This window comes from Balaenoptera musculus, chromosome 8, assembly GCF_009873245.2.
Source record: "Balaenoptera musculus isolate JJ_BM4_2016_0621 chromosome 8, mBalMus1.pri.v3, whole genome shotgun sequence".
NCBI classification, from domain to species: Eukaryota; Metazoa; Chordata; class Mammalia; order Artiodactyla; family Balaenopteridae; genus Balaenoptera; species Balaenoptera musculus.
In genome coordinates this window covers 78562777-78634865 of record NC_045792.1, presented here as the reverse complement: position 1 = coordinate 78634865, position 72089 = coordinate 78562777, and the positions used below count along the sequence as shown (strand labels likewise).

The window sequence follows — 72089 nt, the reverse complement described above, 5'->3', positions numbered from 1 at the left end:
GTGCATAATGGAAATCATGTGTCCCACTATTTATTTGACAAATATTTTTTGATGCCTACATAGTCAGGCACTGGGCCAGGCACTGGGGATATAGTGGTAAGCAAGCTAGACAAGTCCCTGTTGTCATGGAGCTTGCATTCCAATAGAGGAGATGGTCCATAAACAGAAAATACACAATATAATGTCATATGGTATAAGTGGTAGGGAGAAAAATAAAATAAAGCAGAGAGGGACCAGAGACGGGATCAGGCTGAATCTTGGGAATCATTGAATGGACTTTGGATTTTCTTTTGAGTGTGATGGAAGCCATTAGAAGTATTTGAGCAAGGGAATGACCTGGTATGATTGATATTTTAGAAGACATCCCTAGCTGCTTGAGAACAGATGACAGAAGGTTCAAAGAGATAGCTGGGGAGAGTTAGGAGGCTGTTACAGCCTGGGTTCCTCCACAAAGCTGAGCCCGAAGCAAAGGCTTGTGTGTAGATAGTTTGTTTTGGGAAGTGATCCAAGGAACAGAAGTGGAGGACTAGGGAGTATTAGACAAGAAAGAAGGCAAAGTCAATCCAGTGGTGTGGAAGATGCTGATAAACTCTGTAGACACCTGGGCCTATATCCCACTGGGGACCTCTAAGGCCAGGTGGGGATACACTTCTGAACTATTCAGCTCCTGCCTCCATTGGTCCAGGGTCATTCTTGGGGGTGTTAACTCCCTTGCAGTGGCAGGTTTGGGCATAAGGCAGGATGACCGAGTGATTCCCAAGAGCATCCGACATTCCAAGCAGCAGGAACAGAGCAAGAGTCTGTGCAACAGTTGGTACAGTGAGGGCAGGCTGTATTCAAGAGGCATTTGATACAGAAGTTAGTGCAGTGAGACGTGATGGGGCCTCAGGATGGCAGTGATGAGGTCATGAGGTATGGACAGAGCCATGGGTTTTATCCAAATTACTTAGTGAAAACTTGCATTGGAATAGAAGTATCTGTATTTTCGTAGTGAAACAGACCATCTTGCGTCTGTGATGTTATCTCCACGTTCTAGGCCTGCTCTCATTCCCACTCACACAGCTACCCATTTTGTAGGTGTCAAAGTTTACTATTTAAAGCAAGGAAATGGATGAAGATTTAATAATCTGCAAACAAGTCTCTTTCACCTTATATGTCTTCTGTGTTTAAAATATTTGATAGATTGTAGAGGCGAATGAAGGCAATGTCATGGGAATACACTCAGACTCGCCATATATTTGGACAGGAAAGTGCACTTTGGTTTAGACAAATGTCTGAAAGGGTAGAAGACTTACAGACAATTTCAAAAATGTCTGTTAAAAGTTAAAAAACAAAAGATTATCCCTCCATTGGTCATGGTTGTTCAAGTTTCTTATATCATACTAACCCAAGGCCAGGAATACAAATTTCATGGCATGAAACTCAACATTTGGAAAAATAATATGCATTAGGGCATTTCTCAGGAAAAGAAAAACATCTGTAACTTGTTAAAAAAAAATCTCCTTTTGGATGAAGGTGCCTAGGAGAGTGATTCTGGAGAAGAGCAGTCCCCGTATTGAAGGGGTGGAGTTGAAACACATTATGGCATCAGAGGTTGCTGTGTGTCCTCTGGGAAGGGTTTCAGGATACTCTCAGGGAAACCTTGTCTCCCTTGCCTAGAACTTGGCTCTTCTGCATTTTCATCATTGTCTCTGTGGCCATCTCTCCTCTGTGTACAGCTCTCACCTGGTTTCAGCTACTTTTCTCTCCTCGTATCCCTTCATGCGAGAGGTCATAATGACCTTCTGTTGGGTAGTCCCTGGATCCATCACTTATACTTGTTCCCTTAATTCTGCCCACACCTTTTGTAAACATTCTATTTCCCCTTTGAACATCTGTACCTCTTTGATTACTGAGAGTGACCCTGTGCAAGTTACTTAACTATTCGGTGCCTCTGTTTTCACATTTGCAAAATGGGGTTGGTATTAGTGTGTATCACATGGGATTGATTGTATATGTTAATTTGTCTAAGTCCCTAACAAAGTACTTTGCATGTAATAATATAGTAATTGTATTCTTTATTACAGTAACAATAAGTAAATAACGTTTCTCATTTAATCCTTAAAATAACTCTATAACGTAGGTATTAATTTTCCTTATTTTACATGTGGAGAAACTAAGACCTAGTGAAGTTTAGAGAACATAGCTGTGTCTTAAAAACCAGGTCAGATTCAGAAGCTAGTTTTCACCTCATTGCATAAAATGAGTTTCCTCCCTAGTTAAAGAAGAGAGAATAAATGGTAAGATTAACAGCTTGGAAAAAACATACTGAAATACCCTGGTGATGATGGACTATTCAGCAGATTTGTTTTTAAAGAAACCAATCTCCTAGAAGTGACTTTGGATAGTAGAAAGAACATTTATCAATGTCATGTCAATCATGTCTTAAAATATGGCTTTCCAACCCCCCCTCAAAGAGCTTGTCACTTATAGTTTTATTTCTTTAAGCCAATTGTTTTTTTCTTTCCTTTGGTTTATGGACCTTTCCTTTTTAGTATGCTTTTATGTTTTTGAGCCTTGATTCTGGTAAAGGACTATTTTCATCTTCCTTATTGCCCACTGAAAAGATCTGATCTCACTCTAATTTTCCAAGGTAGGGCTTTTGTACCAATGGAAAAGTGAAACTGCAAGGGCTCAGTTTCACATTAAACCTTCACTGAAAAACCTGACTGTTGTGTGAGGGGAGACAAAGAGACAATGAATGTAATCAAACTGGATTTGTCTAAGCCAGTGATATAGCATCTCCTGAAACTTCTTTTGAAGGAAATAAATTCCTTTTGGCTTCTACAGCTTGGGGGAGGTATTATCTTGCAGACTGAAAACAAAATGATGGGCCCCAGACAAAGATAACCTGGTAAAATGTGTGTGCCAAGTTCTAGTCAACAGTATCCTCTGCAGCCACTGGACCAGAAAGAGGAAGTGCAGGGTGGCTGTGTCAAAAAGGAGATTGGCCAGAGGTATCAAGAATGATGGTTCTAGACATCAGCAAGATAGCCAAGCAAGATGTCCTTTGTTCATATTCCACCCTCAACAACAACAATTTGGCATCCATCCACAAACAAAAGTGTCTTTATGGGGGCTGTGGGATCCAGCACCATATGCCAAGGGACTCAGGAAAAGTATCACCCACCTGTGCATTAGGTAATAGTCATACAGACCTCAGTCTCAATTGTAGACCCTATAGTGGCCTGTGAACCAGCTCCAGGCCCTCCTGGCCATTGTCTGGGAGCCCTGGAGAATCAGGGCTGTCTTAGACAATCCCTCATGGATGAGAGAGTCTTTGTGGATGCTCAGGAGTCCAGCAGAAAAGTTCCAGCACACCACTGGAGCAAAAACGAGCAAGCAAGCAAGCAAACAAATGAGTCTGGTTGCTTTGGAGAGGGTAAGAGGGCCAGTTTGACTTTACTTGTCAACCCTCCCCCAAGGCAGCTCAGCTCAGTGCCAAGAGAGCCCTTCTCAGCTGTGATTTCTCCTGGGGTACGTGAGGGGGAAAGAATTTGAGTGAGCACCCAGCTCCCCAGTTGTGCAAGACTCTGCCAAAGAGGCCCACTTCTTTCTCATCCCACCCAGAAGAATTAATATTGTTAAAATGTCCATACTACCCCAAATCAACTATAGATTCAGTGCAATCACTGTCTATGGTATTCATCATAGAATCAGAAAAAACAATCTTAAAATTCATATGGGACCACAACAGACCTCGAATGGCCAAAGCAATCTTGAGAAAGAAGAACAAAGCTGGAGGCATCACACTTACTGATTTCAAACTATATTGCAAAGCTATAGTAATCAAAACAGTATGGAACTGACATAAAAACAGACACATAGATCAATGGAACAGAATTGAGAGCCTAGTAATAAACCCCTGAAGATACAGTGAACTAATATTTGACAAGGGAGCAAAGAATATTCAATGGGGAATGGATAGTCTCTTTAATAAATGGTGTTGGGAAAGTAGAGGAATGAAATTGGATCTCTATTTTACACCACTCAAAAAAATTAACTTGAAATGGACTAAAGACCTAAATGTAAGACCTGAAACTATAAAACTCCTAGAAGGAAACATAGGGAGAAAGCTCCTTGACAATGGTCTTGGCAACAATGTTTTAGATATGACACCAAAAGCACAAGCAACAAAAGCAAAAATAAATGAGACTATATCAAAATAAAAAGCTTCTACACAGCAAGAGAAATGATAAACAAAATGAAAATGCAATCAATTGAATGGGAGAAAATATTTGCAAAACATCGATCTGATAAGAGGTTAATATTCAAAATATATAAGAAACTCATACAACTCAATAGCAAAAAACCCAAACAATCTGATTAAGAAATGGAAAGAGGAACTAAATAGACATTTTTTCCAAAGAAGACATCCAAATTGCCAACAGTACATAAAGAGATGCTCAACATCACTAATAATCAGGGAAATGCAAATCAAAACCACAATGAGATATCACCTGACATCTGCTAGAATGCCTCTAATTTAAATAGAGATAATAAGTGCTAGAGAGGATGAAGAGACAAGGGAATGCTTGTACACTGTTGGTGGGAATGTAAATTGGTACAACCACTATGGAAACAAGATGGAGGTTTCTCAAAAAATTAAAATAGAAGTACCATATGATCTAGCAATCCCACTTTTGGGTATATATTCAAGAAAATGAAACCAGGATCTTGAACATATATCTATACTCCCATGCTCGTTGCAGCATTGTTTACAGTAGCCAAGATATGGGAACAACCTAAGTGTCCATTAATGGATGAATAGATAAAGATGAGGTTATATAATAATATTCCATTGTATGTATGTGTGTGTATACATATGAGAAAGAAGGAAATCTTGCCATTTGAACAATATGGATGGACCTTGAGGGCATTATGCTAATGCTAATGACTTGAGGGCATTTTGTGGTGAAATAAATCTGATAGAGAAAGACACACTGTATGATATCACTTATATATGGAATCTAAAAAAGCCAAACTCATAGAAACAGTGGAATGGTGGTTGCCAGGGGCTGAAGGGTTGGGAAAATGGGGAGACATTGGTCAAAGTTCTAACAAACTTGGATTTAGAAGATGAATAAGTTCTGGGGATCTAAAGTGCATCATGGTGTCTGTAGTGAACAGTGCTATATTACATATTTGAAAGTTGCTAAGAAAGTAGATCTTAAACGTTCTCACCACAAATAAGCAATAGTAATTATGTGAGGTGTTGGAGGTGTTAGTTAATCCTACTGTGGTAATAATTTTGCAATATGTGCATGTCAAAATGATGTTGTACACCACAAACTTACACAATGTTAAACATCAATTATATCTCAATAAAGGTTAAAAAACCCGATTCTGTCCTAAAAGGGTATTGAGGGTAGAAAATTAGAAATTAATTAAATGCGAATTGAGAAAAGGTATACACACACACACACACACACACACATATATATATATATATATATAAAATCTCCCAAGGAGAAAAATTATCCACTTGAATCCTAACAGAGGAAAGACTAGATAGCATGAGAGAAAAGCCAAGCATAGTACATTTGACTTGACAAGGCTTTGGACACAGGTCATTATTCACTTGTCTCTTTGTATAAATTCACACCTAATTCACCAACCTCCTTCCTTTCAATATCCCCACTAAACTTGGCTGGTATGGGGTGGTATCTGCATTAGCACATGCCAGGGGCATTTTGATAAGAAACAATCTTCACATCTCAGTGACAAGTACGCTAAAGTTTATTTCATGTTCGCTTCATGGTCCAAGGAAGATCAGTAGAACAGATTTGCAAGATCTACTGCCTTTTGTCTTAAAAACTGTTTAACCAGTGCTTTTTCCCCTCCCGTAAACTATAGGAGCTGTATAACCAGGAAGAGTCATTGCCAGCGTGGTTGTTGTCGCCATCATCACCAACACACCGCCACCAACAGGGGAACAAGAGCAACTACCGTTCACTGAGTGTTACTGTGTATCAGTTACCACGGCAAACGTCGCACATAGTTTATCTCATTGATCCTTTACAAGGAATGAAGGAGTGATCATTAGAAGGAATGTATTATTTACTCCCATTTAATAGGTTAGGAAACCGAGGCTTAGAATCACATAGTAAAGTGGAGCTGGACTTCAGACCCATATCTATTTAAGTCCTAAGTTTTATATTCTTTACCACTTCTCATGTATGCTTTACCATAGCCTGTGGCGTCATGCTATGTCTTAAATATAGAGAAGAAAATTGAAAAAGGTAAAAGGAGACTGTCAATCCAATTCACTTTGCCCTTAGAAGTGGAGAAAGCACTGGAAGATTTAGTTAATTCTTAGGAACTGAATTCATTGTCACCCTGGTCCCTAACTCCTGCAATCTGAGTTTGCTAGCACACAAGCTATCTCTTTTCCTCACCTACCCAGCAGTGAAACTCAAGCCTTTCCTGGATTTGCACGGAAGCCTCACTCACACAAAGCCATGTATGTATTTACTAGATTTTACTGAAATTCTGAGACATGGTTGAGGCATAGAAGAACAGTTTATGTTGTCAAAAAGCAAAGAACTTCAAACTGAACATCAGGTATCCCTGTTCCCGGACACCCCTCCCCCAGGCCCCGGGACTTTGCACTGGGTGCTTCACCCTAGCTTCAGGCCAACTTCTCTCCTGGCCCCTTTCACCTTCTGTCCTGGATTGCTCCCCAAACTCCACATTTTTCTTATTCTGTTAGGTAGAGCCATTCTGTTTTCTCCAGCTTCAAATTCACCTTCATGTTCACCTTTGTGAATCCAAATCATCAAGGTACTCAATAGAGCAAAAGTGCTTTCCATATAACAAATTCTACCTTGCCTCGAAGACAGATGGTAAAATTTCCTGTCCTACCCTCTCTAGAGCCACCACCCTGGGGAGACTGGGCTCATTCCTGCCAGGACCTGGCAGAGGCTTGGATCAAGGCTAGCAGTAACCCTGGCATCCCACCCCTCTCCTGACAGCCTGAGTCAAGCAGATCCCCTGGAGACTAATTTGACTGGGTCTGGATCTCTGCCTCCTGCTACTTCTGGGCTGGGCTGAGGTTTCTGGAACCCAGGGGACTGCTTTGGGTTTCTGGGCTCCTTAAAGGGCATTTATCACCTTATGAAAACTGCTTATTGAAGGAAACAGTAGGACAGCTTCCCCTTTAAGAGTCTAGCCATGGAAAGTTTGATCCACCTGGGGAGTTTGGATGCGGAAGCCTGTAGACTTTGAGATGGTGGGTCCAGCCTGGTTGGCAAGGCAGTAACAAGGCCAGAGGGAAGATGTAGCTCCTCAAGCTCTGAGGACAAGTTCCCAGTGCTCAGGAAAGCCCAGTGAGGGCTCTGTAAAAAATAATGACAGCAGTTAAGCCTTTCAGAGGTCCAGCTTTGAGTTGAAATTCCAGATTTTGCTTTTTTAATTTTCCTCTCTTGAGGTTTGGCTCACCGCTTTTTCCCCTCTCCTGGGGTCCTGTTGACACATGAGTGTTGTTAAGGCTTCCTGAGGGTTGGGTGAAGGGTGACCATGTCAAAAAGGAAGGCTAATTGGTTGGAACTCCCCCTCCGCCCAATCCAGCTGGCCTGAATCTCCTTGGTTTTTAGTTCTTCCTAAAGGGTCTTGGCTTTGGTAGCCTGCCTCTCTTTTCAAAATAATTAAAACCAAAGGAATTCAAATTAGGTCTTTTCTTGCTGTCAATGCTGTTTTTCCCTAGTTTGTGAGGTAGGCAGGAGCAGGGTGCCATTGGGACATTTTGGTTCCCTACCTGGACCTGGAGCCCAGTTAAGTCCTCCTACAGAGTAATTCTAGGTGGTGACATCCCTAAAGCAGGAATGGCAAGGTCTGGGCACATGTGAGGCTCTTCCAACTCTCAAACTTGTGACAGAAATTACTAATGGACCATGGCATTTTTTTTTCCCCCAGCTAAGCCTGGGCAGAATTTCATGAGACCTCTTAACACAGCTGTCACAGCAGCTACTATTAGTAATCGAGGTCAGCATAGTTGTCCTAACCCTAAATTGCTCTGAGGCCCAGAAGGCACTGCCTTCTTGGTAGGGGCTTGGCCAAAGGCAAGGTTAATTGGATAAATTATAGGTTTGCTTCTGAATCTACCCTAGGCCTTCAGGGCTTCTCCTACATTCCTTTTTCTCTCCCCCATTTACCTCCACACCTCCTCTCCTTCGAAATACCCCCTAGCTTCCCAGGGAAGGTTCTCTGATTTCCAAGGTACCAGCTGTCAGTGAGGAAAGGACCCATCTCATCCAACTGAGACTCCCTCAGCCAGAAATTTATACCACTTAAAGGGAATCTTTTGGGTTAGGCCTGCAGTTAAAATGAAAAACATGTTATCTAGAAGAAACTGAGCTGTCTAGAGTTTCTGGAATGTTGAGTGGGTGACAGCAGAGTGGTTAAGACTCAGGGTGCTGGGGCAGATAGAGCAGGACTCAAATTGCAGCTGGACCACTTGCTGGGTGACCTTTGAGAAGTTATTTGAACCTCTTGAACATCCACTTTCTCTGCAGTAAAATAATAAGTCCTTATCTTCTGTTGCATTGTGAGGATAAAATGAGTTCACGCCTGTAAGGTACTTGGCATAGTTTGGCAAATTCTGGGCACACATGTGAGTCACATCCCAACATGTGGCAGATGTTATTAACAGACCAAGGTACTCAATAAATTTGTGCTGATTTTAGCCTCTACATGTTGTCCAGTTGACAAAAAAGGTGACATTAGTTATCCAAGGTCACACAACGAATAAGGAACAGAACTGGGCTTTGATGCTTCCTAGTTTACCTTAGAACAGCTATGCTGCTCTTCAGTTTCCTGGAGGGAGAAGTAGTTTCCTCACTTATAAAATGGACATGATATAATTTATCTCGTGTGTTACTGTAAGGATTAAATGAGCCAGTGCTTGTAGCACCTATCATAGCAGATCAAGGCTTGTGTTATCACATATTTGTTATCAATAATGTCACGTTTTTTCTGAATCTTCTCTCTCCTCCCCAGCATCTAGCACTGTAGTTGGTACATCCCAGGTGTTCCATATGTGTGCATAGCTCTGTTGGGGCAACATATGGTATCGTTACTCTAGTAAGGGTGGAGGGTCAGAGGACCGTTGGGACCGAGAACTCTGGCTGACCTTCTGACAACCTCATAAACAATTCCAGGAAACCTCTTTCTAGCTACCTTGGGAAAAACTTGGAGAAGTAGCTCAGCCAAGCAAGGATCAGAAGCTTTTCCTCATCCCTGCAGGGTCTCGGCCATTTGTGGCTATCCTGTAGGGGCTGGTCTTCTAAAGGGTCAGTGAGATAAGACCTGTTCTTCTTACGTACATGAGGGAATAGCTCCTAGGCCTCCTGTGTACGAAAAAGGCAGATGATTGAATCCTGTAGGAAAGATCTCATTAACTATTGTGTCTCTACTATTAACACCCAATGCCTGGAAAAGAACTCTTTTGTTGAGATTGTTAGGAGAGGTGTGTTTTGTCACTGAGAGTTCCAAGAAAAGTAGAATACCCCGAGCTTTGGTCTGAACAGTACTCAGACAAACGTTAATAAGATTTATTATCCAGATGATTATACTTCCCCATCCGTGGGAGAGAAATCACTATGATTTGGGTAGTTTTCCTTAAGCTCTTGTGTTCATTTCCTTCTTAAAAACATTTTAGCTCCAGTCATGGCAACTTTATATCTCTATTGGCCCAATGAAAGCAGTATACCTTGCTTCCGGTCTGCACATATCTGTTATTCTTCATGGTTCACCTATTTTTTTTTTTTTTAAGAAGTTAAGCTTTTAATTCCCAAGTAATGGCAGATTTACAGAAAACTTGCAAAGATAGTACAGAGTTTCCATATACCTTCATCCAACTTTCCCTAACATCTTACTTAATCATGGTACATTTGTCAAAACTAAGAAATTAGCATTTGTACCGTGCTATTAACTAAGCTACAGACTTAAAAAAAAATTTTTTTTTGTTTTTACTGGTTTTTCCACAATTGTGCTCTTTTGCCGCATGATCCAATCCAGGATTTCACATTGTTTTATAAATTTATTTATTTATTTATGGCTGTGTTGGGTCTTCGTTTCTGTGTGAGGGCTTTCTCCAGTTGCGGCGAGCGGGGGCCACTCTTCATCGCGGTGCGTGGGCCTCTCACTATCGCGGCCTCTCTTGTTGCGGAGCACAGGCTCCAGGCGCGCAGGTTCAGTAGTTGTGGCTCACGGGCCCAGTTGCTCCGCGGCATGTGGGATCCTCCCAGACCAGGGCTCGAACCCGTGTCCCCTGCATTGGCAGGCAGATTCTCAACCACTGCGCCACCAGGGAAGCCCACATTGTTTTAAATTATCATGTTTCCTTAGTCTCCTCTGATCTATGACAGTTTGGGTTTTCCTTTGTTTTTTCAATGACATTAACAGTTTTTTGCAGACCATATTTCTATTTTGGTTTGTCTGATGCACCTATTTAAGTAAACTTTAAAATTTTACTGTATCTTATTTTAGATTTACAAAAATTGCAAAGATAGGACAGAGAGTTTTTATATACCACACCCAGTTTTTCTTATTATTAACATCTTACATTATTATGGTTTGTCACAATTAATGAACCAATATTAATACAGTGTTATTAACTCTGTAGTTTATTCAGATTTCCTTAGTTTTTACTTATTGTACTTTTTCTGTTCCAGGATCCCATCTAGGAAACTACATTACATTTAGTTGTTATGTCTTCTTAGGCTCCTCTGGTCTGTGGCAGTTTCTTTGACTTCCCTTGTTCTTGCTGATCTTGATAGTTTTGAAGAGTACTGGTTAGGTATTTTGTAGAATGTCCCTTAGCTGGGATTTTTCTGACATTATTTTCATAATTAGACTGTCCCCCACCCCCACCCCCCAAAGGAAAACTATAGAGGTAAAGTGCCATTCTTATCTCATCTATAAAAGGTACATACTGTCAACATAATTGATCACTGTTGGTGTTGACCTTGGCTGAGGTGGTATTTGTCAGGTTTCTTCACTGTAAAGTTACTCCTCTCCTCCCTCTCCCACCCCACCTTTCCATACTTTTTATAAGAAGGTCACTGTGCACAGTCCACATTAAAAGAATGGGGAGGGGGCTTCCCTGGTGGCGCAGTGGTTGAGAATCTGCCTGCCAATGCAGGGGACACGGGTTCGAGCCCTGGTCCGGGCAGACCCCACATGCCGTGGAGCAACTGGGCCCATGAGCCACAACTACTGAGCCTGCGCGTCTGGAGCCTGTGCTCCGCAACAAGAGAGGCCACGATAGTGAGAGGCCCGCGCACCACGATGAAGAGTGGCCCCCACTTGCCACAACTAGAGAAAGCCCTCGCACAGAAATGAAGACCCAACACAGCCAGAAATAAAAAATAAATAAATTAATTAATTAATTAAAATAAAAAAAAAAGAATGAGGAGTTATGCTCAACTTCCTTGAGGGTCGAGTAATATATACATTATTTGGAATTCTACTACATGTAGGATTTGTCTTATCTCTCCAGTTTTTTGTTTATTTAAACAGTATGGAGTCACTGATACTTATTTTATACCTTTGGTTATGATCCAATATTATGTTACTTATTTTGCTCGAATTCTTCCAACTTTGCTCTATCACTTGGCGCCTATATAGTTCCATCATTTTCTTTTATTTAGTTTTTGGAGTACTCTTTACTTTCCAGCACTACTAGATGCTTCAGGCTCATCTTATATAATTCCTGTCCCAGTTCTAAAATGAGTCATTTCTCCAAGAAGCCCTGGTTCCTTTTATTGGAAAATGGTACTAGAAACCAAGATCTGGGTGCTAGGTAAGCTCATTGCTACTGGGGTGTTGTTGCTTTGAGGCCCTCTTGTCTGCCTGAGCAAGGAAATCTATGTGTATAGTAACCATATTACTCTTAATATTCCCACGTGTAACTATATCTATTATGAAGCCAAATATGAATTCATATTTATGTCTCCAATTCTAATCCAGCCTTGTCTCTTTGCTTATAAACTCTCCAACAGTAAGAAACCTGGATCCTACCATTTGTTATTTATTTATTTGATTGTAAATTCCAGTATATATGTACAGTGGTTAGAGATTTGTTAACCTATATCCTAGTGGGAAACAACTTTATCAGCTAGAGTACAGTACTATATGCAGTTTCTTTTTCCCTTAGTCTTACACTCTCCTCTCATTTCCAAAGTTATTTAGGTCAGCACCTTTCCCCCATCCCCTTCATTGATTTTCTTTCATGCATTTGCAGTTCAGTGGGATTTCTTTTGTCACATTCTGCATTCCACCTGGGATTTCCCTGATAATTCCTTGTAAATAATTTATTTCTAATTTGCACATATTAAAAAGTTTACTTTTTATGCTGAAAAATTCTATGAACTTTAATACAATGTGTTTCCCATTTATTTTTTCTACTTGCCATTATGGTAAAATGTTAAGGAATTAAAAAAATTACTTTCATACAAATATAGGGTATATCAGAGAGTCTGGGCCAAGATGGCAGAGTAGTGAGACCTTGAGCTCACCTTCCCTCACAAGCACACCAAAATCACAACTATCTTCAGAATAACCATTGATGAAAGAGACTGGAACCTACCAGAAAATATCTTCTACAAATAAAGACATAAAGAGGGAACCACAATGAGATGGGTAAGAGGGGTGGACTCATGATATAATCAAATCCCATACTCCCAAGATGGATGACCCCAAAACTGGAAAATAATTATATCGCAGAGGTTTTCCTACAAGAATGAGAGTTCTGAGCCCCATGTCAGGCTACCTGGCCTGGGGGTCCAGCACCAGGAGAATAAGCCCCCAGAGCATTTAGCTTTGAAGGCCGGGAGGCTTAACTGCAGGAGCCCCACAGGACTGGGGGAAATAGAAACTTAACTCCTAAAGGGCACACACAAAAATCTCACACACTGAGACTCAGGGCAAAGGCAATAATTTGATAGGAGCCTGAGCCAGACCTACATGCTGGTCTTGGAGGGTCTCCTGGAGAGGTGGGGGGAAGCTCCAGTACACTCCAGAGACATAGACAATGGTGGTAGACATATTGGGAACATACAGCCATGTGAACACTGCTGTTGGTGGCTGCCATATTGGCTCATTAGTGCCAAGACCTGTTGCCACCTAACAAACTGTAGGCACCAGTGCTGGGATGCTTCAGGCCAAAAACTAACTTGGTGGAGACCCAGCCCCACCCATCAGCAGACAGGCTGCCTAAAGACCTCCTGAACCCACAGCTACCTCTGGACACTCTCCTAGACACAGCCCTCCTACACTGTTGGTGGGATGTAAATTGGTGCAGCCACTATGGAGAATAGTATGGAGGTTCCCTAAAAAACTAAAAATTGAGTTACCATATGATTCAGCAATTCTACTCCTTAGCATATATCTGGAAAAGACAAAAACTCTAATTTGAAAAGATACATGCACCCCAATGTTCATTGCAGGACTATTTACAATGGCCGAGATATGGCAACAACCTAAATATCCATCAGCAGATGAATGGATAAAGAAGATGTGGTACATATATACAATGGAATATCACTCAGCCATAAAACAGAATGAAATATTGCCATTTGCGGCAACATGGGTGAACCTAGAGATTATCATACTAAGTGAAGTAAGTCAGAAAGACAAATATCATATGATATCACTTATATGTGGAAGCTAAAAAAATGATACAAATAAACTTATTTACAAAACAGAAGCAGACTCACAAACATAGAAGACAAACTTATGATTACCAAAGGTGAAAGGGGGCAGGAGAGAAAAGTTAGCAGTTTGGGATTAACAGACACACACTACTATATATAAAATAGATAAACAAGGACATACTATATGGCACAGGGAACTATATTCAATATCTTTTAATAACCTATAATGGAAAAAGAAAAGACTCTGAAAAAGAATAGAGATATATATATGTATAACTGAATCACTTTGCTGAAACTAATGCAACATTGTAAATCAACTATACTTCACTTAAAAAAAGATGTATCAGAGATTGCATTTAACTCACTAATTACTAAAGGAAAATGTAAGATGTTTAAACTACTCCAAAGAATCTAAGTATCCCATATTAGATTAAGTGTGCTAAACTATATATAAAACTGATTATCTATATATCCAGTAGGTCCATAAGTCCTAAATTCTGAGATTATCTGTTCCATGGGAAAGAAATTATTTTCATCTCAACCATACAAAAATATACAAGCTAACTTCTGCCCCAACAGAGCTGTAAAACACCTCAGGCAATAGATTGTCAAGAAGAGCACTGCACTGGGAGAACATCCAGTAACTGTTTTTACAAGTTTTAGATAGTTTTTCAGATACTGAGTTGGTGAAAAAATGAATCTGAGGTGTCTAACAAAACAATCTAAATGGAAATGGGACAAAAATTAGGAATGTGATAAATTTAAGAGAGAAAAGTCAGGATAGAGTGAATCCAGGGGTAAAGCTATATTTAGAAATTTATACCTGAAAAATGTATATAACTCCTAAGGAAGGATGGCAAATTCTACTACAAGGTTTCTGGCTCTCAAAGCAAAGAGGGAGCTAGGGAACTCCTAAGATTTTTATGTTTATAGATGGTTCTGAAATACAGACTTTGGGTCTGATTTTTCATTAGGACAGAAAAAGAGAAACTGTTGTTTAAATTGTTGGCAGAAATGTCTGTAGCTTCAGAAGCAGAAACTTATGGAACTAAAGAAGACCTCAGAACCTAAGGGTTCTTAGGCTTTTCTGTCAAACTCCACTCTCTCTTGCGTGCTTCTAGCCAGAGCCCTTTATTAATTAGACCAAGGCCATGGGCCCAAATCTGCTGTAAGCCAGACAGAGCAGAGATAACTCTCTGATGTTGTCCACTACAATGTGTCTGGCTAGGTTAACTTTCTACAGATATCACTTGAAGACGTGATAAGGTTGTGTTAATGGTGATAAAATATTAAATCCCCACCAAACTGCCTATTACTATAGCTGGTGTTCCCAATCTCTTGAAAGAGTCCTATCTAAGGGGGTGGGAGACTAAGAATTGCCAAGAAAGCTCTTTAGGCAAGGAACAGGGCTCAGAACAGAACAGAATAAAAGGTCAACTTTGGAGGAATCAGAAGCCTGTTCTTTGCCTGGTGTTGCTTCTAGATTGTTTTGACATTTTCTTGTCTAATCTCCCTATTGTTTCTACATTTTAGCTATAGTTCCTTTTGAAACGTCCAGCCTTTGTTCCTTTGTCTGCATTTAGGATGTACAGATGGGACATACTGAGTCTCTAAAGGTGGCATCCAAATTATGAGAGAAATCCTAGAGGGAAGAAAAAAACTATCAGAGGCCAAATGTGCAGGTTACTTGTGTGGCTGCACCTTCCCCAGAGCTGCATCTTCCCCAGAGCTGCACCTTCCCCGGAGCTGCACCTTCCCCAGAGCTGCACCTTCCCCGGAGCTGCACCTTCCCCGGAGCTGCACCTTCCCCGGAGCTGCACTTCCCCAGAGCTGCACCTTCCCCGGAGCTGCACCTTCCCCGGAGCTGCACCTTCCCAGGAGCACATCTCCGCTCTGGTTTTAGAAGGAAAACTTTATAACTGGTTCTTTGAAGGGTGATTCCCTTACTGTGTCCTTATGTAGAGCTGGAGTTGCGATCCTTTTTGCCTGAATCGTCATCTCTCAGTCTAGAAGCGCTGTGGGATTTCTTCCCTGTACAGGATTAACAGAATATGGCTTTTCTCTTTGAAAGGGTGTTGGAAATACAATCCCTTCACTGGTCTCGAATTCAGGCAGATCATTTCCAAGATAAGTATTTTTTATTGAACTGCTTTCGTCTTCCCAGTGAGGTCACCACTCTGTCTCCCAGGGAGGCCTCCCACAGGGGAACATCACACCATCCCGCTCAGCCCTGGAGATGCTATCTGACTGTCCTGGCACGTGTCCCGAGCCTGAGACACGGTGAGAGCAGATACTGCTTCTCCTCTTCTCACCCACAGAGATGCAAAGCTCAGCACTTTGAGTAACAGTTTTGTGGTTTACAGGTGGTGAGAAGTACTCATGGAATCGAAGGAGCAATCGTTTTAGCTGAGGGTGCTGTTTAAACCCCAAATGTTGGGTTTAAGGCTGCAAAAACTCAGAGGAATTTTCCATTTTCATCGGTATTTCTATATGATAAATTACTGTAACAATTAGTTCCTGGAACATTCTGAAGGCCAAGGTAACCATGCCTTTCATAGGAGAAAATTCTAAACATCACAAAAATCTAGTCACATATATGCCCAGATACATTTTTTTCATTATTTACACTACCACCACCACAAAAAATAATAAAACAAAACCTACAGCTGCCTAAAAATGTCTCCATATTTCCTGGGATTTTACTTACAGAAGATATTTCTGAGTTAAGAAATCTTCACTCTAACATTATGAATTATCCTCTATATGAGATAGCAATCATTCACACTTTGGTGTTGTTTAATTATACAACTTTTTTTCCCCCTAACATCCTTTGGATCAGCCCCTAAGGAAATGAGTTTTATTGGAATGAGTGGGAGTCAGGGTGGGAAGAACTTTAAGTGGGGACACTGGACCATATCTAAGGATTTCTTCAGCCTTAAGACTTTGCCCTTGAGATATTCTTTCCTTAAAAAAAAAAGTATGTTCTGTATTTAAGCCAATCTGGAGTATAATATGTGGTTATATTAATTCACACCTGAGGATAGTCACCTAATAGAAACAGTCGGGTCTCCAGTTCAGTTTAGGGAGCAACAAGACAGCAGTTAAAGGAGGGAGAGGTAGCCACTGTTATTTTCAAGAAAAGGGATGAGGAAGTCCTGAGTAGACAAGAGGAATAAGATCTTCATTTTCAGCAAGGAAGTCTTGGTCTGATGGAGTCTAGCCAGCAAGTGTCAGGCAAGGGACAGTGTTGTCACTGCTGTTGGAAGGGCCAGAGATGACTTTGAGAGCCCAGTGGAAGGACATCTAACTCAGACTCATTCCAAGAAAAGATTCTTGGAGGAGACAGCACTGGAACTGAGCTCTGTGAGCTTAAATAATGAGCCAGGTAAAGAAGCAGGGGTGGCAAGCAGCACTGAGGTCCTTCTGGGCACTTGGAGTGGCATGATTGAAAACCTAGAGTGAGAGTTTTCAACTGTCACCATGGGCCAAATTCATATCATGCTTATGCCTGGTGTGGCACAACTTCTTAAAAAAAAAAAAAAAAGAAATCCTTATTTAAAAAAAAAAGATTCCACCATTTATTGTTTTATTTCCCTCTGTTAAAGAAAGCGTTGTGCGCTTGCTAAGGAACGTGTATTTTCTCCTACAAGCAACGGGGAGCTATTGCAGGTATTTGAGCAAGGGGGCAGTTGTGTTCAGACTTGTGTCTCAAAAAAGTTGTTCTGGCAGGAAGTAGAAGGAAGATAGCAAGGAGCAAGAAAGGAGGCAAGGAGATCAAGTAGGAAGCTATTGATGTTTCCTAGATAAGAAGTAATGGCTTCAACTAAAGGGAGTGGGATGAGGAAATGGTGAGGATGGGATGGATCTTTTTATAATACTGTCAAAGGATATAGGAAGACACCACTTGTTTCTATCTTTAACACTATTGTCCCTTAGAGCAGAGCCATGATTTAAAAGGCCTTTGTTTCTGGTATCAGATCTTCCTTTATGTCAAATAAGACACCTTTTCTGGAGAAACTGGTGTTAAGTTAAAGTCTACATGATTCTGACACACACACACACACAAACCCGCCTTACTCTTGTTTGGAAAACTAAACAGCTCTCCTTGGACCCACTCAACTTGCCAGAGAGCTAAGCAGTTTCCACGCCCACTTAGAGTCATGGTCTGAGACAGAGGGCCGTCAAAGGCCAGCCTTGAACTAGAACCAGATGGGAGAGGATTCTTGCCAGAGACCATCATCCGAACTTCTTGCTTTTCAGTGATCAGAGAGAGGTTGAATGTTCAGAGAAAGTATATCTAATGCCTTAGTCACAACTCAATCAACTGAAATGACAATTCAAGGAGTGTCTGCCTTGTGAGGGGTGAAAGGAGCAGCTTCCAAGAGCTCCATGCCAGCCTTCCACGGAGGGGAGGCCCCGAGGAAGGGATGCGGTCCTTGCTCAAAAGGGTTTGGACAGAAAGCAAAGAAAAAAGACTGAGTTGAAGTTTCCTTATTTAGTATCATACAGTAGGCTTGGAGAATAGATGGAGATCTCTAGGATTTGCATGAATTGGGAGGCTAAAGAAAAAACTATGAATTTATAGTAGAGAGAAGAGCATTTTTAAAAAAATAATTTATTTTAGGCTGTGTTGGGTCTTCATTGCTGGGTGCAGGCTTTCTCTAGTTGTGGTGAGCAGGGGCTACTCTCTGTTGCGGTGCGCAGTATTCTCATTTCAGTGGCTTCTCTTGTTGTGGAGCATGGGCTCTAGAGCACACGGGCTTAGTTGCTCTGCGGCATGTGGGATCTTCCTGGACCAGGGCTCGAACCCGTGTCACCTGCTTTGGCACACGGATTCTTAACCACTGCGCCACCAGGGAAGGCTGAGAAGTGCGTTTTTGTTAGCTAGGACTTAAACTTGATATTCAACAAGTATCAGTAATTCACTTAGTATGCTGCGCGTTTTTTATAAGCATAAGAAGTCGCAGCAGAGTACATGACTCTGGTGGGGAAGCCCAGACATTTACATGGAAACATGCTGACATTAATGCAAGGAATAAACGCTAATAGCAGACAGAATCCATTGGTGTTGGTGAAGGGAGCAGGTGTTTAAGGAAGACAGTTTGGCAGTGAAAGCCAATTTTAGACTTGTTCTTATCTCCAAATGATACCATTGAATCACAGAGCTTCACTGACATGACTGGAAGACTTTGTACGTCACAGAGGTTTACACTTCGGTTTCCTTACCAGGCCACGTTGCCTACACAATGTATGATCAACGCGTTATTTGTTTTGTATAAATATTGAAATTATATTGTCAATGGCACATTTTTACTGTATTGTGGCTTTGCATGTATATGAACATCTGTTAAACAAAACATTTCAAGTTGGTGACATGTTTTATAATCCTGTTTGTTGGGCTGCATCCTGCAGGCCTACAAACCTCGTAGTTGCCCAGCCTTGAGAACAAAGAAAGAGCCTGGAGGCAGCGACAAAGGCATCAGTGGCTTCCTCGACAGGGAATCTTACCAGTCTGAAGCAAAACGTCCTGGAGGGACACCCCACTGCACGCAGCAGATGGACGAGCAGGACAGAGCAGAAACCTTCACTACTCAGGGGAGAAGGAGGCTACCATTTATAGGGGGAATTGATGTCAGGTGGGCTCATCAGTTACCAGGGACTAATTAAGCCCTATAATTAAGAGGATTAGATAGTCATGTGAGTGATGCTGGGACTGGTCGAGCAGGGGATGTACAGAGACCAAGAGAACAGCCATCTTGAACGGCCTAACCGTACACTGCTTTTCCATTTTTAAATTTCAACTTAATTTTTGTACTAAACTAGGCAGCTCCAGATAGTGGACGTGAATCTGTCTTGTCTTGACAGCGGAGAGCTCCAGATTGCAATGCAGGAAATGTTAGCGCTGATTAATGACCAAATAATAGTAATTACTCTTTATTGAAGACCTATTATGAACCAGTTACTTTACCCATATTCTTTAAAATTAAAAAAAAAAAAAGTAAAGAAAATGCACTTATAGCAGAAACTACAGAGAAATCAGATGAGGAAGAAAATAAAGTTACTGTAACACTGCAGGAAATCCCATCACTGGAGACCCGTGTTGGAAGGCAACCGTATGATCTCAGAATCATGATACCAAAACATTGGATGAGGCACCCACACAGCTTTGCTCTGGTCCGTGGGGCGCAGGGCATGGGAGAAAGAAGAGGAAGATGTTGTTTAAGGGGATGAAGTTGAGAGAGGCGTCTGCAATACTGGGCACTGATCACTGCCAAGGGAGTGTAATTCTGAGGTACCAGCGAGGGCAAGGGCCTCCCAGAAGTGGGGAGGACGGCAGGGTGACTTTTGTCTCAAGCTGGCTGCTCTTTAGAAAGTGCCCCCAGTCTTTCCTTTCAAATGTGCACTTTTCCTGGTGAGATGCCCTGGGCTCTTCTAATCCATCGGCCCCGCCTTGCTCACACCTAATGATGAAGACCTGGAAGTGAGAGCCTGCAAACCGCTCCTGCCCAGGAGGCGGAGGCAGGGCCAGCTGTGCCTTTGCTCAGACCCAAACCACAGAGCTTGTCTCTCCTTCCCCTCTGATTTTGTTCCTCTGCTGACAGTTTATTGTCTTTTCATTATGTGATTCTCTTTCCCAGTCCTACCAAAGTCAGGGAAAATATTTCTCCTGGTGAAGACATCTTTTTTTACTGAAGTGTTTCCAGGAGAGGTATAGTTTAAAGGCAACAAGACACTGTTTAAAGCAGGACCTCTGTGAGCCCTACATTTTCCGACTTTTGGAGGCCACACCACACAATATATCAAACACACCAGCTGCATCCATATCCCACATAAAGCATACTTTTTAAGGAATTTTTGTCAAGATTTTTATACTTGTGTTTTAGAAATTATTTGGCACTTCATTACTCATTTATGAGTAAATGAGCTCCTGATAATTACTGGGCATGCTTAGGGGGATTTGTGAAGTGAGAAAATTGAACTTGTAAGTTGTATTTGATGGAATGAAATCATTATGAATACTAAATTTAACAGTGAATGAAGCTGGCATGTTGGCACATTTTGTAGACATTTAATTAAACGTTTATTAATTTTTACATTTATTGTTTTCATTTTGTAGATTTGGAGCCAACGACTGTTTTTCTATCTGGGTCTCATACATTTTTCTAGGTCTCTGAAACACTCTTACCTCCAGGATCTCATTGCAATGGGGAAGGTTCTGATATAATAGTGGTTCTCAAACATTTTGGCTTCAGAACACTTTTGCACTCTTAAAAATGATTGAGGGCCCCAGAGAGCTTTTATATTTTTTATTTTAAAATGTGGGTTATATCTACTAATATTTACTGTACTAGAAATTACAACTGAGAAATTTAGAAATCATTTACCTACTAATTTATTTAAATGTAACAATCATGAACTAATTACAGTGTTATATAATTAACATTTTTTATGATAAATAACCACATTTTCCAAAACAAGTTACTGAGAAGAGCGGCATTTTTGCAAATCTTTTTAATATGTGACTTAATAGACAGATTCTCATAATCCCATAATTCTGTATTCACTGTGTTGCCTGCAATATAAGAAAAAAATTTAGCCTCATGCTGATATGTAGTTGGAAAAGGGAGATGTACACAATAGGTTTTTTGATACTGTCAAGACTTTACTGTCAGGTTCTTTAAAAGTTGTAATCTGAAATCTGAAACCATATCAGTGAAATTTTCATACTATGTTACCTTAAAATCCATTGGCTATTTTACACTTTGAATCAATGTTTTACCCGTGCATGATTTTGTAACATGATGCTTTGGACATTTAAGAAATATTGGTTCCCTGAATTATGCAGATCAGGGAATTATTGAATCTGAATTATTTGTCAGATACTGACAAATTTTTTAGATAACATCAAAATACCACATTCATTAATGTCACCATAGATCTCATCAGAAAAGTCTGTAAGGATTGGGAAGCTGGCAAGTTAAAAATAACATGTGTTTTCCAAAGTCCCAGTTTTCACTCAAAAGCTTGACTGTTACCATTGGCAACAAACACTGTCAGTTGTTTGCCTTTACGTAACAGGTTCACTTAATTAATTTTTGAGACCATGTCTGCCAGTTATCCACGTCTGAATGCTTATAGCTTTTCAGTTGTTCTTCCAAGTACAAATGGTAATCCATGAAGAGTTTATATCAGATTGCAACTCAGTTGTTTGTGCCAGTGTCTTTCCTTGAGACAAACAAGGAACTTGGACATGTGTAGAAGTGAATGATGTCATCGTCCCATGTCCTCATGCAGAATCTAAAAAGATACGTGCTCAAGCCTTGAGCTTTAACAAAGATAATGATTATTCTGCTTCATCAAAGACATGATGAAGTGAAATGGCATTTTTTTTTCCACTGGAAGAATGCAGGGACCACGAGTGCTGTTTGGTGCACTGCCTTGATTTGTGCTATGGCACCAGCAGGTTTTTCCACTTTTTCTTTTTCACCATAAGTGCAAACATCAATACACTGGCAAAGGAAAATAAATATTTTAGTGTTATTATGAATATTGTTTTGACCTTGTAGATCCCCTGTCAAGGGATACACAGCCTCATTTTGATACATAGCCCAATATAAGCACCTAAGATGGTGCCAGGCACGTAATAAATGTTCAGTCAATTGTAGCTAAAACCGTGTTTTCTTTGGCTTTCTAAGCATCATTTTTCTCTTTTAAAAATTAGGGTTGGAGGGGACCTTCAAGATGGTGGAGGAGTAAGATGTGGAGATCACCTTCCTCCCCACAAATACATCAAAAATACATCTACATGTGGAACAACTCCTACAGAACACCTACTGAACGCTGGCAGAAGACCTCAGACTTCCCAAAAGGCAAGAAATTCCCCACGTTCCTGGGTAGGGCAAAGGAAAAAAGAAAAAACAGAGACAAAAGAATAGAAATGGGACCTGCACCTCTGGGAGGAAGTTGTGAAGGAGGAAAAGTTTCCACACACTAGGAAGCCCCTTCACTGGCAGAGAGGGGGTGGCAGGGGGAAGCTTCGGAGCCACGGAGGAGAGCGCAGCAACAGGGGTTCAGAGGGCAAAGCGGAGAGATTCCCGCACAGAGGATGAGTGCCAACCAGCACTCACCAGCCCGAGAGGCTTGTCTGCTCACCTGCTGGGGCGGGCGGGGGCTGGGAGCTGAGGCTCGGGCTTCAGTCAGATCCCAGGGAGAGGACTGGGGTTGGCTGCGTGAACACAGCCTGAAGGGGGCTAGTGTGCCATGGCTAGCCGGGAGGGCGTCCGGGAAAAAGTCTGGACCTGCCTAAGAGGCAAGAGACCATTGTTTCGGGGTGCACGAGGAGAGGGGATTCCTTCCCTGTGTGCCTACAGAATGCAGAGCACTGCCTAAGCAAGCTCCAGAGATGGGCGTGAGCCGTGGCTATCAGCTCGGACCCCAGAGACGGGCATGAAACGCTAATGCTGCTGCCACTGCCACCAAGAAGCCTGTGAGCGAGCACAGGTCACTACCCCCCACCCCCACCCCAGGAGCCTGTGCAGCCCACCACTGTCAGTGTCCCGTGACCAAGGGACAACTTCCCTGCGAGAACACAGGGCATGCCTCAGGCTGTTTCAATGTCATACTGGCCTCTGCCACAGCAGGCTCACCCCGCATTCCAATTAGGACTACCTTACCCCTCCCTCTCCCCAGCCTGAGAGAGCAAGAGAGCCCTAATCAGCTGCTGCTTTAACCCCCTCCTGTCTGTGGGGGCAACAGATGCCTGAGAGCGACCTACACGGCACAGGTGGGGCCCAAATCAAAGCTGAACCCCAGGAGCTGTGTGAACAAAGAAGAGAAAGGGAAATCTCTCCGTGCAGCCTCAGGAGCAGTGGATTAAATCTCCACAATCAACTTGATGAACCCTGCATCTGTGGAATACCTGAATAGACAACAAATGTTCCCAAAATTGAGGTAGTGGACTTTGGGAGCAACTGTAGACATGGGGTTGGCTGTCTGAGACTGATTTATTTCTGATTTTTATGTTTATCTTAGTTTAGTTTTTAGTGCTTGTTATCATTGGTGGATTTGATTATTGGTTTGGTTGCTCCCTTCTTTTGTTTTTATTTTTTATTTTATTATTTTTTAATTTTATTTTTTTTAAATATTAAAACATTTTTTTAAAAATTTATTTTTTATTCTTCCTTTTCTTCTGAACCATGTGGGTGATAGGGTCTTGGTGCTCCAGCTGGGAGTCAGGCCTGAGCCTCTGAGGTGGGAGAGCCGAGTCCAGGACAATGGACCACCAGAGACCTTCCAGCCTCATATAATATCAATGTGTGAGAACTCTCCCAGAGATCTCCATCTCAATGCTAAGACCCAGCTCCACCCAATGGCCAGCAAGCTCCAGTGCTGGATGCCCCATGCAAAACAACTAGCAAGACAGGAACACAAACACACCCATTAGGAGAGAGGCTAACTAAAAACATACTAAGTTCACAGACACCCCAAAACACACCAATGGACGTGGCCCTGCCCATCAGAAAGACAAGATCCAGCCTCATCCACCAGAACACAGGCAACAGTCCCCTCCACCAGGAAGCCTACACAAGCCACTGAAAAAACCTCACCCACTGGGGGCAGACACCAAAAACAATGGGAACTATGAACATGCAGGCTGTGAAAAGGAGACCCCAAACACAGTAAGTTAAACAAAATGAGAAGACAGAGAAATATGCATCAGATGAAGGAGCAAGGTAAAAACCCAACAGACCAAACAAATGAAGAGGAAATAGGCAGTCTACCTTAAAAAGAATTCAGAGTAATGATAGTAAAGATGATCCAAAATCTTGGAAATAGAATGTAGAAAATACAAGAAACGTTTAATAAGGACCTAGAAGAACAAAGAGCAAACAAACAATGATGAACAGCACAATAAATGAAATTAAAAACTCTCTAGAAGGAATCAATAGCAGAATAACTGAGGCAGAAGAAAGGATAAGTGACGTGGAAGATAAAATAGTGGAAATAACTACCACAGAGCAGAATAAAGAAAAAAGAATGAAAATAATTGAGGACAGTCTCAGAGACCTCTGGGACAACATTAAATGCACCAACGTTTGAATAATAGGCGTCCTAGAAGAAGAAAAAAAGAAACGGTCTCAGAAAATATTTGAAGAGATTGTAGTTGAAAACTTCCCTAACATGGGAAAAGAAATAGTCAGTCAAGGCCAGGAAGCGCAGAGAGTCACACAGAGGATAAATCCAAGGAGAAACACACCAAGACACATAATAATCAAACTATCAAAAATTAAATACAAAGAAAAATATTAAAAGCAGCAAGGGAAAAACAACAAATAACATACAAGGGAACCCCCATAAGGTTAACAGCTGATCTTTCAGCAGAAACTCTGCAAGCCAGAGGCAGTGGCAGGACATATTTAAAGTAATGAAAGGGAAAAACCTACAACCAAGATTACTCTACCCAAAAGGATCTCATTCAGATTTTTTTTTTAAGGAATTCCTTTATTTTTATTATTTATTTATTTATTTATTTATTTTTGGCTGTGTTGGGTCTTCGTTTCTGTGCAAGGGCTTTCTCTAGTTGCGGCAAGCGGGGGCTACTCTTCATGGCAGTGTGCAGGCCTCTCACTATCACGGCCTCTCTTGTTGCGGAGCACAGGCTCCAGACACGCAGGCTCAGTAGTTGTGGCTCACAGGCCTAGTTGCTCCGCGGCATGTGGAATCTTCCCAGACCAGGGCTCGAACCCATGTCCCCTGCATTGGCAGGCAGATTCTCAACCACTGCGCCACCAGGGAAGCCCTCTCATTCAGATTTGATGGAGAAATTTAAACTTTTACAGGCAAGCAAAAGCTAAGGAATTCAGCACCACCACCCAGCTTTACAACAAATGCTAAAAGAACTTCTCTAGGCAGGAAACACAAGAGAAGGAAAAACCCTATGAAAACAAACCCAAAACAATTAAGAAAATGGTCATAGGAACATACATATCGATAATTACCTTAAATGTAAATGGATAAAATGCTCCAACCAAAAGACACAGACTGGCTGAATGGATACAAAAACAAGACCCGTACATATGCTGTCTACAAGAGACCAACTTCAGACCTAGGGACACATACAGACTGAAAGTGAGGGGATGGAAAAAGGTATTGCATGCAAATGGAAATCAAATGAAAGCTGGAGTAGCAATTCTCATATCAGAAAAAATAGACTTTAAAATAAGGACTATTACAAGAGACAAAGAAGGACACTACCTAATGATCAAGGGATCAATCCAAGAAGAAGATATAACAACTGTAAATATTTATGCACCCAACATAGGAGCACCTCAATACATAAGGCAAATACTAACAGCCATGAAAGGGGAAATCAACAGTAACACAATAATAGTAGGGGACTTTAACTGCCCACTTTCACCAATGGACAGATCATCCAAAATGAAAAAAATAAGGAAACACAAGTTTTAAATGACACATTAGACAAGATGGACTTAGTTGATATTTATAGGACATTCCATAGAAAAACAACAGAATACACTATCTTCTCAAGTGCTTATGGAACATTCTCCAAGATAGATCATATCCTGGGTCACAAATCAAGCCTCAGTAAATTTAAGAAAATTGAAATTGTATCAAGTATCTTTTCTGACCACAATGCTATGAGGCTACATATCAATTACAGGGAAAAAAAACTGTAAAAAATGTAAACATATGGAGGCTAAATAATACCCTACTAAATAACCAAGAGATCACTGAAGAAATCAAAAAAATAGCTAGAAACAAATGACAATGAAAATACGACGACCCAAAACCTATGGGATGCAGCAAAAGCCGTTCTAAGAGGGAAGTTTATAGCAATACAATCCTACCTCAAGAAACAAGAAACATCTCAAATAAACAACCTAACCTTACACCTAAGGCATAGAGAAAGAAGAACAAAAAAACCCCAAAGTTAGCAGAAGGAAAGAGATCATAAAGATCAGATCAGAAATAAATAAAAAAGAAATGAAGAAAACAACAGCAAAGATCAATAAAACTAAAAGCTTGTTCTTTGAGAAGATAAACAAAATGGATAAACCATTAGCCAGACTGACTCATCAAGAAAAAAAGGGAGAAGACTCAAATCAACAGAATTAGAAATGAAAAAGGAGAAGTAACAACAGACATTGCAGAAATACATATGATCATGAGAGATTACTCCAAGCAAATATGTGCCAATAAAATGGACAACCTTGGAGAAATGGACAAATTCTTAGAAAAGCACAACCTCCTGAGACTGAACCAGGAAGAAACAGAAAACAGGAACAGACCAATCACAAGCATTGAAATTGAGACTGTGATTAAAAATCCTCCAACAAACAAAATGCAGGACCAGATGGCTTCACAGGTGAATTCTATCAAACATTAGAGAAGAGCTAACACCTATCCTTCTCAAACTCTTCCAAAATATAGCAGAAGGAGGAACACTCGCAAACTCATTCTATGAGGCCACCATCACTCTGATACCAAAACCAGACAAAGATGTCACAAAAAAAGAAAACTACATGCCAATATCACTGATGAACATAGATGCAAATATCCTCAACAAAATATTAGCAAACAGAATCCAACAGCACATTAAAAGGATCATACACCATGATCAAGTGGGGTTTATCCCAGGAATGCCAGAATTCTTCAGTATATGCAAATTAATCAATGAAACAAACTGAAGGATAAAAACCATATGATCATCTCAATTGATGCAGAAAAAACTTTTGACAGAATTCAACACCCATTTATGATAAAAACTCTCCAGAAAGTAGGCATTGAGGGAACCTACCTCAACATAATAAAGCCCATATATTACAAACCCACAGCCAACATCGTTCTCAGTGGTGAAAAACTGAAAGCATTTCCTCTAACATCAGGAACAAGACAAGGTTGCCCACTCTCACCACTATTATTCAACATAGTTTTGGAAGTTTTAGCCATGGAAATCAGAGAAGAAAAAGAAATAAAAGGTATCCAAATTGGAAAAGGAGAAGTAAAGCTGTCAATGTTTGCAGATGACATGATACTATACATAGAGAATCCTAAAGATGCTACCAGAAAATTACTAGAGCTAATCAGTGAATTTGGTAAAGTAGTAGGATACAAAATTAATGTACAGAAATCTCTTGCATTCCTATACATTAACAATGAAAAATCTGAAAGAGAAATTAAGGAAACACTCCCATTTACTACTGCAACAAAAAGAATAAAATACCTAGGAATAAACCTACCTAAGGAGACAAAAGACCTGTATGCACAAAACTATAAGACACTGATGAAAGAAATTAAAGATGATACCAACAGATGGAGAGATATACCATGTTCTTGGATTGGAAGAATAAACATTGTGAAAATGGCTATACTACTCAAAGCAATCTACAGATTCAACTCAATCTCTATCAAACTACCAATGGCATTTTTCACAGAACTAGAACAAAAAATTTCACAATTTGTATGGAAACACAAAAGACCCCGAATAGCCAAAGCAATCTTGAGAAAGAAAAACGGAGCTGGAGGAATCAGACTCCCTGAGTTCAGACTATACTACAAAGCTACAGTAATCAAGACAGTATGGTACTGGCACAAAAACAGAAATATAGATCAATGGAACAGGATAGAAAACCCAGAGATAAACCCACATACATACAGTCACCTTATCTTTGATAAAGGAGGCAAGAATATACAATGGAGAAAAGACACCCTCTTCAGTAAGTGGTGCTGGGAAAACTGGACAGCTACATGTAAAAGAAGGAAATTAGAACATTTCCTAACACCATACACAAAAATAAACTCAAAATGGATTAAAGACCTAAATGTAAGGCCAGACACTATAAAACTCTTAGTGGAATACATAGGCAGAACGCTCTATAACATAAATCACAGCAAGATCCTTTTTGACCCACCTCCTAGAGTAATGGAAATAAAAACAAAAATAAACAAATGGGACCTAATGAAACTTAAAACTTTTGCACAGCAAACGAAACCATGAACACAACGAAAAGACAACCCTCAGAATGGGAGAAAACATTTGCAAACGAAGCAACTGACAAAGGATTAATCTCCAAAATATACAAGCAGCTCAGGCAGCTCAACACCAAAAAAACAAACAACCCAATTCAAAAATGGGCAGAAGGTCTAAATAGACATTTCTCCAAAGAAGATATACAGATTGCCAACAAACACATGAAAAGATGTTCAACATCATTAATTATTAGAGAAATGCAAATCAAAACCACAATGAGGTATCACCTTAAACCAGTCAGAATGGCCACCATCAAAAAATCTACAAATAATAAATGCTGGAGAGGGTGTGGAGCAAAGGGAACCCTCTTGCCCTGTTGGTGGGAATGTAAATTGATACAGCCACTATGCAGAACAGTATGGCTGTTCCTTAAAAAAACTAAAAATAGAACTACCATAAGACCCAGCAATCCCATTACTGGGCATATACCCTGAGAAAACCATAATTCAAAAAGAGTCATGTACCACAATGTTCATTGCAGCACTATTTACAGTAGCCAGGACATGGAAACAACCTTCATGTCCATCGACAGATGAATGGATAAAGAAGATGTGGCACTTATATAAAATGGAATATTACTCAGCCATAAAAAGAAACAAAATCGAGTTATTTGTAGTGAGGTGGATGGACCTAGAGTCTGTCCTACAGAGTGAAGTAAATCAGAAAGAGAAAAACAAGTACCGTGTGCTAACACATACATGTGGAATCTTAAAAAAAATTGGTTGGTTCTGAAGAACCTAGGGGCAGGACAGGAATAAAGACATAGAGAATGGACTTGAGGACACAGGGAGGGTGAAGGGTATGCTGGGACAAAGTGAGAGAGTGGCATGGACATATATACACTACCAAATGTAAAATAGATAGCTAGTGGGAAGCAGCCACATAGCACAGGGAGATCAGCTCGGTGCTTTGTGACCACCTAGAGGGGTGGGATAGGGAGGGTGGGAGGGAGACGCAAGAGGGAGTAGATGTTGGGATATCTGTATATGTATAGCTGACTCACTTTGTTATACAGCAGAAACTAACACACCATTGTAAAGCAATTATACTCCAGTAAAGATGTTAACAAAAAAATAGGGTTAATACTACTCACTTTATAGGGTGGTGTGGAGATTAAATGCAGCAAAATATGTAAGATGCTCAGCACAGTGTCCAACACATAATGCATGTGTGATAAATATGAGATCTTATTAACATCGCTAATAATAAGTCATATAAAAGCTTCCTGGAAAGCATCAGCAGGATCCCTCCCAATTCCTACTGTCAGTGCAGGACTGGACTCCGCTTCCTATTGATCTCTTAAATGAGTGTTTTCCCTTTTTATCTTCATCCCTCAGGCCTAGGCTCCTGCTGCTTCTGGGGATTTGCTCTTATGTACTCTGGGAAAGGCACCTCCGCCAGGAATTCCCACTTGTTCTAGGGCCACAGAAAGCAGCAGTCATTTTTCTTTTTCTCAGCTCTCACAGTCTCGTCTAGACACTCTGAGGAGGTGGAGGATACATTTACAGCTTGAAACCCTTTACATGCACCAGCAACTCCGCTCCTCCCGCACGTGTGTGACTCAAGCCCCAAGAGGCCAGTAAAACCGGATGGCCAGATACGCTGGAAGTGAAACCCTAGAGGTCCAGGGTCCAGTTGCCTTTGGCACACAGCACCCTTTACTCAAAACCAATTTCTACATTTGGTTCAGTTTAATTCAAAGGAGCAAATGTGTCTTGTACACTTCCTAGACGTATGCCCTCTGTGTACCACGCTGTGCTTGCCGTTGCACTGGTTCCCCCCCTGTGAGCTGCTGAACCCTCATTCCTGCTTTCCTCTGCCCTGCTCTGTGCCTGTATGGTTGACCTTTATCGATAGCATCCCCAGGCTCTTTTGCCCTCTGTCCTCCAGCTGGGTTCATCTATGGCAGGAGCTGGCAGGACAGAGTTTGGAAGGCTAGAGGAGAAACAGGTTGGCCCTCCTCACTCATAGCTGGTTCTCCTTTGGCTACATCTTCTGTGGGGTGACTCCTCATCATAATCTAGTAATACCATCTTTGCCCCTTGTTCCTTCCAGGGTGGTAGAACCCTCCCTCTGTGGCTACTCCCTGGCATGTCACTACCTCCTGCCATTCCCTAGTCCTGCCTGCCCACATCTCTTTAAATACCACCTTCCTTACGCTCTTTTTATAAGGCTTTCAGTGTGCCATCTGTTCCTTGGCTGGACCCTGACTGACCCGGATAGGATCCTGCCTCTGAGAAGCTCATGGTCTGATTGGACTGGTTACTCCAAAATCAGTCAGGTACACGCTACCTCACAGCTGCTGTATCTAAGAACCAGTTCTAGTATGCACCAAATATCTGTGCTTCACTTGCCCCACTTTTTTTTTTAATCATATATTAATTCAGGTTCAAAAACAGACTTTTTATCACCAGCTAAATAGAAAAAGACTATACTTGCCAAAATAGAAGACAAGGGTAAAAACAAAACAGTACTGTTAAACTCTACGTTAGTACTGTTGTGGTTAAGAGCACACACTCTGGATACACTGCCTAGGTTGGAATCCTGGTTTGCCCACTTTCCAGCTGTGTGACCATGAGTGAGTCACATAACCTCTCTGTGCCTGTTTCTTCACCTATAAACTGGGAATCATGATTCTATCTACTTCATAGGGTTGTGAGGATTAACTGAATTAATTAATGTAAATATATGTAAAGCCCTTAGAACACTGCCGGGCACACAGAAAGCACTATGAGTTTCAGCTGCCATTGTTTTGATGATGAGGATGAGGAGGATGATGGAATTACCTGACTCAGCCTCTGAGCTGGAGAGTTAATAGCAAGGAGGTGAAATAGATCAGCTCCAGACTTTCTCCTTGATGTAATCAGAGTTTGGAAAGAACTGAAAACAATTCAAATTCATTGAATTTGGTTCAGTGTTGTTTGTTTCTGTGTACCACCTAAAATGATTGATGTACCACAGAAATTGGCCCCAGGTAGCACCAGTGGAACACCTTCTACACCTTAGAAAATACACACAGGGAAACATATAACTGTTATGCAGAGCAAACAAACCAGCAAAATGTAAGACGTAGCACAGGGAAATGAATGACTCAGGGGTGGAGAGTCAGAGGGAAGCTGCTGGCCAGGTTTATTTATCAGAGTCTGAATTGGGGCTGGAAAACTGGCAGCTAAAGGAGCTCTTGGGGGTAGAGCAACTAGCCCGTTCAAAGGCAGGTGGATAACTTAGTGTGTGGTTTGTTCAGGAAAGGACAATATTCACAAAGAAATAACAACTCCCTGACGACCATCTCCACCCCCGCCCCCTGCCCTGAAAAAAAGAGGCAGCAGTGGTTTATGAAGAGCTGTCTATAGAAGCAGTTCTCAAAGTGTGGTTCCCAGAACTGTGGCATCAACAAGATTTAGGAACTTGTTAGAAATGCAAATTACAGGCTCCCAGACCTACTAAATCAGGAACTCTGGAGGTAGGTCCCTCCCAGCAATCTGGGGTTTAACCAGCCCGCCAGGTGAGTCTTGTGCATGCTAGAATTTGAGACCACTGGCCTAGAGGGCCAGTGGTCTCAGGTGGGAGAGTATTAGCAATGACCGAGCGCAAGATTTTTGCACACGATAATAGTAAGAGCCATTTATTGAGCACTTTCTATGTGCCACGTATTGTGCTAATCAGTCTACTCGTTCTATCACCTGTAATCCTCACAACAGGTAGATATACTATGGATATTATGCCCATTTTACAAATGAGCAAATTGAGGCTTGGGTTGATAAACATATGTTCCCAAGGCAATAGAGCTTAGAATAATGGGGCCATTGGGTGGTGGAAAGAAAGCCAGAGGATGGATTTGAACCGACTGTCAGAAGACTGTCTACAGCACCGCTGTCCAGTAGAACTTTCTATGGTGGTAGCAGTGCTCTGCATTGGCATGGTCTGATATGATAGCCATTAGTCACAGGTAGCTAGTGAGTTGACTAGTGACTGTTAGTGTGATGAGTATGACAGAGGACCTGAATTTAAAACTTTATTTAATTTTAATGAATTTCAGTATAAATAGCTACATGGGGCTAGTGGCTATCTTAGTGCAAAACTAAAGTCATTACAGCAAGTAAGTTCAGAGGCAGAACTTGACCTTAGGTCCATCTGACTCCTGTAGCTATGGGCTTGCTCACGGTGTTCTTGCCCTGTGTCTGAGAAGAACTAGGATCACTTCTGGTCAAGTCCCTGAGGAATTACCTCTCCGACCCAGGACGTCACTCTCAGCATCGTGTCCTTAGCTGCTTGGTGTTTGCTCAGTGGCTGGAGGAAGGCACAGGAAGGCGCCACAATCAGCTAGTCCCCAAATGTTCGCAATGGTTTGGTGGAGAGCTTTCAGAGCAAAGAGATTGCACGCTGACCCCATCCTTTCTGAGCCCTTACTGAGCCCCTGCTGGCCCTGACGTCGACAGTGACCTGACCAGAGACTCCAGGAGGTTTCCTGGAAAAGATGTTTTTCAAACCAAGTTCCAGAGCTTGAGCACATTTTATTTTTCTCGTTGCTCAATTCTCCGTGGAGCTGATGGAACATTGAAAACTCCTGCTCCCAGGAATTCTTGGCCTCATCAGCCCTATAAACTGCTCAATTTCACCCCCTGCCTTTCTTTCCACCAACCAATGACCTCATTATTCTAGGCCAGGGGTTGGCAAACTTTTTTCCAAAACGAGCCAGGTAGTAAATAGTTTCGCCTTTGTTAGCCATGGAAGGTCTCTGTTTCATATTCTTCTTTGTATGAGTATTTTTTTTTTTTAGACAATGCTTTAAAAATGTAACAACCATTCTGAGCTCTCAGGCAGGATGTGGCTCACCAGACAGCTTGCTCTCTGTTCTAGGCTCCCTTGCCTTGGGAATAAAAGCTTAACCAACTTCGATGGGTACAAGGATGTTCTGGGTGAGCTTGTTGAAACCAGAGATTCCCGTGTTTCTTGGAGATGACGATTTAGTGGGGTTGGGCTAGGGCGTAGGAACTGCACGTTTTTTTTTTTTTTTAATTTTTAAAAAAAATTAATTAATTAATTATTTTTATTTTTGGCTGTGTTGAGTCTTCGTTTCTGTGTGAGGGCTTTAGTTGCAGCAAGCGGGGGCCACTCTTCATCGCTGTGTGCGGGCCTCTCACTATCGTGGCCTCTCTTGTTGCGGAGCACAGGCTCCAGACGTGCAGGCTCAGTAATTGTGGCTCACGGGCCCAGTTGCTCTGCGGCATGTGGGATCTTCCCAGACCAGGGCTCGAACCCGTGTCCCCTGCATTAGCAGGCAGATTCTCAACCACTGCGCCACCAGGGAAGCCCAGGAACTGCACGTTTTAACAAAACATTCTAAGTGACTTTTTTTTAAATGCAGATGATCTGTGGACCACCTTTTGAGAAATACTGTTGGAGGTGGAAGGGCTCTGAGAGCTCATTCAGTGACCAGCCCCATCGTTGGACTAATCGGGGAATTGAAGTCCAGGGGAGGAAAGGGATCCATCCTGAGAGTATCTGAGTTAGGGCCACAGGGGAAGTGAGCTGTGGCAGGAAGAGGACGCTGCCAAAGGCAGAGCAAAGGAGATGGAGAGAAACTGGATCTTTGGTGACTTAATTTAGCCGCCGGGAACAGACCTCCTCTGAAGGTGGCCAGACCGTTGCACTTTCCACAAAATCCCCTTTATGACTTAAGCCAGTTTGAGTCAGATGCTCTGCTGCTGGCAGTTGAAAGCACCCTAACTGATACAGACCCCTCTTTCCACCAGCCTTCTTTGATCCACCTCTTTTGAGAGAACTGTCTTTGAAGGAATACTCCCAAGGCATCATCCAAATGTTTAATCCTTTAAATGTCAAGGCCTTTGTAATAAGCTGGGTAGGTCACACATACCTCCCTGCACCTGAAGGCAGGGTGTGTGGAGCTGAAAGTGGGCCAGGTCCGGAATTGGGAAATTTGGCTTCTAATCTTGTTTCTATCATCATATAACTGCTTGAAATGGGTGAATTACTTAACTTTCTGGGTCTAGTGTTCTCATCCGAAAAATCAGAGGTAGAAAGAGCCATTTTGTAGGCCCTTTTTGTTCTAGATATTACCATTGCGTTCTAAGTGTTAACACCACTCACCCTGATTTTCTTAACTCACTTCTTTCCCTCCCCATTCTTCTCCTTCCCTCTCTCCCTCCCTCCCTCCCTTCCTTCTTTCCTTCTTTCTTTCTCCCCTTCCTCTCTCCTCTTTTTCTTTCTTTCCAAAGAAGAAACCCAAAACATGAGCGCTTTGACTTTGGCCCAGTCTATTCTTCCTGGCAGAAATTATATCCCCGTGGGGCTCACATGTCTTTGCATTTGAAGCAACAGCCCTTAAAGGTTTCTCTAGGGAACGTGAACATTTCCTTCCGGGTTTGAAGAATGGAGCTAATTGACACAACATGAATTTTGATCAGGTGGAAACATTTTTTTTGTTCCATTTAGTAAAAGATAATCAGGCTAGTCAGTTGAACAGAGACAATGATTAAAAAAAACCGCGCTCACCTTTCAGCTTGGCGGTGTGGGGGGAATGAGTTACCTGTGCCCGATACCCCTGGGAGAGCAGTCACTCCAATTTGGCAGGCTCTCCTCTTCACTGAGGGAGGACATGACCTAATCCTGTCTTCAGCAGGTGTGGCAGGAGCCAGGGAGGCCCAGGTGGTTAGCGCACACTCACGTGAAATCATTCTTGCTTGACTTTTCCTAACGTTTGTTCTTCTTTCTCTTTAAATCCCCATGCATTACGTGTTCAAAGCAGAAAATGCTGTAAACCAGAAAACACACAAAGGAAAGAAGCAGCAACGCATCACCAGTAATCCTCCAACCCAGGGATGACCACATGCCGTGTTCTGTTTTGTCTCAACCACTTCTTTTCTAATCACCGAAGCGATAGATGCTCAATGCTCAAGCAAACACACAAAAAATAGAAATTAAGCACTGCTAATCCCACAGCTGAGGAGAGTCAGCGGAAGGCTTTGAATGCCCACCCCGCCGGCCCCGGCCTGCTTGCTGCCTTTCCTAACCGTTGTGCTGTCCCCACGCACCAGGATTTCACGTTCTGTGCACCGAAGCCAGCAGGCCTGGCAGAAAGGCACAGCATATTTGCTTTAGTGTTTTGGAACGATGCTTCCCTGAGGGCTGGACCCCAGGGAGGGGCTCTGCATGGGAAAACCAGCTCCGCAGAAACACCCAGCCCCCGTGACTCCCCGGCAGAATTGATGCAGTGTGTCTGGACCGCTCCCACAAGGGGGTTTGCAAACTAGTTGGAATGCCTGCTGTGCTCCCAGGTGGCAATATAGTCGAAAACAGTGTTGTTTTATGTGCAAGTTAGCTTCTAATGCCATAATGTAATTGACCATCTTTCTCCCCAAACCAGTTCCCCTTTTTTGTCTTTCTTACTTCTGCCAGAAATACCATCACTCTCCCTAACGCCCAGGCTCCACTTTTGTTGATCTTGTCTTTTCTCCTTAGAAAAAGTCCCAAATATTTTCTTACCAGATATGTGATAAAGAGTGGTGGGATAAACATTCTATTTGCTCTGGAATCAGGTTGACTTGGATTTACATTCTGCTCCTGCCACTTACCAGCGTGTGAGCATGGATACACTAATTAACCTCCTTGAATCTCTGTGTCAGTCTCTGTAAAAGGTGATAGTAGCCATGATGTATTGAGTGTTTACTACATGCATAACACTTTTCTTACTGCTTTGCATATATTAACTCATTCAATCCTCATGAACACCTTATGGGTATTATTATTTTCATTTTACTGGACAAAGAAATTGGCCCAGAGTGGTTAAGCCACTTGTCCCAGGTCACACAGCTAAGTGGCCAAGTCAAAGTTCAGATTCAGATAGTCTGTTCCCAACCATTCCTCTACTTACCCCTCCAGTGGGGGAAGTGTTTACTCCAAAGGGCAACATGAGGGTTGAATGGGAATTTATGTATAGTGTCTAGAGCTGAGCCTGACCAATCTGCATGCTTTTCTTTAAAAACATTCTTAGAAAATTTTCCTTTCCAAATTTTATTATCCTTGTCCTTTTTTTTTTTGGCAGGGGATAGGAGTTGCAAAAATTGGAATTTTAGGAATGCATATGGTCTATAAATTTTTAATGGCCCGGTCATAAAAACACAATTGTATACTGTGCATTTACTATGTTCTAAATACTATGCTAAATATTTTAAATGAATGATCTTAATGAGTCCTCATGGTAGCCCAGTGAGAGGTACAATGTAGGGTCCTCATCATGTGGATGACAAGATTCTGCTTGGTGTGGTTAGGTAACCTGGCCAAGGTCTCACACATAAGTGACAAAGTCAAGATTCAAACTCACACTGCTTTACTTCAGAGCCTGAACTCTTCCTCACTTTTGCTAAAAGAGGTCATTCTTTGTGGTATTAATGCCTTTTTAGGGGTGGGAGGTAGGTTTGGGAGGAAATAGATGGGAGATGAATTTCTTTCAAAGAAAGAATTTCTTTGAAAGAATGTGAAATGGTCATCCAAAGAGGGACATTGGTAAAAGTTGCTCTGGCATCGGTGGGTGGGGGACATCACTGCGGAGCCTTGAGTCACAGAGACATCAGATCTGGAGCAAAAGCAAGGGCATGTGGGCTGAAAGCATTTACAGGACTTGACATCCTGGGTCAGAACTGTCCCCCCCTGTCTGCCTTCTCCTTGCATACACTTAAGAGCTACCCTGATAGATATGGGGGAGGAGAGGACTTCAGACATTTTTTTTAGCCCAGGGACCAGAGTGTAGGGATTTAGGGCTTAGGCAATGAGATTAGGAAATGAAGGTGGAATCACAGTAAATCTTGAGGGGAGTGGGGTATGGGTTGCAAGGTTGTTTTCTTCTTTTCTTTTCTTCATTTTCCCTCCCTCCCTCCATTTCTCCCTCCTTCCTTCCTTCTTTCATCTTTCATTAAGATCTCCTTCGCCTGCTATGAGAAGTAAGGGGGAAAGAATTAAATTTATAGACTTCCTACTATGTGTCAGATGCTTTCTACTGACATTATTTCTTTTGAGCCTTGTAACACCTTTTCAAGGTAGATCATACTAGCCCCATTTTGTAGATGGGAAAACTAAGGCTCAGGAAGAGTAAGTGACTTGTTCAGGATCTCTAAGAAATAAAATGGCTGAGTTGGGACTTGAAATCAGATCCTGTGACTCCAAAGCCCACTGTCTCTCTGGGGCCCAGAAATGAAAGACACGAGTGTGACTGGAGGCCACATGTACCAGGTGAGGTCTAGGTGTGTCGCAGTCCAATGAGCTAATACTCGGTGACCAGTGCAGCCCAAAACACACAGTAGGGAGTCAAGGCTAGTCCTCCCATGGGTAAGAAATGGAATTCTGCCCATGTCCACATTGGTTGCAGAAGTGGTCTTGTCCCAGAAATTACTGCTTGTTTGTTTGTTTGTTTGACATTTCAGTTGTCAGAGTGAAGAAGGCTCTAAATGAATTAGAAATTGTTTTTGGGGAGGGAAACAGTTGGTGCAGTGAGGTAAACGTGGGGGTAGTGAGTGACCTCCCAGAAAGGCATTCCTACTGGAAGCTTCTTGGTTCAAACTCTGCCGGCTTCTGGATGGTTCCATCCGCAGCTCCCCGACAGTCTTGCGGGATACCTTTGCTCTGCCTGGGAGGAATCGCGTCTCTGCTCCTCTCTGCACTCAGCTGGGGCAGCACAGGCCAGGGGATTAGTGGGATTTGTGCCTGGCCAGCGAGCTCTGCCCTGGAGTGCGGGTCAGCAACTTCTGAATGACCCACCACCCTGACACAAACGGCCAACAGCTCCCTCAGCTGTTTCCTACAGTTTCTTGGTTTACTTAGTTTTGCAGGGAGAGGGAGGAGAGGAAAGAGGGACCACTTTCAAGTTCTCCCGGGGAGAAGGAACTCTGGGCCATATAGCCCTTTCACCACAGGCAACCGTCCTTGGAATTTTCCCTGATGTCTGTGTGGTTCTCAAGTTTCCCAACCTGTTCACCCCAGTGCTTGGAGTTGGCTTTTCAGCTCAGAGAAAACACTCAGAGCTGCCAGGCCACCAGTTTAGCCTTAGGGCTGGGACTAAATAAATAACGGGGACCCCTCCCCCTGCCGGATTAGTTTATCTTCAAGGACAGGGCTTTCTGCAGATGTGGTTGAGGTGCTGGCAGGAAGGCCCCTCTGGGCAGCGGGCATGGGTTCCCCTGACCCGTGTAAGTCCCACTGTGATGGATGATTGGAATGGAAAAAAGGCCACTGCAGATGGACAGCCATCTGGATAAGTGAAAAACAACAGTGCCTTTTCCTGGCATCCATCCCTGCTTGAGGTGGAGGAGGTGCTGTAAGTAGTCGGATGATGAGAAGCATGGGTTTTAAAGTCAGACAAGTGAGTTCAGATCCCATCACTCACTGGCAGGGTGATTTTGGGTGAATTTGTATCACCGTTCTGAGTCTCGCTTTCCTGAAAGGGGAAGAGGACAGTAATACCTGTCTCTTCGGGTTGTTCTGAGGATTATATGAGACAATACTGGGGAAAGTACTTATAGCAGAGCCTGGCAAAGAGCTGCGATTAGTTTGTGATTATGTAAAAATACTCAGCCCAGTACCCGGCACTGAGGAAATGCTTCATAAATGGCAGCTGTTTCATGGAATCTTGGAATGCCAGCGTTGGGAGGGATCTCATCTGTAGCCAGGTTAATTTTATCTCCTCTTACAGGTGAGGATTCTGAAGACCAGAGAGGGCCACTGGCTGGTCCAGGGCCACACTCCTAGCTCGTGGCAGAGAGGGCTGACCTCATCACGCTTCCTGCCTTCTCTCCCTTCGAAGAACACTCTGCTTTGCTCACCAAACTTAGATTGGGGTTTTAAAAGCCTGGTTTGCTAGGGGAAATTCTATTTTGCAGTGTCGCTCTGAAAGGGTCCTGGTTGCCAGTTGTATTTGGTTTGGGAGTCAGTGTCATGACGGGAAAAAACACTAGACTTGGCAGCTGCAGACATGGGTCCAAATTTTACCTGCAAATCATTCATTCTGTGGTTTTGGGCCAGCAAGTAAACTCTCTGAGATTCAGTTTCCACAGCCCTTCCCAAGGTCTGTCTGACTACTTTTGGATGTACAGGTGGGCTAGAATACTCCTGAGTCCCTTGGTGTGTGGTACTGAGCCTCACAACTCCACAAGGCACTTTTGTTTATGGATGGATGTATAATTAGTTGTTAAAAAAGGGGGAGGGAGAGGAAGAATGGCTTAAGTTGCCATGATGCTGATGTCGTTCCCCCAAGACTCAGTTTCTCCTTTGGTAACATGGGGGTATAAACAGTACCCACTTCAAAATGTGTTGATGAAGATTAATGAGTTAATAGAAAGATCTCAGAACAGTGCTGGGCACATAGTACTCGATAAACTTTGATGTTATTATTATTAGTAAAGGTCAGGTTGCAGGGACTATGTACTTGGAAACTTTCCCTGCCCCAGGCCAGTGTCGTGCCTTGGCGGTTGGGTTGGTGGCCTTGGTCACGAGACAAGGGGGTGGCCAAGCTGCTGCCAGGTGGAGCAATGGCACAAGAGTTACCCGGGATTCATGGGAACACGAGGGCATCGATTTACGACCCTGGCATGGATTTGGGGCTGAGATCTGGAAGCCTAGACCTTCTCCGTGGCTGGTGGCTGTGAGAGACACATGTTGCATCATTCTTGTTATTTTTTGCGGCTGGAGCAGAGCAGAAGCTTTTCTTGGTTCAAACAGGAGTCATGGGCAAGGCCAAGCAGAGAAGCAGGGCAGCTGTCAGGAGAATTCAGGCTGGAGTGGGCTCAGTGCCCGGGCCGGCAGCCTGTGATAGGGAGGAACACTGCCCAGCCATGACCCCACCCACCTGCCCTTGTCCAGCTGCTTGGGAGGAGGAAGGAAACTAGCATTTTCCCACTGCCATTGTGTACCTGACAGGTTCATCAATCTTAGCTCAGCTCATTCTCTTAACCTCTCAAGCCGGTTGAGAGGCTCTTTGTTTATAGAAGAGAAAGAGGAGAGGAGAAGGGTCCAAGGGCACACGGAGGGGCAGAGCCAGCATACAAGCCTGGAGCCTCGACTCCAAAGCCCACCTTCCTTTCATGGCACTGGATGGATCTCACTGGCCCAGCTGTGACATCACCGGCAGCATCTGGCCTATCTTTAATCAACATGTGCTTGGCCAGCATGGACAGAAATTCACCTAGAGGCGGCCAGCTCCTGGCACTAACGGCCTGAAGAAAGGAGAAACTTAAGCCCAAGACTCCTTCCTGGTTTGAGTATCCTTCGCTGGCTGACCCCATCTTTCACCTTCCGGCCCCCAGGGACCTGGAGAGACCCTTGGCCTGGAGGGGGCAGCCTGTCCCAGTGCCAGCCCAGCGGGCTTGGCCCTTGCAACAATAGCTGGAAGGGCCTTTTGGAGCAAGTACTTCCTGAAGTGCCCAGAACAGCCGCCGTCCTGGGGCTTGGGAACCATCACAGCTCACAGCAGCTTCCGTGCTCTCAGGAGCCCCTGGCCTGTTTCGGGCTCTGAGCTCTGGGAGGGACAGGCAGACCAGGAGAACAGGGCTCAGACTGCTCAGAAGCCTGGACAGTCTAGGACAGACCTCAGGTTTTCTTTTGTTTTGTTTCTGTTTGTTTGTTTGTTTTCCTTTCCCAATGAAGCTGGAGGGAAAATCCTGGATTCTCAGTTTTCTATACCCTCCTGTAAACCAACTGCCTCATCCTTGATCTTTGTACTGCTGTCATCTTTCTTTGGGCTTTGTAAACAAGGAGGGGGGAAAAGGAAAAAAAAAAAAAAAAAAAAGCAGCTAAGGGACTCCCCTGGTGGCACAGTGGTTAAGAATCCGCCTGCCAATGCAGGGGACATGGATTCGATCCCTGGTCCGGGAAGATCCCACATGCTGCGGAGCAACTAAGCCTGCATGTCACAGCTACTGAGCCCACGTGCTGCAACTACTGAAGCCGGTGCCTAGAGCCGGTGCTCCGCAATAAGAGAAGCCACCGCAATGAGAAGCCCGCGCACCGCAATGAAGAGTAGCCTCCGCTCACTGCAACTAGAAAAAGCCCGCGTGCAGCAACGAAGACCCAATGCAGCCAAAAAATAAAAAAAATAAAAAGTATATTTAAAAAAAAGCCAAAAGGAAGAAATAAAAAGGAATCAGACGATACACTCAGTTATTCATTCACCAACATTGAATGAAGCCTGCTACATGCAAAACACAATGGGGAACCATCCAGTAATTCTGGATTACTCAGTATTTGCTCACTTTTGTACTTATCTACTCATTTCATACAAATGACATAGCCCTGCCCAGTGCCAGGTGTTGTGGATGTGGCAATGCCTGGGTGGCTTGGGCGCTGCCCAGTGCGGAAGGCAGACAAGTGAAACAGCAGTTGAAATACCTGGTTTATGTGGCGAGTTCTGGGAGGGGAAGTATGCTGTGGCTACAGCCTCTTAGCGGCCTCCCATTGCTCTCCCATAAAGATGTGCTTTTTCACGGGCTTCATCTCCTGTCTTCAACTTCCTGCTAGCTCTCTACTTCATCTATCCTGTTTACATCTACACTGCCTGGAAGGTTCCACTTCCAAACCTTCGGCTCACAGGCGAAACATCATTTACCAGGGGAAGTATTCCCTGACCCCAGATGTGGTCAAGTTCATGTCCCGCTGCTACATACTCTCTGGTACCCTTTATTTTGATTAGTGTTGGTCATCCCATTTAGACTATAAGCTCCATGAAGCCAGAGGTCATATCTATTTTCCTTATTATTATACCTCTGGCACTAAGTATAGTCCCCAGGTTAAGAAGCCAATAAATATTTACCAAATGAATGAATAAACAAAAACGCAGCACAAGATTAAAACTCTTAGACAGGGAGAAGCTACCCCTCCGTGTTCCCTAAGTCAAAACAGCAGACCCGAGACCCCGTTCCTTTGCTTGGACAGCAGTGTAATCCAGGGGTCCCCCAACCCCCGGGCTGCAGACCGGTACTGGTCCACGGCCTGTTAGGAACCGGCTGCACAGCAGGAGGTGAGCGGCGGGCGAGCGAGCGACGCCTCATCTGCAGCTCCCCATTGCTCCCCATTGCTCGCATTACAGCCTGAACCATTCCCCCCCAACCCGTGGAAAAACTGTCTTCCACGAAACCGGTCCCTGGTACCATAAAGGTTGGGGACCATTGGTGTAATCCATCCATCCTGCTGTAATGAACTGGAGGGCTGATTAAGAGCTTATGTAGGGCTTCCCTGGTGGCGCAGCGGTTAAGAATCCGCCTGCCAATGCAGGAGACACGGGTTCGAGCCCTGGTCCGGGAAGATCCCACGTGCCCCAGAGCAACTAAGCCCATGTGCCACAACTACTGAGCCTGCGCTCTAGAGACCGCGAACCACAACTACTGAGCCTACGTGCCACAACTACTGAAGCCTGTGCGCCTAGAGCCCGTGCTCCGCAACAAGAGAAGCCACCACCATGAGAAGCTCGCGCACCACAACGAAGAGTAGCCCCCGCTCGCTGCAACCAGAGAAAGCCAGTGCGCAGCAATGAAGAACAAATGCAGCCAAAAATAAATAAATAAATTTATTAAAAAAAAAAAAAAAGAGCTTATGTAAATGTCGAAACCCTTGGCAGCCTTCATTTCCCTCCGTTTTTGCCATGACTCAAAGCATGGGAATTTGTCAGAAGAGAGAGCTTTCAGAGAATACCCACACCCAACGGTGGAAACCTTAGAAGAATGGAGTGCAGGGAAACGTCCCTTGGTGAGGGATTAGGGGGGTTCTGGACAGGTTTTCAAAGGCATATGGAGCTAAGACGTCAGTGTGAGCTTGTTCCTCTGACAGAATCTGAAATGCTTTTAACCAGCAAGCTTCCAAGAGGCTTTTAAGTGAAGAGGTTAATGTTGTAGGTTTATAAATAAATGGATGTTTGTGGTGACTTCCCTGTGGTTCATGTGACAGGGTAAACTGCGGGGAGAGGAGATGACACCTTGCATCAACAGCTTAATTGCTTCTTCTGCCTCTTGGTTCAGTGAGCAGGAGAAGAGAGAGCCCTGAATGAGGAATCGGGAGTCCTTTCTTTCTCATCCTAGCCTTGCCTCTGATGAGCTGTGTGGTCGTGGGCCACTTAGTAACAGTTCTCTGCCTCCATTCCTTCATTTGCTCAATGAAATTGAAAAAAAAATTTTTAAAAATCCTCATCAAAGTGTAAAATTAACTTGTAGTAAGAGTCTCTAGAACTTACTGAGTCCTTACTATGTGTCAGCACTTGTATAAACTCCGTTGATCTTTACAGCGGCCTACAAGACAGGTTTTACTATTATTGCCCCCATTTTACAGATGAGGACACTGAGATACAGAAAAGCTAAACACCCTACCTTACCCAAGGTCACACAGCTGGTAAGTGGTGGAGCCAGGATTTGAACCCAGGCTGCCTGGCTCTGGAATCAGTTTTAAGGACTGTGCTATACTGTATACTGTCTTTCTAGGTAGGGGGTACGTGGCTTGGGAAGGGCTTTAAGAAGACCAGTTGCTTCTTAGCTGGCCAGGATCTCAACAGAGTCCTCAGTGGGAAGGAGAAGCGGGGAGTGGCGGCCAAGGAGAGATATTATTTCTCTATGGTAACTGCACCCTCTGGAAGGTGAGCTTTCCATTTTTATGGCTAGTATTGGGGAATAAGAGTGCTGAGACTCTGGGCTGGGAGACAGATATGGACTTGAGTCCAGGCTTGGCCACTTGATGTGTGACTGTTAGGGTGAATTACTGATCTGAGTTTCAAAGCTCACCTGAAAAACGGGACTGTCAAATGGACCTAGAGATTGTCATACTAAGTGAAGTAAGTCAGATAAAGACAAATGTCATGTGATACCACTTATATGTGGAATATGAAAAAAATGACACAAATGAACTTATAAAACAGAAACAGACTCACAGACATAGAAAACAAACTTATGGTTACCAAAGGGGAGAAGTGGGGGGAGGGATAAATTGGGCATTTGGAATTAATAGATACACACTACTATATATAAAATAGGTAAATAACAAGGACCTACTGTACAGCACAGGGAACTACATTCAGTATCTTGTAATAACCTATAATGGAAAAGAATTTGAAAAATAATACATATATATATAACTGAATCACTTTGCTGTATACCTGAAACATTGTAAATCAACTACATTTCAATTTACAAAATGGGACTGTCAAGGTTATAGGGTGTGGTATGGATTACATAAGAAAATGGCTGGCACATAGTGGGTGTTCAATGAGTTTCTTCCCTCACCTTTTTCTCATAGCCCCAAGAAGATGAATTTATTTAGTGTCAGTCACACCTTGAAACTGGTTTGGGATATGTTTATTCCCTGGGTTCTTCAGAGAAGTTGCATTTGTCTATCAAAGAGCAACTTCCTTGTCCTTTGGTATAAGACAGGTGACCATGTCCTGTGATGTTTTAGCCTTATTAGGGGTAGGGTCTGAGCCCCATTCCAGTAATGAAGCGGAAATGGACATGAAACCATTGGATTCCATATACTTTTACTGGGCACCATTTCCGGGCTAGGTGTCTGAACCCGGGAATTCTGTTGTTCAACTAGGAAGCCAAGTGGCTGATTGGCTGTGGCCTTGGGTGTCAGACTTGAGGACCAGGGTAAAGCTTCTTATTAAGGAAGCAGGAAGCCAGGATCACTGGCAGATAAACCCAAGCCAGCGTCCATGATGGCGGCTTGGAATCATTTGCCAGAGGGTCCAGATGCAGGGTCCAGTGAGGTCGGGAGGAATAGGGATTATACATAAAAATTTAAAAGCTGGATTGGATCTGGAGAAGGTCAAGGTCCAAGCGGGGAAGGTTCTAGATAAGCCCAAGTAGATATATGTAACCTGAATTTATGGAAAAGAGGTAGATGGCCTGTGAGTGCCAGGTGCTAGTTTAAAGACAGAGGGTGGGGATGGGGCTCAGGTGGTGTATTCAGCATTGGAAGATAGCCAGATTAAAACCTGAAATTCCCTGGCCACAGCAGCTGGGGTGGGGGGGAAAACATTCAGGTGGGGGGATCACATTGGAACAGGAAGGAAAACTGACTTTGGTTCTGTCCCTACCTAGGTGATGATAATAATATTTGCATGTATTGAACATTTACTGTGGGCCAGGGGCTGTGAACATGCAATCTCCTTTAATATCCACAGCAAGCCTGCAGCATTAAGACCTATTTTCTACATCATATAGACAAAGAACTTCTGGAGTTCAGGAATATAAGATGACTAAGTGTTGGTCAAATATTTAGAAAACAGGAGGGCTGGACCAGTGATTTCTGACTCCTTGGCTTCCTCTCTTGGTATGTTTTCTGGGCTCCTGTGTTTCCTCTATCCATATCCCTTCTTTTCCCCTGGCCAGGTCCTAGAAGTCCCTTGTGGTTTAATTAGTAACCAGAAAATTTGCTGGCTGTTGCCATTTCTCCCACTTGGAGGTTCTTAACAAAGAGCTGGTGTGCCTTTTCTCCCTCTACCAACTTGGCTACCTGATCTGAGGACAGCTTCCTCTACTAGTGTTAGGATTTTAAGGGGGTGCAAATCTCCTGTGCTTAGGATAGAGCAGAGGTCCCCAAGCCCAGGGCCATGGATCAGTACTTGTCCCTGGCCTGTTAGGAACTGCACAGCAGGAAGTGAGCCGCAGGTGAGCAAGCAAAGCTTCATCTGTATTTACAGCCGCTCCCCATTGCTCGCGTTACTGCCTGAGCTCCGCTTCCTGTCAGATCAGCAGTGGCATTAGATTCTCATAGGAGCGCGAACCCTGCTGTGAACTTCGCATGCAAGGGATCTAGGTTGTGCACTCCTTATGAGAATCTAATGCCTGATGATCTGAGATGGGGCTGAGGCGGTGATGCTAGTGCTGGGGAGCGGCTGCAAATACAGATTATCATTAGCAGAGAGGTTTGACTGCACAGAGACCATAATCAATCAATTGCTTGCAGACTCATATCAAAACCCTATCAGTGAGTGGCAAGTGAAAACAAGCTCAGGGCTCCCATTTATTCCGCATTATGGTGAGTTGTATAATTATTTCATTATATATTACAATGTAATAATAATAGAAATAAAGTGCACAATAAATATAATACACCTGAATCATCCTGAAATCATCTTCCCCCTCCTCACAGTCCATGGAAAAATTGTCTTCCATGAAGCCGGTCCCTGGTGCCAAAAAAGGTTTGGGACTGCTGGGCTAGAGGACCCTTGAGTAGCACCATATAGGGTCCCTCATGAGCATGACCAGTCAGCTGACAATTAATGTCATTTCAGGACAAAACCTTGAGACATGTTCTTCTTCCAATGAATGATGTCCTTGCCCACTGGGAAGTCATCCCCATTGATGCCTATTTACCTATGTTCTGCAGCATTCATCCCAGGGCTCTGGAGGAAGCCTGTCTGTCCCAGTGTCCTTGCAACATTTTACTCAAGGTCTTCTGGGTTATGCAAACAGGACACCTCAGGCAATGTTCTAATGGCCACTTAGAGATGGGAAGGAAGATTAGACTCCCTTATTATTGGGCAGAGAAGTGTAAGACTTGGTCCATGTCCTCAAGGTGTTGATACTGTCATAGACACAGGTGGATAGAACATCAGAAACAGCCATGTGGTCAGTCTTGTCCCCCATCCTCTCTTCTAAGTGTAGGGCCTGAAGGCTAGTTTTGGTATCTGCCTGATTGTTGAAGGTGGTTCCTTCCCTCTACCTCATTCACTCAATATTTATTACTTGAGGTGCCTAATATGTGTCAGGGAATGTTCTAGATGGTAGTGATATGAGTTAGACCCTGCTTTCACAGACCTTGCAGTTCCATGGGGGTGACTGATATGAGAATAGGCAATTGCCAGTATGATAAGCACTCTCATCAGGGAGTAGAAGGTGTTATAGGGACTCATAAATGGAGCACCACTTAATGAAATCAGGGAAGACTTCCTGAAAGAAGTAACAACTAAACTATGCCCACACTTGTGAGGAGTTGGTAAGGAGTGTAATTTCCATGAATTGTGTCATCAAGGCTTGAACATTTTCTTACTCCAAAGGGGATAGTCATACTAACTGTATAAGTTGAGATTGAGCAGAAGTTTGAAACAAAGATGAAAAATTGTAATTAAAGACTCATGTAAAATTTTTAAAAAGGTCAAAATTTCTCTCTTCCATCTCCCTCACCCTTAGGGCTGGGAAGACCCACCTGGGTATGGTTAGATTTTTTGAATCCTGATTGACACTGACAAACAAGAGGATGTTTAAAAGAGGGGGTCCCCAAGAGGTGGAGAGACTTGAACCCTGGTCATACAAGGATAGGATTGTATTTCAAAGGTGATACAGTAAGGCAGAGGCATAGCCACGAGAAATCTCACATTTTGCCTGGGACAGAGTAGACCTCCATCCTCCTCCTATGCTTTACACACACATACACTCCAGATGGAATGCCCTATATGATGACTCAGAGTCATTAATAACATGACCACTTGTGCAGCTCCAAGATTAGACAGCCAAAATCCAAGAGTCTGTTGTTCTGAAGTGGTGCTGGGTGGGAAGCACTCTCTCCAGAGACTGGGCAGGGTATGACTTGCCAGAGGAGGGTTCATAGAATGTTTAGACTGTGACTCATGAAGGTCGTAGATGAATAAATAGCTCTCTTTCTGCTGTGACTGTTGACAGGGCTGGTGACAGCTTACCTTTGCAGTTGCCAAAAAAAAAATTTGACTCTGATTTTTGACAAGTTCAACTTTCCTAACCAGCCAGACCCTTCAGAGGGACCACCTTGAACAAAGACCTGGCCAAATGCAAATGACAATGAAGCAACGGGTGATCTTTAAAGGCATGAAATCAGAAAAGCAGACATCTCCTCCCAGCCAAAGAAGAGTCATCACTGGGAAGGGAGGATTGGAGGAAGAAAGTTTTCTCCCTCCAGGACTGGGGGATGGTTATCTTGTTTCTTCATGTGGCTAGTTGGCCATAGACTACCCCTTTGTTAACAGTCTTAGAGCCTCATGATTCCAGTGAGAAGAAAAGTGGTCCTTTTTGGGGAAACGACTATATAGTTTAGGATGTATTTGGCTACAAGTAACAAAAAAATCTGACTGATAGTGGCCTAAGCCTAAGATGTTTGACTATCTCATGTAGCAGGAAGACTGGAGGTAAGTAATCTAAAGTGAGAACTGCAGCACAATTGTGTCATCAAGATGCCAGGAGCCTTTCCATCCTCCATACATACATAGGTCACTGATTCTTCTGGTTGCCCCATGGCTGCAAGATGGCTACCATATCCCCAGACATCACAACAATATTCAAAGATAGAAAGGTGGTAGGGGGTAGGGCTGTGGAGAGGCAAAAGATCCTTTTCCTGGAATGACTATGCCATTTTATCAATGAAGGAACAAAGTTATCTCAGAAGCCCTCCCAGCTGACTTACACTTATATCTAATTGATCAGAACATTGTTAATCAGAACTGGGTCACATGTCCATCCTTAGCTGCAAGGGAGACTGGCAAAGTGAAAATGTTAATGGAATAGCCATGAATGACTTAGACTTATTATGATTCAACCCCTCAGGTCTGGACACTTTGCTCTCTTGAATAAAACTGATGTTCTGTTGGCAAGGAAGAAATTTATTGGAGACAGGGAATGGTTTCTACCACATACCCTTAGAAAGCTACTTAAACATTATGCTATGAAGGCACATCATTAGTATAAAATTTAAAAGAACAGGGATAGAGGTGTGAATAAGCAGAATTTTCAAGACAGGAAGGTCTACAGGAATGTGATGGATCCCAAAGACTGTTAGCAGGTGCTCACAGTAGATTGCAGAGAAAAACAACAAGTCACCTAACGTGCCCTTTGCTATACTCATCCTCTGTGAACCTTCCCTTCCCCTCCAGGCAGAGCCCCAGTCCTTCCTCCCTGCTCCTGTGGCACTTTACACGCACCTTGATCATACCCATCAACAGGAATTTATTGTGTCCTTACTCTGTCCTGGTCCTATGCTTGGTATCTTTCTGTATCAGTTCTGGGAGACTTCCCATGGCTTTCTATTGTCATCAGATAGTGGGCATTCATGGAAGGTAATGCAGGTGAACTTGTAACTTAGCTCACATGGCCCTTTGTGCTCACTCCAGGGTATGTACTTAACTTCTCCAGTCTCATGTCACCCCACCCCCTTGTCTTTGAACCCCCCATTCACACAGGCTCAACTCACAGAAGCTGCCCCCTCTTCTCTCGACACCTTTGCACTGCAATCCTTCCACACAGAACACTCTTCTTTCCATTCTGTGCCTCACCAACCTCCACTCACCCTTCCGGCCTCAGCTTAGGTGTCACTTCCTCTGGAAAGCCTTTCCCAGCCCAGCTTTGCTCTGTGCTCTTTCACACTCTGCGTATCTCATTAGCATTACTCTGGGTTTCCCAGTGGTGGGACTGGGTTTCTTTCACCCCTTCATTGCCAATGCCGAGTACAGTGCCCGATCCATCCTGGCTGAATGGCTGAGTGACAAACGTGATTTTATCAAACATTTTGTGCCAAATCAGTTGGCAGAACCCACAGTTGCAGCCCTGGTCAGGAGGAGATTGCTGAGCACTAGAGCTGTAGTGGAATAAACCCTGGGTCAGTTGCCCTGTCATTGTGTGACCCTGGACAAAGCATGTCCTCTCTCTGGGCACCAACATTTTTCTTCTCAGAGTGAGAGACAGAGAGCGAGAGAGAGGTGGTGGTGGTGGGCAGGAATTTGTTTTTTTAAAGCAGGAAATGTCCCCTTTGTTTTATTTCCCAAAAGAAATATCACACTGAAGTCTGATTTCGAAAACATAATAGCGGAGGGGCTCTGGCTGAAGCAGATGCACACCAAGTTTTTGTTGCTGTCATAACAAATCACCACAAAGTTAGTGGCTTAAGACAACGTGAACTGAGTATCTTACAGTTCTGTGGGTTAGCAGTCAGAGGGGTCTCACTGGGCGAAAATCAAGGTGTTGGCAGGGCTACATTCCTTTCTGGAAGCTCCAGGGGAACATCCATCTCCTGGTCTTTTCCAGCTTTGAGAGGTGATAGTTCTTGTCTCATGGCCCTTCCTCCATCTTCAAAGCTAGCAACGTGGCCTCTCTCTGACCATCCTTCCATAACCACAGCTCTCTCTGACCACAGCTGGGAAAGATTCTTCACTTTCAAGGCCCTATGTGATTAGACTGGGCCCATGTGAATAATCCTGGGTAATCTCCCCATCTCAAGGTCCTTAACTTAATCATACCCGTAAACTCCCTTTTGCCATGTAAATCAACATATTCACAGGTTCTGGGGCTTAGAACATTGACATCGTTGGGGGTGCCATTATTCTGCCGACCACAAGTCAGGGGGAGAAAAGTGGAGGGGGGGGGTAGGAACCTTTCTCTCTGGCTTTCCCTTCTTGAGCAGCCCTTGCCCACACAGTGTCCCCTGGAGCCCTAGAGCAGAGTTAAGGATACCAATGGTCTCTCATTTCTCCAAAGAAGACATACAGATAGCCAATAGGCACATGAAAAGATGCTCAACAGTGCTAACTATTAGAGAAATGCCAATCAAAACTATAATGAGGTATCATCTCATACCAGTGAGAACGGCCATCATTAAAAAGTCTACAAATGCTAAATGCCGGAGAGGGTGTGGAGAAAAGGGAACCTTCCTACAATGTTGGTGGGAATGTAAATTGGTACAGCCACTATGGAGAATGGTATGGAAGTTCCTTAAAAAACTAAAAATAGAGCTACCATATGATCCAGCAATCTCACCTCTGGGCATATAACCAGAAAAAACTATACCTCAAAAAGATACATGCACCCTATGTTCATAGCAGCACTATTTACGATAGCCAAGTATGGAAGCAACCTAAATGTTTATCGACAGATGAATGGATAAAGAAGATGTGGTACATATATATACACAATGGAATATTACTCAGCAATAAAAAAGAATGAAATAATGCCATTTGAAGCAACATGGATGGACCTAGAGATTATCATACTAAGTGAAGTAAGCCAGACAGACAAAGACAAATACCATATGATATCACTTAAATGTGGAATCTAAAAAATGATACAAATGAACTTATTTACAAAACAAAAACAGACTCACAGACACAGAAAACAAACTTATGGTTACCAAAGGGGAAAGGAGTGGGGGAGGGATAAATTAGGAGTTTTGGAGTAGCAGGTACAAACTACTATAAATAAAATAGATAAACAACAAGGTCTTAACTATATAGCACAGGGAACTATATTCAATATCCTGTGATAAGCCATAATGGAAATATATATCTATCTGAATCACTTTGCTGTACACAAGAAACTAACACAACATTGTAAATCAACTATACTCCAACAAAAAATAAAACAAAAGATCTCAGTGGTCTCTAAGATCTCTTCTGGTTTGAACTACTGGGCTGAATAGCTCTATGACCTCGGAAAGTTATTACCTCTCTGTCCCTCCATTTTCCCAAAGGCAAAATGTGGACAATAAGTCTGTCTACCCAACAGGGTTGTGCTGAAGTTAAAGGAAACAATCTATGCAAAGCGCTTAGCCCAGTGCTGGCACACAGTCAATGTTCAGCAAACGTTAGCTAGTTTCCTTATTAGGTGCCTAAAGGTCCCTTTCCATTCCAATATCTGGCTCTATCACCCCAATTCAAAACGTACCTGCAGCAGATGGGATGAAAAACTGGTTTTCCTGGGTCATTTAGCCACCACACTGAAAATTTAAAAATGTTTCAGTTATTTGACCTCAAAAACAATGTATATTTTTGTGTCTCTGGGGTTAGAGATATTTCTTCTTTTGAGCATCTGGGGAAAATGGGAACTATGGTGGGTACCAAGGAGAATGGGAAGGCTGGGAGATAGCAGGGGTCTGCTCATACCAGAAGGCAGTGTGCAGGCCCTGGTGTCTATTTAGGAACATATAAAAAGGGCTGAGGCTACGGCCGTGAGACAGCTTATGAAACACAAACACCAGGGAAGTTTACAAAATAGCAGGCTCGAATTTTATAGCTTCTGGAAGAAGCACTACATTCCAGATGACAATAAAAATCTGGTCTTCTAAAGGTACACGGCCTCTCGGTTTGAAGAAATGAACCCACAGGAATGTTCAAGAGAGGGATCATTCCTTCTCAAAAGATACATCTCCCTTCTCTTGTCTCCAAAGCCTCACAGTGGCATCTTGAGCTAGAACCGCTGGGCGTCCAGTGGCAGTGACCTTAAGTGGACTCATCTTCTCTGATTCGGTCATACCACTTGGAGGAGTCTACCCTAAACTAAAATGTGGAAAAATTTTATGCACAAAGATGCTAATTTCTGTATATACAACAGTCCTAAATGGAAAGCATCTCAAATTGGCTGTATTAGGAGAAGGACTTAGAAAATTACAGCACATCCAGATAATGGAATATAAGGCAGCCAGCGCTCACAAGAAGCTTTGCATAACCTGAGAAACTGTTTAGAGCATGTTAACCGAAAAAACAAAGAAGCAGGATACATATTTGTATATGTGATCTAATCTCTGTGTTTTTAGGAAATATATCAAAAATTTTCTTTGTGCTTGTTCCCAGGTGTCCAAAGTATGGAAAAGGGATTCCTCCTTCTTATTACTGTTTTTCTCTATTTTCCATCTTTTACAGCCGAATGAATAGCATAGTGTTTAAATACATTGGGTATGAAGGCAGACTGCCTACTGACCTGCCTCTTAACCTCTCTGAATCTCAGTTTTTATTTCTGTCATGTGGGAATAATAATCATCCCTAGTTTGTAGGATGGCTCTGAGCATTAAAGAGATAATCCAGGTGAAGGGCTTTGTACCCTTTTGAAGGGCTTTGACACAGCACTTTGTACATAGTCAGTGCTCAAGGGATGCCAGCTGGTGTTTCTATTTTCAGATTACAAAAGTATCTCCAACAAAACTCAAAACTGTAAAAAGAGGACTATATAGTTTGCTTTCCTGCCTTTAGTTCAGTCAAAGACTTACCCCAAAGGGTTATTTAACAAACATTCTTTTTTTCTGGTCCTTAATTACCTATGATATTTTGGGAAGCAGCTAAATAGTCAGCAGCTGAAAGCCTTTTGAATGAGAATACTCAGCTCTTCTCTTTGGAGAAAAATCTAAGACCCTGGCTTTTTCTTCATCTGCCAACAACCCCTGCTATTCTACTTTCTCTAAGAGTCAACTCCTGTCCCTCAATACTTCTGGGAGGTCTCCCTAGGTGCTCATCTGTGTATCTCCCAACTGTATCAATTTGGCTGCACATAACAGAAAGCTGATAGGAGAAGTGTAAAGGAGTGTATTAGTGACTTATCGTTGCATAAGAATGTGCCACAAACTTAGTGGTCTAAACAACACGCATTTATTAACTCACGGTTTCTGTGGATCAAGAGTCTGGCATGGCTTGGCTGAATCCTCTGTTCAGGGTCTCACCAAGCTGCAATGAAGGTGTCAGCTGGACTGCATTCTCATCTGGGGGCTTGTCTGGGGAAGAATCCACTTCCAAGCTCACTCAGGTTGTTGACAGAATATATTTTCTTACAGCTGTAGGACTGAGGGTCCTGACTTCTTGCTGTCTGGAGGCCTTACTTAGCTCCTAAAGTTCACTCACAGTTCCTAGAAGTCTCCCACAGTTCATAGAGGTTTTCTGTAGTTCCTAGAAGCCACCCATAGTTCCTGGCCATGTGAGCTTTTCCAACATGGCTGTTGGCTTTATTAAGTTAGCAAGGAGAGTATCTATAGCAAGTCCACTAACAGGGTGAAGACTTATATAACCTAATGTAATCACAGAGGGACATCCCATCACCTTTGCCCTATTCTATTGGTTAGAAGCAAGTCATAGGTCCCACCCGCGTTCAAGTGGAGTAGATGGGAACCCCAGGGCCACTCGCAAGTCTGTCACCACCACAAGGAAGGGGACTATTTTCTCACGGTAACAAGAAGTCTTACACAGGAAGATGGGGGTTGAGGAAGCATCTCCATTTCGCCATTCACACCCAGGCTCTTTCCTTCTTTCTGTTTTACCATCGTTTATCCTTTTGATCATAAGATGGGTGCTGCTCCTCTAAGCTTCACATCCTCAGGAGGCATGAAAAAAGACAACACACACATGACCCACTAAGTACGAGTCTATCGGTAAAACAACAGATGCCCAGAAGCCCCACCCACATGTGTGTGCATTGACGCTCACTGACCTCATCAGTATCACCTGGTTGTGTCTACTGCACAGGCCATAGGAAAATAGATACATTTTAATGAGCCGTATCCATGGGACCCCAACAAAATGAGCAGTATCTGCCACAGACATTTTCAATATGTGGCCACATGGGTTAAAGCGTCCAGGGAGGGCTAGCCTATGAATAAGTGATAAAGCTTGGATAAGAGAATTCATGAAAAAGTCTTTGCCCAGTGCCTGGCACATAACAGCATCTCAGACAACGTTGCCTCTTTCCTCCCTTCTCCCCTTTGTTTTCTCTGTTGCCCCCACTTCTGGGTCTGAGCGCTCCAAGCACAGCAGCGCCTTCAGAGTTAAGCACCCTGACGTGCAGGCCAGGCGTGTCTGCCTTCGGAGCCTCAGAGGAAAGCTGATGAGGGAGGAATGTAATAGCTGCAGCTGGAGCCCTGCCAGGGGACCAGCAACTGCAACGCCCTTATTTGCTCTGGGGAGGAGCAGCTTGGAAACTTTTTATGAGATTCCAGAAGCAGCAAGGTCATCAGTTTTATGGCCATCCCGCTTCTTTTGTAAATACAGCCTTTGAATGAGAATGTTTGGGCCCCTTGACAAGAACAAGGCTGATGACCAGGGGACAATCAAATAAATAAAAGATACTCTGTTGCCCATGACCCCGAGGCGTCCTGAGTAACCTTCGATCCCTGACAAACTACAAAAACAAACCAGTCGTATGTACCTTCAGAGAACTTGATTTCACAGTCAAGCCCCTGTGTGGGTCTGAGGCAGGTGATCTGATTTGTCTGGTCACAGGCGTGGCAACACGTGTTTACCATCACGCTCGTTTTCCAGCCAGCTGCAAGTGTCTGGAGGAGAGCTCGTGGTCAGACGTGTTTGCTGTGATAAAGTCAAGGCCGAGCGGGAGGGCTGTGTCCTAGGCAGCCTCCGTGTGTTCTTGTCAATAGGAACCAGCGCCTTCAGGGACACCTGGGCCTCTTTCTCTAATTGCTCACTGGACCGTGGCCTTTCCTGCAGCTGAGTATTTACTAGGCTGGGCCCAGGAAACACTCAGCCTTCACTGTCTGGCCAGCTGCCAGGGTGGCCTCCGATTGCAGTTGGCTATGGTGACAGGGTCACCCTCTCTTTGGGCTTCTTTTCTTTGGGCCACGAGGTGGAGGCAGGAAGTGGTAGGAAGGCAGGACGATATTTTTCATGAATGGACGAAATTCTCCTTTATAGGCACAATTCCTGGCCTCTGGTACATTTTTTTTTTTTTTTTAATTTAAGGTCATGCTTACTTTATTTATTTATTTTTATTTTTTCAAATTAATGTTTATTGGAGTATGGTTGATGTACAATGTTGTGTTAGTTTCTGCTGTACAGCAAAAAGAATCAGTTATACGTATATATATATCCAGTCCTTTTTAGATTCTTTTCCCATGTAGGCTATTACAGAGTACTGAGTAGAGTTCCCTGTGCTATACAGTAGGTTCTTATTAGTTATCTATTTTATATGTAGTGGTGTGTATGTGCCAATCCCAATCTCCCAAGTTATGCCCCTACCCCTTTCCCCCTGGTAACCATAAGTTTGTTTTCTACATCTGTGACTCTATTTTTGTTTTGTAAGTAAGTTCATTTGTACCATTTTTTTAGATTTCACATATAAGTAATATCATATGATGTTTGTCTCTCTCTGTCTTAGTATGACAATCTCTAGGTCCCTCCATGTTGTTGCAAATGGCATTATTTCATTCTTTTTTTATGGCTGAACCCTGATACACTTATAATGAATATTTGTTGAATGGCTATTTGTTGAAGAAATGAGTGATTTTAGTTATTTAATATTTATTGAATGCCTATTATTTGCCAGGGGCCTAAAATCAGATGACACAATGCAAACCTTGACAGGATGTGAACTCTCCTGGAACTTGAATTATGGTGAGGGGACAATAGCAATAACAAATAAGTGAGCAAGATAATTAGAGAGAGTGATAAATGCCCTATGAAGACCAGAAGGCAGGAGGACGAGGGAGAGGAGGTCGAGGATGGAGGGTTATTTTATTTATTTATTCATAAAGATTTTTTTGGTGTGAACCATTTTTTTTGAATGGTGAATTTTTATTACTTTTCTATATTACTTTTATTTTTTTGATTTATTTATATGATTTATTTATTTTTGGCTGTGTTGGGTCTTCGTTGCTGCGTGCGGGCTTTCTCTAGTTGTGGCGAGTGGCGGCTACTCTTCGTTGTGGTGTGCAGGCTTCTCATTGTGGTGGCTTCTCCTGTTGTGGAGCATGGGCTCTAGGGCACTCAGGCTTCAGTAGTTGTGGCACGTGGGCTCAGTAGTTGTCGCTCGTGGGCTCTAGGCGAGAGGGCTTCAGTAGTTGTGGCGCACGGGCTTAGTTGCTCTGCGGCATGTGGGATCTTCCTGGACCAGGGCTCGAATCCGTGTCCCCTGCATTGGCAGGCAGATTCTTAACCACTGCACCACCAGGGAAGCCCGATGTGAACCATTTTTAAAGTCCTTATCGAATTTTTTACAATATTGCTTCTGTTTCATGTTTTGGTTTTTTGGCCATGTGGGATCTTAGCTCCCTGACCAGGGGTTGAACCCACACCCCCTGCATTGGAAGGCAAAGTCTTAAGCACTGGACCACCAGAGAAGTCCCTGGAGGGCTACTTTAGACGGGGGCGGTGGGGGGGGGGTCCTTCCTTCCTAAGGAGATGATATTTGAGCTAAGACCTGAAAGGTGAGAAGGCACTTGTCATGAGATATCTGGGAATGTGTATTCCTGGTGAGATGGAACACACTACTAGAAGGTGGAAGGCAGACTGACCACAGGAGAGTGAGGAAACTATAGTCCAGACATCTCAGCTGAGGAGGGGGCTCATCTTTCTTCTAGAGCCTGGGCAAAGATGAGGAAGCAAAAAAAAAGTATAAGGAGCAGGAGTAAGAGGTGGTGTTGAAAACAAGGCGTTTAATGGGAAGTGTATCTGTGTTCAGAATAGGTGGCTCGCCACGCTCGCCTAAGGACTCTTGGCAGCTAAGCTCTGTCCCCAAGGCAAGCAAACTGAAGTGTGGTTCTCTGAAGACATTGGATAGCCCTAGAGAAATGACTGCCCTGCTGAGGAATTTAGGGGATCCCCCAGTGTGATGGTAGCTTCCTGCCTGATCACCCTAAGGGGAAGCCTGCTGGTTGGTTCCACACTCACCAAGGTACTCAAAGCAGCTATTGAGTGCCTTCTTTGTAAATATGAATAATTTTAATCTTTACTCGACTTGTGGACAACACTTGCAACATAAATGAATGAATAATATTGCCACTTATTAAATTCCTGGGCTGTAAAAGACAGAGAGGTCATTTGGCCTTATAAAGTCTGAAAGCCTTCAAAGTTGTTTTTTGTTTGTTTGTTTTTCCATTACCTAGAAATGCACAGATAGGATTGCAAGAGGAAGACGTTTAGTATACCTCTTTAAACTTATGTCCCGTTACTGAACCACAATGCCTGAAATAGAGTATGAATTAATATATGACATAAATCCTGCAATTAACCTTTGACTAGCATAATTATAGTGCATTGTATTTTTGAGTGTTAAAAGTGTAACATTCTTAATATAGACATAACGTAATTTAAAAAACTATTTTAACATTATTTTTTAATTTGCTATGAGCCTCAAGAAATGGAAATGGCTTGGACACCTGAATCATCTGGATCAGAGTTTGAAGGTACCCCAAAGCATCATTATATATTTGTTGCAGTTTCTTGGGTGATTCTCTCTCGCTTATGGCTAGTTCCACTTGCGTTGAATTTTACTAGTTTACCACTCAGAAGAAGTCCTTATATCTGTGGTCATGGAAAATCCTCATTGTTGGATAGAGCTAATAATTTGGACAATATTACCAGCCGACTGGAAAGAGCATTGGGTGTCCTCAGTATTCTCTTGGAGCACTTTCTATGTGGTAAGAGTAGTCCTAGGTAATAAAGATGTGGAATTAAAACCATATTAAAATGTAGGAAATGAGAAGTCTAGGAGGGTCAGAAGGGTGAAGGGTGGAAGACTATTGCATGCCCATAGAAGCCCTGACCTTTTCCTGAAACTCAATGCCAGCTTTATGCTGAATACCTTCTGTAAAGACTTCCAAATGGACTTTTGCTGGCTTCCCCATCATTACTGCCAGTCAGTTAAAATCCTACCCATTTGTCAAGGTCCATCTAAATGCTCCATTTTCTTTGAAGCTCTGTTTGAATGCCCAGATGGAAGTAATCACTCCTTTCTCCATGCTCTCATGGTGCCCTTAATTCATTCTTTCAATCTCTCTCTCTCTCTCCCCACTCTGGTGGGCACTAGTATTTGTACCGCACTTTGTACAGAAAGTAATTTCCTGTGCATTTTCTCATTTAATTCTCAGCAACTCTGTGATACTAAGTATAGGGATACAGAGGCCCAAACACTTGAGGTTGTTAGTAGATTGGCTTCATAAATTATGATTACAAGCCAGACAAAATCATCTGAGATATCTAAAGTTCAGTAGCCCAAGAATGCAGGATTCGTTTAAGAGTTAGACAAAAAAAGACATTCACATAGCTTTAGACTCTATGACATTAAAACGTCTATAACATTAGATGGAAGAGACCTACAGAGATCTTAGGAGCCAAAGAAAGTTTGTAATCTAATCAAGAGATCAGGCTGAGTTGGAGTTTCAGACATTTGTGAGGCAGGATCAGGGTTGTGTATAACTTGAGTCCCAAGATGTGACCATGCCCCTTTTGAAGTTATAGATTCATTGACATAACCTCTAAAAATAGAGTTCAGGATGTCATATCAAGGTTACCAAAATCTCTGATCACAAGCAATCCCAAGAATGCTGAGATGGCAACTCCCATACTTCTTGGGATGATTTAATAGTTTTAATAGTTTTCTTAGTTTTTGTGAAAAGCACCACCCAGGGAGCCCAATCTTCTGTCCAGCCAAATAGCTCTGTGCAAGGTAATTTCAATTAACAGGGTTACAATTGCCTTTCTTACTGGGCAAACGTCTTTCATTCCTTGGAAGTTTTAGATTACACATATACATGTTTAAAATAATCAAAACTAGAGTATAAATAGTTTTGTATTAAGAAAGAGTCAGGCCACATTTGGTATTCCTATATACTTATAATGTTTAAGAAAATGTGGCATATTAAAATGATATTCCTGTAATTCTAATTTAAAAAGTATAATTGACAAATTACTGAGACGTCTTTAAGTGGAAATTCATGTCAATCACATTTATAAGCATAATTTATTAGATTGACTATTTGGGAATATTTGTTGGTCAGACAGCTGATATTCTTAAAATGAAAAATTGAATTTATAAATGCAGTTTCAACTGTTTGAAGGAATTCCACTACCTAAGTTTGCAAATGTAACCAAGCATTGGTGAAAGGCTCATTAAAAGTGACTAAGAAAAGTGATGCTTAAAATTTGTTCTACTTATAAATAGAAAAACAAGATTTGTAAGTAGAACATAAAACCCAAGGAGAGGGCTTCCTTGGTGGCGCAGTGGTTGGGAATCCGCCTGCCAGTGCAGGGGATGCAGGTTCGAGCCCTGGTCTGGGAGGATCCCACATGCCGCAGAGCAACTGGGCACGTGCGCCACAACTACTGAGCCTGTGTGCTGCAACTACTGAAGCCCACGTGCTGAGAGCCCATGCTCCGCAGCAAGAGAAGTCACCACAATGAGAAGCCCGTGCACCTCAACCAAGAGCAGCCCCGCTCGACGCAAATGGAGAAAGCCCTTGCACAGCAACGAAGACCCAATGCAGCCAAAAATAAATAAATAAAATAAACAAATTAAAAAAAAAAACAACCCAAGGAGAAAATATATTTTTAAATGTGTAACTTTAATAAACTGACCATTAGCTTAAAAATCAAGATAGAATTAGTAGTCTTTTCAGTACATAGAACTGACTCTCAGGGCATCTGAATAACCTAGATTCACAGAGGTGACCTGTCTAAGGTCACGTGGCTAGTAAGTGGCACAGTCACAACTTCAACTCAGTGTCTAGATCCTGTATCTTTCGGTTGAACTCTGCTGTCCTTCTTGGCTGCTTTTTCAGTACCTCTTTTATAGCCCCTGTGATACTTTGCCTTGCATTTGGGTTATTTATCTGTCTTATTTTGACTACTTGCCTCTCCCCAGCTGCCAACACAGGGTCAGGCATGGGGTAGAAGTGGGGGCAACTCAATAAATGTATTGGATTCAAATTGTTATAGGCCATAGACAGCCTCTGAGAAAGGGTGGCTGGGGTGGGGGAGGCATATAGAATGTTATCTCTCTGTGACACTGTTTAGCTTTAAGGGGATCTGAGTCTACAGCCCTGGACTCTAGGGGCCCAAGCTCTGATGAAGTGGATATAAATTAATTCCATGCTGTCTGCCTTCTTTTAAGATTAACTCCATGGATATCCTTCAGCGTCTTCCCACTGCTCAGGGTAAAGACCAAAAGCCTTTCTAAGCTTAATGAGACCAGCATTGTCCAGCCCAAGCCCATCTCTCTAGACTTTTGCTCCACTTGCTCTGAGGACACAACCTTCATTTAGTTCCCTGGACAAACCAAGGTCTTACCCAGATGAAGTCAGGTTTCTAGTTAAACACTTACAGCTTTCTGAACCTCTCCTTCACAGCACTTCTTAGAGCCTGTAATGATATATTTCTGTTTGCAGTTATTTATTTGATATCTGTGGAAGGCCTTTAGCTCTGGGCACCTTGCCTCTTTTCCCCACCATTATGCTTGTTGCATAGTAGGGGCTTAACAAATGTAGGCTTTTATTATTGTTATTATTAGCATTTAATAATGTCTGTTTTCACAAACAGATGGAGAGATATACCATGTTCTTGGACTGGAAGAATCAATATTGTGAAAATGACTATACTCCCCAAAGCAATCTACAGATTCAATGCAATCCCTATTAAACTACCAATGGCAGCTTTTACAGAACTAGAACAAAAAATCTTAAAATGTGTATGGAGACACAAAAGACCCCGAATAGCCAAAGCTGTCTTGAAGGAAAAAAACAGAGCTGGAGGAATCAGACTCCCTGACTTCAGACTATACTACAAAGCTACAGTAATCAAGACAATATGGTACTGGCACAGAAACAGAAATATAGATCAATGGAACAGGACAGAAAGCCCAGAGATAAACCCACACACCTATGGTCAACTAACCTATGACAAAGGGGGCAAGGATATACAATGGAGAAAAGACAGTCTCTTCAATAAGTGGTGCTGGGAAAACTGGACACCTACAGGTAAAAGAATGAAATTAGAACACTCCCTAACACCATACACAAAAATAAACTCAAAATGGATTCGAGACCTAAATGTAAGACTGGACACTATAAAACTCTTAGAGGAAAACATAGGAAGAACACTCTTTGACATAAATCACAGCAAGATTTTTTTTGATCCACCTCCTAGAGTAATGGAAATAAAAACAAAAATAAACAAAGGGGACCTAATGAAACTTAAAAGGTTTTGCAAAGCAAAGGAAACTACAAACAAGACAAAGAGACAACCCTCAGAATGGGAGAAAACATTTGCAAACGAATCAATGGACAAAGGATTAATCTCCAGAATATATAAACAGCTCATGCAGCTCAATATTAAAAAAACACACAACCCAATCCAAAAATGGGCAGAATACCTACATAGACATTTCTCCAAAGAAGACATACAGATGGCCAAGAAGCACATGAAAAGCTGCTCAACATCACTAATTATTAGAGAAATGCAAATCAAGACTACAATGAGGTATCACCTTACACCAGTTAGAATGAGCATCATTAGAAAATCTACAAACAACAAATGCTGGAGAGGGTGTGGAGGAAAGGAACCTTCTTGCGCTGTTGGCAGGAATGTAAATTGATACAGCCACTATGGAGAACAGTATGGAGGTTCATTAAAAAATGAAAAATAGAATTACCATATGACCCAGCAATCCCACTACTGGGCATATACCCAGAGAAAACCATAATTCAAAAAGACACGTGCACCCTAATGTTCATTGCAGCACTATTTACAACAGCCAGGTCATGGAAGCAACCTAAATGCCCATTGACAGATGAATGGATAAAGAAGATGTGGTATGTATATACAATGGAATATTACTCAGCCATAAAAAGGAATGAAATTGGGTCATTTGTAGAGACGTGGATGGATCTAGAGACTGTCATACAGAGTGAAGTAAGTCAGAAAAAGAAAAACAAATATCGTATATTAACGCATATATGTGGAACCTAGAAAAATGGTACAGATGAACCAGTTTGCAGGGCAGAAACTGAGACACAGATGTAGAGAACCAACGTATGGACACCAAGGGGGGAAAGCGGTGGGGGGATGTGGATGGTGGTGTGATGAATTGGGAGATTGGGATTGACATATATACACTGATATGTATAAAATGGATAACTAATAAGAACCTGCTGTATCAAAAAATAAATAAAATAAAATTTAAAAAAAAAGTGTCCGTTTTGGGGACAAATGAATGAATGAATCAATAAAAAAGGAAGGATCGGGCTTCCCTGGTGGCGAAGTGGTTGAGAATCTGCCTGCCAATGCAGGGGACACGGGTTCGAGCCCTGCTCTGGGAAGATTCCACATGCCGCGGAGCAGCTAGGCCCATGAGCCACAATTACTGAGCCTGCGCGTCTGGAGCCTGTGCTCCGCAACAAGAGAGGCCACGATAGTGAGAGGCCCGCGCACCGCGATGAAGAGTGGCCCCCACTTGCCGCAACTAGAGAAAGCCCTCGCACAGAAACGAAGACCCAACACAAGCCATAAATAAATAAACAAATAAATAAAAATTTAAAAAAAAAAAAAAAAAAGGAAGGATCGATTTTGTGGTGATCATTTAGACTGGCCTAATCTCCACTCAGCTGGGAAGGATTTTAGATGAAATCTTATCAGACAGATAGGGGACATGATGTCTGAGATCCTTCCAGGCCAATGAGCCTTTTGCTCCAGAAACGCTGTTTGTCACTTTGCTTTAGCCATTGCTTTTATCATTCTCATGGGGAACTCTCTGTGTGTGTGTGTGTGTGTGTGTGTGTGACAGAGAGACATAAGATAGAGACTGAGAGACACACAAAAAGACAGAGACTGAGATAGAGAAGAGACACACAGAGAGAGAAAGAGATTGTGCTGGCATGCAAGGTGATGGGAAATGACCCAGAAAGGCCCCTGGAAACGACCGTGGTTTCCCTTCTTGCCTCATTCAAGCAAGTGAGAGCTCATAGCTCCTTTGGCAGGGAGTAGGCCAGCTGAAAAATGTCAGGTCCCTTAACATCAATGAATTTTGCATTTCCAAATAATGGGTTTATGATTAAACTCCAATAACTCACATGCACACTCTGTGAAGAATTCCAGTCTCAGCTGGTAATTCTTGTTCTCTTGAATCCCTTCCTCCCCTTTATTTTTTGAATCTATGCCTCAAAATCCCTCCGATTCCAGCCATAAGTGGGGAGTTGATGCAATTTTCTAATGACAGGGAGACATGTCCCCATGATGGCGAAGCCATCCTGAAAATTGTAGGAAAAAACACCAAAGAGCATGAGGCTGGAAAGGCAGACAGATTCTCTAAAAACAGGCTGTAGGATCCGTGCTTTCTTCCTCTGGGAGACTGGTGTAACACTGACCTCTAGCTGGGTGGAGAGACTGAATTCAGCTGGTGCCTTCTACTCCGGTTGTTGGATGTTTGGCTGATCTGAAGTGAAAAGAGAATATTTGGAAATTTTCTCTTCCTTAAGAATGTTTCCTCTATTCTGCCTGGCTTCTCTTCTCCTCAAATAACAATATCACCATTTGTATAGTATTCTCAACGTGCTAGGCCTTATGAGTTTCCATATTAGCTCTAATCATTCCCAACGACCCTGTGAGGTAGGTGTTATTGCATCCATTTTCCTGGCAGGAAAACTGAGGCTCAGAGAGTTTTATAACTTGCCCCACACATATTCTTATGAGCTGGCTGAATCCATATTCTAAATCAGGTTTGTCAACTCCAAAGCCTGTCCTCCTTCTCCTGACTCTGGGTCTGGCAGAAGCCCCAGGGAGGGTTTGGGTGTCTGTTCCACTCCTCGGGGCCTGTTCTTTGGGAAAGGTCTCTCAGTCACTGTGCTTATTTATTCTGCTTCTACCTGACTAATTCCTGTTTATATTCAGAAGCCCGGCTGAGCCTCCTTCCATATACGTCAGTCCCTGTAAAAGCAACCATCTGTCTCCCAGGCCCTTGACTTTCCTGGTGATAACATCTTCATTTTCGCAGACTGAGAGCTCTGTCTTAAGCCATCGGGTGACTGGTTAGTAATGAATCAATAAAGCTACCCAATCATGGCCTCACATGGAATTTGAAAACCCACTGGGGGTTGAAATGTCCAAGAAACTGTAATTCTGTATATTTCTGTTTATCTTTCTCTGTGTGTTTTTAAGATGTTCTGGTTGAGATTTTTCTGGTTGATGGATGGGTTTCAAGCTAACTGTTAAAATGGGATTGGGGGTAAAATGCTGGAAGAGTTTCATTCTCACCTTGATGAAATGATTCAGCTGAGCATGTGGGTGGTGAGATGGGTACAGAAAGAGGAGTTCTGAAATAAAAATTTTGTTTCTTTAAAAAAAGTATTAGCTGATGTAAAGACTACTATTGCTTATGTAATGGAGTGTTTCTACTTTCCATGGTGGGGAGTCCCCTAGCACGTATCTGGGTTATCCCATGGATGTGGCTAAGACTTTTCAGTGGCTTGCAAGCTAATGGCCTTTGTCTGGGTTGCTTTGTTCCTGTGAAGGCTTGCCTATGGCAGTCTGACATGTTCCTATTAGGGTACATGTAATAGGGTACATACCCTATTAGGGTTTACCTGACTTCACAGTATCTTACTAAAAATTTTAAACACTCAGTTGCCCAACTACTTAAAAATAATCAAGAGTGCTTTTAGACATTTTCTATAAATAAAATGCATTACTTTTGTTAAAAAATGCGATTATAATATGCAGACTACACTTTTTATTTATTAACATAACACTGCCATCTTTTTTTGCAAGGCTGCAAATACTTTTGTTTATTTCATTTACCTTTCATTGTCCCACATGGATTGAGTACACACGTGCCCTGATGCTGGGCTACAAGCTAGATGCCTTGCCATTCCATTGTATGAATGAGCCATCCTTTAGTTCATGAATCTCTCACTGTTGGGAATTTTGATTTTTTTAAATAACATTTTGATATTATAAACATTGCTGTGATAAACTTCCTTGTCTCTGTACAGGATTATTCATTAGAATAAATTTTCAGAAGTGTAGCTGCTGGGCCAGGAGTGACAACTCCACTTCTGAAAATACATGATCAAATTCCTCTTCTGTGAAGTAAGTCAGACAGAGAAAGACAAATATCATATGATATCACTTACATGTGGAATCTAAAAAAAAGATACAAATGAACTTTTCTTTTTTTAGGTTTGAAGTAAATTTGTTGAGAGAGATACACACTTTGTAGAAAGAGTGTGGGCCATCTCAGAAAGCGAGAGGCCCAAATGAACTTGTTTACGAAACAGACTCACAGAAAACAAACTTATGGTTACTAAAAGGGAAAGGTAGGGGGGAGGGATAAATGAGGAGGTTGGGATTAACATATACACACTACTATACAAAATAATCAACAAGGACCTAATTATATAACACAGGGAACTCTACTCAATATTCTGTAATAACCTATATGGGAAAAGAACCTGAAAAGGAATAGATATATGTATATGTATAACTGAATCACTTTGCTGTACACCTGAAACTAATACACCATTGTAAATCAACTATACTCCAATATAAAATAAAAATTAAAAAAAATTCCTCTTCTGGAAGGTTACACTAATTTACATTTTATCCATGCACGTGACTTCTTAACCTACTAATAAGCAGTGTAAAAACGCTAACAAAGTTGGAGACTTCAAATACTGTCCGGTCATCTCAACTTAGCAAACACCCATAGACAATAAGTAAGAGTGAGCATTCTGCAAGCTGGCCTGAGAGGACAAATACTATGAAGATCAGTCATGGTCTGTAAGAAACCTGTGAAGAGTAGGGGAATTGGACAGGAAAGAACAGAACGTGTCTGGAGAGGCACTGACAGACGGCAGATGGTGTGGCTGGAACAAAGAGGATGATGGGAGGGGAGACAGAGAAACTCTAGGTGTAGGGTGCTTGAATTTTTCTCTACGGGGTGGGCTGGTCTGTTGGCTGTGAGTCAACATGAAGGCTTTTGAGAAGGGGAATATTAGGAGTAGATCTGATTTTTTGAAAACCACCCTGGTTCCATCTCATCTTCAACCTTCTTCCCTCTATCAACCTCCTGCTCCTGCTTTCTATGGGAAGTAAGAAGAGAGTGTTGAGAAAGTACATGGTTGGTTGTGTCTGCATCAGTATTTACTCCTTAAAATTCAAAATCGGAGGTGGGGAGGGTTTTCCTTGTTGTGTTGGCATTCATGTGGAAGCCTAGGGGAACTTAAGAGTAAAACAGAGGGCCAACCAGAAGCGCTGATGACCTTATAATGCAAAATGAACTGCATATGCCTTTTTTTTGTTTGTTTTTTGCTCTGGGACAAAAAGTATGGAGACTGATTTTGGAAAAAAAATGACTAATTTAGCTTTTTTATTTATTTTTTTTAAAGACAGTTTTCAATTTGCATTTCAAATTCATCAGTTTAAAAAATGTTGAATCAGTAATAATAGTCTGAGCTTATGTTTCGGGAGATTACATATCATGAATTGTATTCTGGTTAAAGATAAATGAACACTAGAGTCCAGTTCTGGAAAGGATGTTCTATTTGAAAATCTAACAAGTTAGAGATGTATTAATGAAGAAAGGGCAAATCAAAGGAAAGAGAGACGGGTAGGAAGTGAACCAAGAAAGAAGAGAAATTGAAAGCTTGAGCATGACTTTTCAAGTCCTTGTTTCTGAAGCAGACTCCTTTGAGAAATATTTTTCACCTCTCTGCCTAAGATGTTAGAAACAAAATGACAATTAGAACATTTTCATACTTACCTTAAATTCTGGTGTCTGTATCTTTGTATTCCCTTCTTTAGGATCATGTAGAAGGCAACTCAAGAACCATAAAACACTGGCCTCCAGCATGACGTGTGACCAGAGTGGATGCCCATCCAAAACCCAGAGCCTCCCTCTTCATCTCTCACTTCGCAGGCAGGTCTCCTCCTGGACCTGGGAGAGGAAATGGCATAAGATAACAGGTATGGAAGTGATCTGGAAGGTTAAAAAATAATTTCTTACAGACACAACCCTTTAAAAAAATTACTGTTCTCTTTTAGATTAATATAGCATAACAAATCGAGACACACACAAGACTCTGATGACAGAAATCTCCTGGTGACATATCACATCTCTTTCACATTGTCACTAGTACAGAATGAACCTCCAAACGGTATGTGTTGCACCAATGTTGCCACGCAGTTGACAACTGGTTTTCTTTAAATATCTCTGTTTCCAATTCTTCTAAAGCTACAGACCATACTTGTTTTGTTTCACATGTGTGTGTTTTCCCCTTTTAATAACTGAAACCAGGTTTACCCATGACTCTTTTGGTGTAGATAATTTTTGCTAATTGGTCTTCTAATGTCTTACACATTGACCAGGAGTTTTATTGACTCTTTTGTTTATAAGTGAATACTAATAAAAACAAGAGTGACATAATCATCATATTCAAGGATTTCTGATATGGTTAGCTTTTGGACAATGACCTATAATTTGCTAGTATAAATCTCTCATTTGTAGAAATGGAAGAGTCATTCTTTGCATTCTGTTGTTTCATAACTCATTCGTTTATACAAATTTGCAGTATAAGTTAATTATGGGAACTTAAAGGAATAACCATGTGATTGTCTTCTCTGGGCTTCTGCTTTAGACATCTAAATCTCTGTACCATCACTCCTTAAAAAGGTTCAATAAATTTTCCCAAAGAGAGCTACCTCTCCCCAGCGTTTTTATCTCCCATAGAGTAAAGATGTTTTCTATGTACAGCTGGAAACTCCCCAACTTTCTTTAAATCTTGCTGGCTTTAGATGGGCCCATGTTGTTTTATTTGAGGCTAACCTAGTAAGGGGAAGAATGTTAAATTATCTGGGGCCATTGGCTCAGCTTCCAACAGAGTGATCATAGGTCTTAGTTAAGATGAAGGGAATTGATGCTCCTGTCCTGGCTGGAGTTATTGATGGAGGACCCGAGTTGCCCAAGTTGACCTTTTGGCCTTCAAATCTGGTGTAACATGGAAAACCCCTCCCAGCGTCATCCTTCTTCACGGCAGTGTCAGGAACCTTCTGTTTGAATATCTGACTTGTCTGGAGCCCTACAAGGGAGACAGGGCACATTCTGAGAGAGATGATGTTTACCATGAGCAGGAAAGGAGACTGATGGGAAGTCCCAGCTTATCTAAAACCCAGGGGCCAGACCTTGAGATAACAGCACTCTATTTTAAAAGTGTTTACGTCCAGAAAGAGGAATTTTGCAAGGGCTCAAATCATGGCCATTGTGGCATGAATAGGGTCTCCCTAACCACTGCCCAACCCTAGAATGTCTGTTTTGGAGAGTACAAAGATGTCGTTGGGAAAAGCAAATTATATAGTACTTATGAGCCTACATTTTTAACAGTTGGTAATAGCAAAGTGAGATAATCTTGGTTTGGGAGAAAGTGAGGTAAAATATAGAGGAAGATTTATTTATGCATCTTCCCTCCCCACTTGCTGTTAATAACCACCAACTGAAGGGCTTAGTGTTCTAAATGCTTCATATAGACTTGTGACAACCTTGATTTTTATCATCCTTTTTCACAACTGAGAAAACCGAGGGTCACAAAACTTAAATAACTTTCCCATGACACAGAGCTGCATACACAAATACACATACATACACAGATGAAAGCTGTCTTAACTAAGTGGGATTGATGAGCCATGTGTGTTGACTATTAAGAATCTCTCTCCATATTCCACTGTTAAGAGCGAGAGGCCAATTAGCAGACAGCTACATAAATAGCTTAGTTCTCCTAAAAAAATAGCAAAGGTCAATCCCAGTGGATTTTGTGAAAACTGTAAAGATTCATTCCGACGACTTTTTCATCTTTACCCACTACCCTGAACAGTAACTCGTATAGTTGTTACTGGTGAAAAAGGGTGCCAAAGCCCTGTCAAATTTTCAGTTTACAAAGAACACTACTGTCATTTTTTGCTGACTTTGACTTCCAGAACAGCACGGAGGGTTCCTACTTTCTGGAAAGACTTTCAACCCCAAAGAGTGGAAACACAAAATTTGGTTTGCTTATCCCTCTGTCACCCAGAGCATTCCAGCTCATTAAGGGGTCTGTGTATTGATTTGGTACATGGTGGCTGGGAAGAGTGGGTGCCAGGAGAGTGGCAGATGAGGCTGGAGAGGTGGATGATAAGATCATAGTGTGCTTTGTGGGCCCTGGGAAGGATCTGGGGTTTTATTACAGTGCAGAGAGAAGCCATTAAAGAGATTGGTGCTAGCTGGTGACATGATCTGATGTATAATTTTAAAGGATCATCCTGGCTGCTTTGTGTAGTTAATGTGTGTGTACTTATGCTTTGGAAGGGGACAGCGAGGTCGTGGCATCTTAGACTTGGGGAGTGGCAATTATGATGCGAAAGAGGGGATGGATTTGAGATGCATTTTGGAAATAGGAATTATAGGATTTGGTGATGGATTGAATGTGAGGAGATGAGGGTGGGGGAGAAGGAAGAATTTAGGATGACTCAAGTTTTCCTGGCTTGAGCAAATGGGTAGATAAAGGTGACATTTGTTGAGATGGAGAAGACTGCCAGAATAAAAGGCTTAACAGAGATAATCAAGAGTTCAATTATAGAAATGTTTAGCAGATATCAGGCACAAGCATGCAATAAGCAGTTGCAAGTATTGACTAAGAGGTCAAGGAGCTATCTGGAATTAGATAAATATGGGAATCATTGGCATATGGATGGTCTTTAAAGTTTCGGGAATGAGTAAGAACCCTTGTGGTAAACATGTCAAGTGAGAAGAAAAAGGGCTCAGCACTGTGCTTTGAGGACTTCAATATTTAGCAGAGAAGGTGGAGCCAATAAAGGAAACTGAGAGAATGGAAACCAGAGGAAGAATATTTCAAAAATGAAGGAACAGTCAGTTATATTAGTTGGGATCAAGTAAGATGAGGATTGCACTGCAAGGTTAAATATACATTTTCCAGGGACAATTATATGCCATGGGTGGTCTCAAAATTAGAGATTTGCAAAGACCTTAGGACATATGTTGGGCAAATAATAGAAGTTTACTGTTATTTTGTAGAGCATAAAAGCTGTGTTAAATCACTTTTCAACCTAGCTAGGTTATTAGTATCATTTGGGTAGGGCTTGGGGCAAAGTCAGGACTCCTTATCTAGTTAAAATCTCCTAATGGACAACTCACACAGAACACCAAGTTCTTAGCAATATACATCATAATTAAGGAAGGGAGAGAATTCAGGGAGCAAACCCAAAAGCTGTGTAGACAGGGCAGGGTATATAGTCTTTACGGTCACAGCAGAGTTATTAGGCATTTATTTTCATCTTCATTTAACATATTCCTTTGAGAGCAGATCCAACAGGGGGATGTTGAGAAAACCAAAGTTTGTATTAAGCTTTAAAGGCCAGATCTTGCTTTTGGGGTCTAGACCAGGCCCTGGGGTCCTCTTTAAAAGAAAGGGAAGAAAGGTATCCTCTTCTTATGTGATTGATACCAAGATTTCCCTTCAGGTAAATTTGAAAATAAACTGACCAAACTGGCTTTGCCCAATTTAGGCTTCTTTTTGAGATTGAAAAAAAATTGCAAGACTAAAATAGAACAAGAGATTATATCCAAAGGAGATTAAGAGATTTCTGGCGATCGCTGCAGAGAATCAGAGAGACACACATGCACGGCTGGAGACAGAGAGAGAGAATAGGACACAGATCACACAGATAGAAGCTCACAGCACTGGAGTGGGAGGCTGGGAAGTTGTTGGGAAGAGATCAAATGTTGGAACTTTCCCTATAGAGGAGCTGTATTATGGAGGACCTCTTTCTTTGATTAGGTCCCAGACCTTTTTCCAGTATCCTACAAATCAGAAAAATA

General features: G+C 42.5%; 1 long non-coding RNA gene across 1 annotated transcript; it reads right to left on the bottom strand.

Moving 5' to 3' along the window:
* Window positions 1-21168: 21168 nt before the first annotated feature.
* Window positions 21169-50106, bottom strand: LOC118900187. Its single transcript, XR_005021058.1, has 3 exons — window positions 49951-50106; window positions 35263-35521; window positions 21169-22204 (listed from the first exon to the last, which is right to left on the bottom strand). It is a non-coding gene; the product is annotated as an uncharacterized LOC118900187 (long non-coding RNA).
* Window positions 50107-72089: the final 21983 nt, after the last annotated feature.